At 39.4% G+C, this 54,981-nt stretch overlaps 1 protein-coding gene across 1 annotated transcript; it reads left to right on the forward strand.

Moving 5' to 3' along the window:
• The first annotated feature begins 622 nt into the window (after nucleotides 1–622).
• On the forward strand, nucleotides 623–41,857 carry mtnr1bb (melatonin receptor 1Bb). The gene is made up of 4 exons (XM_022209540.2): nucleotides 623–1,784; nucleotides 34,616–34,734; nucleotides 34,844–35,188; nucleotides 35,811–41,857. Exons 1-4 carry the CDS (start codon nucleotides 1,577–1,579, stop codon nucleotides 36,231–36,233), a joined length of 1,095 nt encoding a protein of 364 aa, XP_022065232.1. The 5' UTR covers nucleotides 623–1,576; the 3' UTR covers nucleotides 36,234–41,857.
• The last annotated feature ends 13,124 nt before the right edge of the window (nucleotides 41,858–54,981 follow it).

Genomic DNA, 54,981 nt, shown 5'->3' on the forward strand with positions numbered 1-54,981 from the left:
TCAGGCCTCTGGAGCACATCAGCCCGCTTTGAGGCTGACACTGGGCTGCTCTAATCTGTTCCCTGCCTCTGTGCTTCAGGGCATCTGCTGCAGCCACACACGCCCAGCAGTGAAGAGTTAAACATGAGGGAACGGTGCTGGCCTCAATGTGTCACCCACTGGCACTGACAGTATTGATGGTATACCAAATCCACTGGATCTGATGGAAAGTCTGACTGCACGGCTGCCACCAGTTACCCGCGTTGGGGCTGAATGGTGTTAGACTGCCACCTCCACTTGCTCTGACTGCACTGTGTGCAAAGTGAATCATAGTTCGGAGTCCAAAAATGGCACCCTGGTGGAGGCATGCACACACTGCTGAGGGATATTGGTTCGATCAGTAGAGTATTGTATTTGCAATTGAAAGCCTTCCATAACTCAAGCTGGTTTACAATTACACTCCTGTTTCCATGGAAAAAGGTGAAGTCATAAATGCTGATTTTAATACAGCAAAAGCTTCGTATTAGTGTGACAAACCCTACAAGAGAATATGTGGATTTTTTTTGGCTTCCTTTTATTTATTGCACTTGAGAAATGTGTTCAAGCTGAACTGTGACAAATGCTTCCCATAAGTCACAGTGTGCTGATTGGACTTCCCGTGCCGACCCACCGCTGTGCGCACACTTAGATCACCTCCGAGCATTGTGCAGAGATCAAAGGCAGATTCTGGGAGGTCACGCTGGGAATAGGCAGGAGAGAACACGAGGGAAATCTCGGTTTGCACGCACACCTCGGCAATAGCAGGAGGATTAGAGGGAGAAAAGTCACAGTCCGTCAGAGAAGACAGGGAAACGAGGGGAACACGTAGAGCCCCAGTCGGAAGGCGCGCAACGTTGTTTTTTGCGAAACAGCGTCTTCTCTCTCTCTCCCTCTCTCTCTCTCCACTCCGCGGATTTTCTCCACATACTGGTGATGACTGAGGTGGCTTCTCCGTGATATTTTGCCGCCGGTGCCACCTCGCCACGCACAGCGCCGGTTGCATCGCAGCTCGGAGCATGGCAAGGACACCTCACACGGTGAGAGAAGACAATTCGTTCCTCCGGTTTCCAAATTAAATCATTCCCGAGGCGCCAGGATGGTTTGACATACATTCAAAGAGAGAAATAGCCTTCAAACGTGGGCGCATGAGGACGGAGGGGAGTTATGAGATGCCAACCTGCACGTCAGGGACAATTGGAGAGGATGGAGACCTGAACGGTGCGAAGCTTCTTTTGAAGAAATAATTTACATTCCTCACCGGAGAGGAGGAGGTGTGGCTGAACGTTTTGGTGGCACATGGATGGATGACTTTTGTGCAAAGATAGGAACAGGAGAAAAGAGCCAGGAGTGCGCGTAACTTCATCTGTCCTACACGTGACCAATCACCGAATATCAAGTCATTCTTTGCGCCTTTAAGTAGCAGACTTTACGTGCGCTCTTGTGGAACTCGGGGTAGGTGCGCTCCATGTTTCATTTAGGACACACCGGTACCGACGGTACCTGCGGGACATAATAATAATAAAAAAAAACACACACACATACAGTGAAACAGTCAGTGATGCCGGACACATTGGCACTCATAAAGAACCGGACAGAGCCGCGGCTGGGGCAGCTGGAACGCACCCTGGCCGTAGAGGGGAGCGCCCGCCCCGCCTGGGTCATTGCAATCCTGGCCAGTGTTTTGATTTTCACCACGGTGGTGGATGTGCTGGGGAACCTGCTGGTGATCATCTCGGTGTTCAGGAACCGCAAGCTGAGGAACTCTGGTAAGATCTTTCCTCCCCCTGCAGTAGTTCTGCTGATGACCACTGTCACTAGGAATCATTTTGAGTCCAAATAATGCCTCTTTGAATCCCAGAACTTTTAATATTGTGGCACCATGAATTCGCATAATAATGTAGGTTATGTGTGCTTGTGTGTGAAATCTACACTGGGATGAATACTGGGTTAGTTTTTCTTTCTCTAAGCTGCTTGTGCACATTTCATGCTTTGACCCATCGACCTCGGAATGCACCGTGCTCCATAACATTCATCCAGTGACAGAAACCTGATCATTTTGTGCATTTTATGAAGCTTTAACTTACCACACACAGAACATATAGTCTGAACTAATAATGCCTACATTTGGATCTGGGTGTCTCACTACTGTATTCCTGCTTTCAAACTGAAACACGCAGGCTTTCCCTTAATTCACAACATCACCCACCACACCAACGGATTCACATTTTTCTGAATGGGATATGAACAGGACTCATGTCTGCTGATGGACGCTGAGATTTAGCCCACATTTCCAGTTTAAATAGTGTGTTAAATCCACTGCTGACCACTTCACAACTTCATATCACAAGGTAACAATCAAGCTGTCACTAGAGCCTGATTGATACAGTGCACTGTTAGAAACTGCTGTCACAGCCTGGCAGCTCCCTCTTTCCCCTCGCTCATGCACTCTAATGGTACAAAAAAAAAAGAAGTCTCGGGCTGAGCCACTTAAAATTAAAGAGCTTGTTAATGAGCACAGGTGAGTCCTTTTGATAAGCTGACTATAATGATGGTGATGAATGTACTCTGATGTGAAAGTGTAAAAATTACCAGGCAGGAGCTCTAGTAGCAGCGGTATAGTGAAGCATAATGTCAAATCGTAAAGCGTGGAAGCACTCTTTGACTGAGCCCTCGCTTCTCAGCTATAATTCATTCCTGTTCTGATGAAGATGAATGCCTTTCAGGAATTTTACTCAGTCATGCACAGGTTTTTATGACAATCTACAGATGCATTTTCTGTTTACTGTGAAACAGCGAAACAGATTATTTCTGAAGCCTGCATGTCATTTTTGTGCCAGATTTTCTTAAAAAACAAACCTGAGACTAAAAACTGGTCAAGATGGATATGTTATGCGGCTAAGTCTGCCACACTGTGCTGACTGGCTATTTTGTGCCTTATCAGGCAACAATTAGGGCAGGAAATATGCATTTATTTGCATAATCCGTAAATCAGCAACTATTTTTTCAGCCACTAGGATTCAACCAGGAATCTTTTTTTCCCTTAGTAGTCAATGGGGAAATACCCCTAGGATTCATCAAAGCAGCTTCAACCTTTCATTTAAGGACATAATGAACTTGGCCTTGCATTTATTCACAGGGGAAATCATTTTTTTATTTTTATTTAAGCATATTTTCTTTAAGTCAGACGGACATGGTGATGACTGAAGTATTTTGAATGCAGTCCTGTCGTCAGACTCCCACATTCTGCACTCTAGCACGGCTTTTTTGTATCGAAAGTTTAGGTGAGGTGCATCTTATTCGTAGGTCTGAATTGTCTTGAACCAAGCTTTTCTTATTTGTTGACGCTCTTAAGACATGGAATTCAAAAAGTTAAGATGCAAAAAGTACGTTTTGTAAAGCAGGCCAAACATGTAAAAGTGTGATTCAATTTGGGTAGCATGGCCCGCAAATAACCTTTTAATCTCTGTCTTATTAAACTTTATGACAGCCTGAAGATAGCTGCATTTATAGGATTTAAAGTAATCAAACAGAGGTCTTCCCCTTTTTTTGAGGAAATAAGATGGAGATTATTGCTCATTAGAAAGAGAGCTTGTTCAACATCCCTATCCCTGCTGTTTTTTTATTGTCACTCATGCATTTATCTGATTGAACCTTTTTAAACATAAGACATCCTTTAGTGTAGACTCGTAAGAAGTACTACAGTGAGTGCACACAGCCAAGTGGCCCAGTGAGTATAAAATATCAACACTGGTGTTATTTGTCCTGCAGAGTGTGTATGTGTGTGACTTGGATGTCAGGGGAATAGATGATTTTGTTTATTTTTTGCTGAATTCGGACCATGATGACACCCCTAAAGGGCTTAACAGTAAATTGTGCATTTGTGGACACACAGTACACTTGTCAATCTCATGCGCAATTTCAGGAAAAATTGCTGTCACAGGGACGCTAGACTTCTGTTTAATCGCCTGTTCACAATTGGCTCCATCAAAACCAACAAAAAGATGAGACTGTGTAACAAAAAACCTAATTAAAAAATGCTATTCAAGGTATTATTGGATGTTGATGGCTGGTGTTTCTTTGTCTTTTTTTGTAGGGTTTCCCAGGTTTCTAGAAAGAGTGGCATTAAAATATACATTTGTGCGTGTGTTTTTTTTTCCTGCCACTCACACGTTGCATTTCTGCCTTTAAGCTGATCTCTCTGAACTCCAACAGCCCACTCAGCAGTTCAAAAAACCACACTGAACCCACAATCGTGAACTCAAAGGGTGGCTATACTGTCGATTGAAACAACCCACTCAACAGTTTAGATGGGAAAACACCTGAGTTAACAACAGTATATTACCCGTCACAGCAGGTGCAAAGGGAAGCATATTATTACTCACTACAGTTGTCATAGCTTTGCATAAGTCCCTGCTGTGGCAGAGTGCACACAAGAAGTTGACCGCTGTGTTGAATATTTCACCAGAAGCTGCTTTGGTGAGTGACGACTAGCTCCGCTTTATTCTCACCTGCCCACACGCGTCAGTGCTTTCTTGTAGTAAAAGCAGAGACTCATCATTAATCTGACAATGAATTGGCACCAAGCTATCTGTAATTCACTCAAATCAGAACTCTGGAGCGTGTTGGTCATGTAACCAAGCTGCTTTAGGATTGCAGAGGGATTGCACATTACCCTCCTGCCACTCTTTTTTTCCTCTGTTTTGTCTTTTCAAAGACCTCAATGTTTAATTTAAATGGCTTTCTCTCTCATCATGTGCTATTGTATATCGACGAAGATAGACCACAGACGCACAATAACAAGAACGCGTCTATGAGCCATTAGAGCTATTTGTCTGCCGAAACTTGTCTTTTCAAAAGAAAAGTTTCGAGTCACGCACAATCGCGCTAACATACACGTGGGGGTGAGTGCAAACACGCAGAAATCGTCACAAAGAGGAATACGGTACAGTAAGTCTACAAATGTTATTGCGATATTGTGCTTTCTTGTATAAATGCGTGTGAGTATGTGGCTTGTACACTTGTGTAGGGCAGAGGTTTCTGTCCCCTGAGATTTGTCTTTGAAGGCGCTTAGGTGTTGCAAACCTTCAAAGAGAGTTAGACAGGATCACACATTACAGAGACTCTCTTCAAAGAGACTTTATTTACATCATATCTCTCCCCCTCCCTCTCATTCCCTCTCTCCAGCTACTTTTCTCTAAAGCTCTCTGCCTGTACAAAAATAATGCTTAAAATATTCCTTAGTTAAGACTGAGACTTGGGAAAAAAAAATCCTACTTTACCCAGTGCAGAGCTTCACATCCATTTGCTCTCAGTCTACCTCTATCCATGGTGCTGAAATCCTGAAAACCAGTCTCTTCATCTGTCTGCGTGTCTCGGTGGTGCTGAAACACTGAAACCTAAGTCTTTTTTCTTGTCTGTATATGTGTTCTTGTGAAGTTGTGTGAACGTCATGACTCACAGTACAAGTAATGTTCCATTTCAAAGTGTGCACACAGCAGGAACAATCCAAATGAACCAAAGTGTTGTAGCTGCACAAATTTTATAAGCTACTTCAAAAGTAGTGCGCAAGTATCTTGGTCACAAACATTGCACTCATGAAACATTTGTGCCAACTCAGAACACCAGAAGTAGTTATTCGACAAGTTATTGTTTTATTAAATTAAGTTTTGATATAGCTATGCCTACTTGACAACGACCTCCAGTGCTGACCTTTTAGTCATGTCAGGCAAGTCGGTCACTCCACTGATAGCTGGCCAGCTCCTGATATAACTGATTGGCTAACGTCCATGGTCATCCAAGGTGAGAACAGTCTTCTCTCGCCAAGCCATTTGGTAAAAATAAATGCATAAATAAAAAGTTGAAGGACAGATGCACCAGTGGTTCTGATGTATAGGAAGAGCTGCAACAGAAGGTGCAGAAAGAGGACGTCATGCACAATACGCTATTTAACTTTGCATTGAGAAACAGATGGGTAAGTGATTTGATCAAAAATGATTTGGCACACGGATTATCTATAAAAACTGGTGTTTCAGTCACTATTCAGACAATGTCAAGGACAATGCATGTAGGTTCACCTCTGTGGACAGTGTCTAAGAAGGAAACCATTGCTGAGAAAACAGCACAAACAGACAAAACATGAAAGGAGGCCTAATGAATATTGGCAATACATTCTTATTCAGATGAAACCAAAAATTGGATCAGAATGGGTCCAGCTTGTGTGGCATGAAGCTGGCCCAGACTACCACAGTGAGTACATAAACTTTTCATTCATTCATTCATTCATTCATTCATTCATTCATTCATTCATTCATTCATTCATATTGCCGACAGTGAAACATAGTGGTTGGAGAGTTCTGATATGAGGCTGCATGAATGCAAACGATATAAGGGAAATGACATTATACAGATGGCAGCATGATTGTGTGTTTGCATAACCAAATAATGAGTGAAAAGATGGAACTCAGTTCAAACAGCTTGGCAGGAGAGCAATTTTCCAGGATGACATTGATCTCAATCACACCGTAACAGCCAGAGGAGGATTTTTAAAGAAGGGGGAAAAAAGTGAAAATTATGACCTGGCCAAGTGTGTCCCCTGACTTGAATCTTTTAAAGGTCAAGTAATAAAACCTTTGCAACAGAGATCTGCTGAAAAGAATCCATCTGCGATGAATGGCAGAACATCCATCAGCAGATTTATGAAAGAGTGGTGCCATTTATAAAAAAAAAAAAAATCAAATCTGTCATCAAAAATAAAGCTGAGAATATGAAATATATATATATATATATATATATATATATATATATATATATATATATATATATATATTTATATATATATATTTATATATATAAAAGTAAAAAATAGTCATGAATGATGAACTCAGTTTTGGTACAGAGGCTAAACTATGGTGCCATTATTTACAATAGTCAATCTAACCAGTTTGTTTGTAATATATACATAAGAACAAATATCCCATACTTGAACTTACAATAATATTATACTAATAGACTTATTAGAAGAGGATCTCTAACATTTTACTTATATTGCATATGGAACTACATCACATGTCACTGTTATTTACTAATATTTGATCATCTAAATAAAGAAGCAGTTAACTGTTGACTTCATTTTATCGTCAATCTAGCTAAAAGTTCTAAAAAATATGTATTTTTTGTTGTATGTTTTCCCCCCAAAGCCCATTTGCGTGCTTTGACTTAAGGTATCCCAGAATAGTGGCACAGCTTGCCTGAAGTGTACTCGAATGTCAGCAACAACACAACTCCTCCACCTGCATATAGAGTGTACTCCGTCCTTCCATTCTTGGGAGTTCTCGTCTCCCAAGCTGAACTTATCAAGTTTGAAATCACAAGAACGTGAGTTGGAACTTGGCATACTCCATACTGAGAAAAACCTTCAGTCTCTCTGTTAGAGAGAGAAAGAAAACATGCTCAGGCGTATGTCAGAGCTCACAGAGTTAATGTAGAGCAACTTTTGAAAGCCAGTTCTGATGGCAGTCTGGTGTGTGAAGGCGTTTAACCTGGTCCTGACATCCGAAAGGAATTGCTTTTCTGGTTATTATGATGATGGATTTACCTCCAAATAAGGTCTGAAAATACTGTAATTATGTAGCAGGTTTTGGTTGTCCTCAGAAATGAGCTACTATGTGCAAAGGAGTGGCAGAAGAAATATGACAAAAAGTCAGACAGAGACGGGACTTGTGCTGAGTTGCTAATGGACAGCCTCAGCTTTTTAGTTTATTGGAGTTCCTAAGTCTACAATTCACATTTTTACATTTTAGGCATTCAGCTGACACCTTAATCCAGAGTGTCTCCCAATGAATAAGTATGGGGGATTTCTGTGTCTTGCTCAAAGACATTTTGACAGAACATACAGCTGTTGGCAGACTATTGCAGACAATCTCTCTGAATACTAACACCACCCTGCTGCACTGTCTGTGCTGATAATTGTTACTAGATGTACATTAACTGTCAGTCTGAGCAATGGGCTATTAACAGCTATGACATTCAGTGATTTTAGAAGAATTAGGACTGACAGCTTCTCGCTTTGTACAGAGAAAGAAGAAAAGTATTCCTGTTACACACTCACAAGTGATTTGTTTGATAAATGCCAGCTGGAATTAATCCGAGGTGAGATACAGTATAAAAATTCATTGTATCACTTTTCCAATATACCAGGAAACTCTTTCACAGAAATGATATTACCAACTGCTGAATAGCTTTTTTCCCCCCCACTCATTTTTATATACCGACACAATGCAACTTAGAGTCATAATGTATTTCAAAGTGATGGGAAGCCTCTTGTTTTGTTCTTGCTTCATTTACTGCTTACCTGCAATCATGTAGACTACAGATTTCGGAGACAAAGTTTTTAAGCAGGTAAAAATCCTCCTAACCCTGATCCACTGATTCGTCTCCATCCTTCAGCTTAGAATGGATTTTAATATTTCACTTTTAAAACATGGTTATGCACTTCATTTGCACAATGACCCAGCAGGCATCCTCAGATCACTCCGTTTTCTACTATAATTTATGCTCCCGACCAAGGTTTTTTGCCATGGGGGCACTTGGATGTTTGATTTTAATTCATTAAAATCAAAACAGGAGATAGGCAAGTTGGACAGGTTGTCAGATCAATCAGATTTTCTTTAATCCCGAGGAGCTTTCTCAGCTTTCTGGTGCACAAGTTTAAAAAAATAAAAAAAGTTCTCCAAACCAGACAGCTGAAGGCAGGCTCATACCATACACCCAACGACCCTATTGGAACCTTTTTATGTGCATAACAGAGGAGATGGAGAAAAGCAGGCAGAGAGGGAGAGTTCACAGAGCAGATGAAATGGGAATAGAGGAATGTTAAGCTGTAGCTCAAAAAGAAAAGGGGAAGAGATTAGATGCAGGGGCTCTGCAGTTTGATTTGAATTAATCCATTTACTTGATATTGAATCATTTTGAATCACGCATGAAAATTGCATTTGACATCCCATTATACATCCCATTGTGACAAATATTAGCCACTCAGTCTGGTTTCATCATGTAGTTTCATGTAGAATCCATAGGGGAGCTGAGTTACCACTGATCTATAATGCATGGGAGAAGAGTGTCTGCGGGGCTTTGGGGGATTTTCTGTATGTGTTAGGCTTTGCCATATAATTCTTTCATCATCTGGCTTTACGGTTTTGTTTTTTTGTCTTACTCAGTGAGTATTTAGGCAGAAGTGAAGGTTGGACATGACTGCTGGGGATGTTTTCAGCAGCATTAAGTGCTCTGGGAGTCTACTTCTGCCTGAGCTGTGCCCAGGCACTGTCCTGTATCTTTTGGGTGAAGCATGACTTCTGTAATTCCCTTGAACACAGACAGCTGGATAAAAGAAACAGGAGGAGCTCAGACCAGCTAGATGAAGAACAGCGAGCACAGAGAGAGAGAGCAAAAGGAAGGAATGGTTTGGGAGCAGCTCAAAATCTGAAAAATGATAAGGACAGAGGCTATAAAATACAGACAGACAGTCCAACGTTTAGATAAGAGAGGAGCAGGGCTGAAATCGCCCGCTATGAAAAGTAGGAGACTGATGCTGCGTTATAGAGGCACAGCCAAGACAATGTAAGAACCACTGTCATGTGTCATCAGAATCACCCGGTTGTTATTAGTACTTTACTGCTGAGATGGGGGATGATTCAGTAGCACAAGTTTGCGCATAACGTGCACACACACAGCAACTGACAGAACAATTTCCTTTAATCTCAATAACCATGAACATGATAGATTGACCCATTTAAGCTGCAAAGCAAGTGATTGGTAATTTCACTCCTTTATTCTTTATCATATCCCGTAATGCCGGCTGTATCTCCCCATATCCATAATACATGCATTGTGATAATTTGAAGTGCATTATGTAACAGTTTCTCAAAACCCTCAGGCAGCAGTGGGTGAAGAGGTGGAAGAAGCAAGGGATTTGCTGCAAGAGAAGGAGGAGAATGAAAGGAGGAGGGAGGTGAAACGGAGAAGACGTAAAAAATCAAGGGCAATCTAGGATGAGAAAATGAGAATAGGAGCGGGGCGGGGGATGGGGGGGGTTGTTGCTGGGACGTGCACAGTAGCATTCATGCAAACGACTCGGCGGAGAAGACAGACAGTCACAGTGTTTGTCTCAGGCAGACGCAGCGAGACACAGTGAAACAGGATGGAAGCCATTTCCTAATCCGCTCCTGGATGCGACCCCACAGAGATGTAGATGAAGATGGTCAGTGTACATAAAGGCTGAGACGCCAAATGTGAGGAGTGTGATATTGGTTTTAATGCATCTGGGAAGTTATTTTATATTTAATTAGGACTAGTATTTGTGTTCAGATTGAGGTTTGGCTGTGATGGGATTAGTCTGTTTTTCTTGGTGGAAACTACGGGGGTAGTGTTTGAACTGAAATCCCTCACAGCACAACTGATATCATAAATGCACAGCTTTATGCTTGGAAAATAAAAACTTATAACTTCCAGCCAACTATATCAGCCGAAGATTGAGAGGTACAATTTGATGCGTTACGCCCTGGCGCCCGCTAATATCATTCAAACTCTGCGCTGTGCCGTGTCTGTGTTTACTTTGCTTCAAAAGAAATTAAAAAGATGAGAAGTGTTTAGTTTTTTATTCAACTAGTTTTCTATTTGTTAAACCCTCAAGTCATGTTAAAGACAGTACAGCAGTTCAGACATCTCATTAGAGATGGGCACATAATCAGTCTCCTCTAAAAAGAAACCATGGATTAAAGAAAATGTGAGAAGGGAACTGAATCTGTTTCTGATTGATTTCAAATAACCTGAATTGAATACTTAATCAAAACGTATTGATTTCGACTCATGTGTAGTCTAGTCTTTCCAGCTCTCGTCGAAGATACTCAAGGTTCCAGAGGCAATGTCTGAATCAACTTTTTTCATACATAAATTTTCACCAATTGAAAGTTCTTACACTTTTTTCTATATAAGCCTGTGATTCTTTTGCAGCCGAACAAAAGAAGTAGTAATCTTAAAATCAATTCTAAAAACCTAAATGTAACCAGTAAAGGGTAAGGATTGGCATAATGTGGTTGCTTCTCTTGTTAAGTCTTCGAAATCTGGCAGCAGCATTTTGAACCGGCTGCAGTCTTTGTATGTTTGGCTTTCTGATGGCAGAATAAAATGCACTGCAGTAGTCCAGTCTGGAGGAGATAAAAGCATGGATAACCTTTTCTAAGTCTGCAGGGGAAAGGAGTGACTTGATCGTGGTTAGCTGTCACAGTTGTGCAAAGCATGAGTGTAACACTTTGGTTACCTGAGTGTCAAAAGACAGCTTTAGGTCAAAAACTACCCTAGATCGCAGGCCACCTTTTGTGCATCATTACATAATGCACTCAGGCTCGAGACAGAATGTTTACACTGCTAGTGCTGGATCCAGTGGAGGGTAAGAATGATGACTTCTATTTTAAGGTCATTCATTTGCTGTCATCCAGCTTTTAATTCCTGCCAGACAGGACATAATATGTGGAATGTCTGCAGCACCAGGCCTTCACAGGACATACAGTTGAGTGTCAGCTGTGTATCAATGGACATTGATACCATGGCGATGCAGGATTTACTATTTTAATTTCAACGTGAACAACAATGAAAAACTCACATGGAAATTCAATCTGCAGAGAAAATAAAAATAATGATCTTACTATGATATACATAAAAGAAAGAAAGCAAGTAATTCCCAAAGCCAAAGCACCGCACTGCAGTGACCGATCTGACTAGCTGCACAGGAACCAGTATGACCGGCGTATGACAGGGACGCCACATTGGCCTCCAAGTGTACCCTTGTCAGCATTTCAAACAAGGCACTGGGACTGCGCTGCTTAGATAGAGGTGGTGGGGGACACAAAGCCCATCTCGCAAGGGCAGTCACTGGTCCCCGTCAGCTGCAACCTTCACCAGAGGAGGTGTAATGCATCTTAGGAGAAACAAGCTGCATGAAAACCAATAGAGTAGAGTGATAGAGGGTGAAGGGGCTCCGTTATCAAGGGATATGATAGGCTATTTATGTGTTTGGGCATGCTTGTTGTTCAAGTAACTGAACTTTGAGCTTTCACTTTCATGAGCAGTTTGCATTAAATGTTAACTATAGAACATGCCACCGAACAATCTTCTGTGTCTACATATTGCTATTATTTTATAATCTTGGCCCATTTAAACCTACTAAGGAGCTGGGGGTCATTTTTTGTCAACAATGTCATCTAGTGGGATTTCACCCAAAAGAAATTCTATTCTTATGCTTTATATAATTATCCCCCACCTCCACGAAGTGGAAAAAGGGGAAATAGGTTTGGCCTTCGTCTGTCCGTGCTTCCGTGCGTCCATCCGTCCGTCGGTGCGTCCGTTCGACTGTCCGAGATGAAGGGGACAGTTTTTCTCGGAAACTTTAGTGTGTAGCTTCACACCATGGACACCTTGATCAAGTTCGAAAATGAGACCTGTGCGATAATATTTAACAGAGTTATGGCCCTTGATCACTATTTTGGATATAGACTCATAGACATCACAAGTGGCGGGGGATATTGATGACCATGTCAACTTGTTATTATTATTATTATTATTATTTATTACTCAATTTTTTGAACTTTTAGGGTTTTATGGTTTTACATATGTTAACCTTTATTTTAACTTATTTTAATATTTTTTTATTTTATTTATTTATTTCAGTTCTAGTGTTTTAATTCTCCAGTGTTTTCCCGGCGGGGTGGGCTCCCACACGGGGAGCTGTTCCTGTCCATGGGGGTGTTAACCCTTGGTCCCCATACCCCCTCCCCAATGTCCCCACCCCCCACCCCTACCTCACCCCCCTCCCCAAAACCCCCACCTTCAGCGGTCTGCGACCCTCTCAGTGTGGCTGCCCCCTCTCTTCAAGGTAGTGTCTTCCTTCCTTCTAGCCTCAGGGCCTTGCCATGCCATGATGATGTCATGTTGATACCTTTTGGGTGTGGACGTGTGTGGGTGTGTGAGTCTGTGTATGTGTGTGTGTGTGCTTGCGTGGGTGTGTGCATGTGAATGGCTGTCTATATGTAGGGAGGGTGGGAGAGTTGGGTTTTTTATTTTTATTTTTATTCCCATTTCTAATTGTATTTATTTATTGTCTTCTTTGTTTTTAATTGCTTGTGAAGCACTTTGTGTTGTTCTTACATGAAAAGTGCTATACAAATAAAAAAAAAACTTTGAGTTTGAATGAAAATGTCACACGGGTTGAAAAACACTTGAAGCTCAAGATTAACTTCCATGACGTGTATTATATTTAAAATTTTTGGCTTATTGTGGCAGCAAGGACCAAACTGGGGGGAGTTTAAGTGCTAGCAATTGATAACTGCTGGATGTCGCTACAGACCAAGGCCACCTATCAGTATCTTTAGATAAGTACTAGCACAGGGGTTAATTGAGGCTACAAAGAAATGATACATATAAAACACTTATCCACACAATCACGCAGAGTTGACCAGCAATGGAGAAATCTCGACAAGCTAGGGCTAAAAAAAACACAAAAACTATCCTTTTGATGATAACCTTAACACAAATAAAGGAGCACTTAACAACTCAAACTAAATCAACAGCAACTTGATCCAAAACAAAGAAAAATTTCAAGCAAATTGACAAATAATCAGTGTCAACAAAATGCTTACATTTTGGGGAAAAACAAGTCCCAAGTGCAACAAATGCATTTTTCTCCCAACTGAGCAAAGCACGAATGAAACTGCGAAATCAACCATGAGTTGTGCCAAATACACAAAAAAAAACCCAAAACAGAACAAACAAACAAAAAGTCAATATAAAGTAATAAACCCTCAGGTTGCAATTAAACTGTTGCCAAGAAAAAAAAACAATGCAGAGACCACCAGAGACCTCAAATGAAACCGAAGTTACATGAAGCTCAAGCAAAGCAGTCGCTTTCTGTGCAGCTAGAAACTCGAACAATCGTTTGGGGAACAGATTGCAGCCATCTCAGCTACCCACGCTAACTGCAAACCTCATAGCAACACATCAGGTTCTAGGAACAGGTAGAACAGCAGCCCAATAACTGAGGTTGATGTTGCTCCTCAAATCTATTAGTCACGTTTTTGACTGGAAATAGCAACTCCTCAAATCCATCCACGAATATTTGAAACTGAATCTGATCACGAAGAGCACAAACATCTGCAGCAACCAAAATGACAACCTGATGTATCCGTTTGGCGAATGTTACGCTTATTCCCTGCTCATTATGCGACATTACAGTGAATGTCCGATCACAAGCTGTATGAAAAACAACAAAAACAAATTGTAAATATGCCCTGGTAATAAGTACACGTACAGAAAATGTGTTAAAATGTGAACTGAAGTGGGGGAACCTCTGCTGTCAGGAAATACTTAAGATAACTGCTATCATTGCCAAATGACTATGAAATGTAAATGTAAAATGTAGGGAAAATCTTACTGCTGTCCGAAATCTGATGTCAAATTCGTTCTTTTATTCTATTTGCCAAAATGCAAAAAAAAAAAGAGTATATTTCACAGTCCTTTTTTTGCAGCTTTTATTTTTTGCAGTTGGACCACATTAGACACAGGTCCAGCGCTACAACCACTATATATAGACAGGTCTGATTTGGAGGAGATTCTTATCTGTGAAAGCTTTATTCTATTAGCGAAAATGCAAATTAATGGGGTTTCTGTTTACCTTAAATGGCTAACATGGCTTTACATCATTAAAATATGGAAAGAAAAAATGGTAATCAAAGCTGCAACTTCATTTTTTTCCCTGAACTGCCAATTAATTGTCCATTATATGGTATTTTCCTGTTCTGTATGTTAGAGTACATTACATGTTTGTAATACAATTCAAGGAGACTGTTCTGTGGGAATGTTGACATACACTAACTGAGAAGACTGTATTTTAATCTCACGGCTGGGCTGTGCTGGGAGCAGCTGACTGTATTAAGAAATTTATGATGAGTTGACTTCAGCTCGGTACGAAAGTATATATATAAAAAAAACCTGCTGGAATCCAGGTGCATTATTCAAAACTTCCGCTGTGTTTAATAAGAACATCTAACATTATAACATTATGACACAAAAGTAACAAGATGAGAATAGCTCCCCTTATTTTATTTTTTTTCATTTTTTAGGGGCTAAGGCTCATCAAATTGTTTTCAGGGCATATTAATTTCACGGAAATCACATTGTGGCTACAGTTAAATGAACAGAAGGGATATTTGTGGATAAACACAGACAAAAAACAATCAAACAAACTCACTTTTCTCCCCTGGGGGGGCTACATGTCCTTCGGTTTCTGTTCATCTGTTTCACAACTCATGATCACAGCGTGTTTGCGGCCCTGGTAGAACTTGGCAGCTGGGACAGACAGTTTGAGTACGCAAATGCTGAGCATCCAAAATGCCAAGTTTTCTGATCAAACACAGAATGCCCAGAGAAATTAAAGCCCTTCAAAGACTGCCGTCGGTCAACTGGATGTAATTCTGTAAGTAATTATGTGGAGAGACAAAGGCAATATTTTACATAATGACAGACGCTGTGCCTTAAAGACTCTCTTTGGTGGTTTCATAATCAATAATGTCAATAGGCATTTCTCCCATTGTGCAGTGCGGCTTTAATCTAGACTTTTATTTTTCTAAATGTTCGCTGTTATAATGATGAGCTAAGACAGCTTTCTGATTTAATCATCTGCTTTGCTTTACAGTTCAGTGTGCACTTCAAAGGTCAATCTCCTAGGACTAAACAGACTTAATATCTGCCTGCTGTACTCTGCAGAAAAGCCAGTACGCCACAGAATCACAACATTATGTGGGTCGAGCATTTAAACGTAGCAAATAACAGGTGTAGTTTTATAGTAAGAATCTACTATTCACAATAGTGACCTCTTTTCTCCAGTATAGGAAGGAGAATTTGTAATAGAGGGAGTACACTATATGACAATGCATCAAATCTAAGAGATTTCACACTTTGCACTGCTTCCTCTGCTGTAGATTTCCCTACTAAATGCTGAAGTACTGCAAATAGCCTTTGAGTCTAGAGACAGAGAGGTGTATCGGCTGTTAAACCTCACAACCTGGTAGGCTTGGCAGCATGTGCCGCCAGACTGAGCAGAGCGGCATTTTTAATGTGAAGGAATAGAGGGGAAAACGGACGAGGGCCGGTGTTGTGCATTCTAAATGTGGGGGGGGATATGAAGGGTTTGGCTTGCCTGAGGCAGAGTCCACAAAGTGCATTTTGAATGTGAATTGTCCTGATCTGAGTTCATCTCCACACTCAAACAAAAGCTTACCAACAGATGACAACTTCATCAGACGCACGCGTCATTCGTAGCCTCGTGTTGCGCACCAATAGTTTCTCGTATGTTATTCGCTTTTCAAGATATTCGGCAACAATCATTTAGCTTGAGAGGCAGCTTGAGCTGGATTATCAGCTTTGCAAAAGATAAACAGTTGGCGTCAATATCTCTCTTCTCCTGGCCTCTGCAAATCTGACCAATAACTTTCTTACTTGACTTTCATTTGTAGTTTGCAAATAGGCAGAAGTTTTCTACACCTACACAACTCCTCAGAGGAAATGGACAGCCGGGTAAACTCACTGAATCCTGCTGCAATTCAATGACAGCTGCCTCATAATCTTCATTAGAGTCTGGTCCTATTATAATTGACAAATGTCAGCATTATGTGTCTGTTTATTAAGTGAAAGCTCTGCATACTCTGCTTTCTCCAGGAAAAAAATCACCTTAACTCAGAAAGATCTCATTAGTCTAGTTAATGGCTATACTGATGAGGATTTTTAGTGTGAGTCAAACATTAAGCAGTCATAATTACTTTAATATACTGTTCAAGCATTATTGAAATCCATATATATTACTTTTCTAATGTTAGCACTTTATAATATGTATAAGTGCTGCCAATTTCTGCAAACTAGACCATCAAAATGGGATTATTTGCAACGTAATGCAGTTGTTGTTGAACCAGACTGAACATTTTATCTAACATTGCATATGCCACCTCGGGTGATGAAGGCCAGTGATCTTTCCAATAAACATCCAGCTCTCAGCATTGAAAGAGTTGGAGCTCAGGAGTCTGCTATGCTGTTTGAAAACACATCAATTCCAAAAACAAGAAGTCAGCTCCTACCAGACACACACATACTATATATGGCACCTCTGCATGTTGGGGAGGCAGGGAGTGTAATTACAGGTGATAGAAAAACAAGTTTTTACTCAGAATTCTGGCAGTAAAATGTATTGACATGTGATGTGTTTATTCTTGTGCACTCACACTTGAGGTCAGGCTGGAAAACCAGTGTCAGAGTAGCATTGCTAATGTGGCACGCATGGGAGACACAAATTGAAAGTCACTGACAATGAACTGGAAAAAATGACATAAACCATTCATGGTGCCTATTAAAAATTTGATGCCTGAAGAAGTTGGAGCAGCAAGGAAAAAAGAAATGTGGATATGATTAGCAGATTAATTCATTAGTGATTATACTGGCAATTACACTGAGCGGAAAGCATTACGCCTTTCAGGCCACGAGAACCAAAGATTCGTCAGAGCTGTTATGTTCTCATCGTGATTCAGTGGGATGATTTGGAGGACAACATAAACCTTTAATCTTTTCCACCTTGTTTTCGTGTATTAGTCAAACTGGTGACATGTTTGTAATGTCCACAGTCGCAGTCAGCCTGAGGCATAACTGAACTAAGCAGTTGCTTCTGTGGTGCCACAGCAAACCTGAGGCTGCACAGAGCGTGAAAAAAACAAAGGAAATTTGTGTTTTCAACTATTTCACTAGCAAATATAAATATACATATTCACTTCTAATAGTATGCTGCTTTATAATTTATGGCATACTTAGACTTTAGTGTCCTTATTTTTCTTTTGTTGCACCAGTTACAAAGATAGTCGTTGTTACATAGAGACATTTTATTGTCCCACAGTGAGACGTTTGTATTTACAATCTGCACATGCTCATGTCTCACAGGAAAAGAAGAAACATACAAGGAAAGAGTAGGAGTTAAACTGATAAAATATATGCTCACCCGTGGCTCTCCACAAGATACACACGCACACACATATTTTTACTTATCTATTCAAAGAACTCAGTGTGGTGTTTTATTCAGGGCTGCTATTACAGAGAGTCCAGAGCTCCTACCGAATACGGGTCCTCCTACATTTCCTCTGTATCTGAGTCCAGATGGAAGTAACTTGAAGTGTTAAGCATGTGATGCACTGTTGTTGAGGTCAGGGAGGTGAGGTGTCAGGTGTGAAGAGACCAGTGATGCTGGAGGCAGAGTGTCTCATACTGTTGAACTTGTTTTTGTTGGACACAGTCAGCAAGGTGTAAACGTGTAACAGGAAGGGTTGGATTATAATTCAATGCAGCAGCAGCAGAAGGTGGACCACTGCAGAGCCAGCAATTGGCAAATATAAAGTGTTGTTCAATTTATTGATTTGGTTTTCCAACAGGTACGCCCAACTCCAAACCACAGACGGACAAAAATGGCGACCAGCTGGTGAGAACTGTAAAACATTTAGTTGTTACGGAGGTGGAGGAGACCGAAACGTAGCTGAGAGGTCAAATTATTTCAAGCAAATGCTACTGAATGCTTTGTAACTGTTTTCTATCAAGTTCATCATAAAGTCCCTCTCCAGTCATTGTTTAAGCCCCTAAAAACTCATGTCTGTGTATCAAATATACACATTTAGCTTTTTGTCTCTATTTTTATTAACTAAAAGGCCTCAGATGTAACTGTGCAGATCTGTGAAATCCCTACCACCGCTTCACCGACATCTCTGACCTTCACTACAGCTCAAAAGCACACCAGCTGATCTCTGAATCTGCGCTACACAAATAGCCAAGTTGTAGTATTGCAGTGCTGTCAATTCTGAAAAAGAAGAACATTACAGAAAGTCCCAACCCGCAAGGCAACAGAATTAGGTCCTATGTTTTGCTTAGTATGAAACCATGGAAGTCGGAATTTGTGTTTTTAGATTTTAATCTGCCTCCTGCAGTTTCAAGGTGGAAATATTCAGCTATGTTGCTGACTTTTTACACATTATATATCTTCAAATCCAAAATGCTCAATATTGATGTGTTAACAAGGAAAAAAATACAAATTACAGAAAGGGTTTTTAAGTACTTAAAAGGTGGCATGACAGGTTGTGTTTACACCTCGTTTCCGCTGCACTCAAGTGGCAATAAATTAGTGAAAGCAGATTTAAAGTTCAAGGAATGGTAAATTCTTTTGGAACTGTTTTTACATTTCTTTTGCATTTACCATGAGGAGGACAATCAGCAAACAAAAAACAGAACTGGTTATTTTTCTGGCATTTTAAGTGAAGTTAATTGTTCCTTTTAGAAATATTGCTAAAAGGTTTTTGAGAGAAAGAAAAACATTAACTTTTTTGAAGGACTTTTAGGGCTTCTAAAATCTCCTATTCGCTTCTTATATAGCAGATCTTTAATGTTTTGACGACCATATAAAACCGTGACTCTGAGACACATTTCTAGGGTATATATTAAGTTGCCTGCTGGGCTCTTCAGCAGAGTTGATGAGAAGTGAACTGCTGGGAACCAACAGGCAGAGCTGACTGGCAGTATTTGCACCGTAGTTTCCCACTGCACGTTGCCAACTAAAGCTTAAGTGAAGCACTATGTTGCTGTGAATTTCACCGTGGTCTGTTGTTTTTCTTTGGCCTGTGTTGCTGACATCAGCGCAGAGAGGAAGATGCCAACATGCGAAACTGAAAGAAGATAAATTGAAAGAATAAACAAGTGGCAAGAAGAGACAAGCAGAAACGTTCAGTCGATTATTAGACACGATGAGGCGATAAAGAGCTCACACTGTGAAAACACTCAAGTCTTTATCTTCACCAGTTGTGTAGAAATGATCATGTTGGTACAGTGCCACACAATTTTATTTAAACAGACAATAGGCGCAATATAAAAGTTACTAATTTGGCGATTCCTTCAAATTCCGTCAAAATTTTCACTTGTTAATTGCTGTGATATCGCCAAAACGGACTGTCAGACACTTCCTTATTCTAAAACAGAACAAATTGCCATCAGCCTTAGGTGTATGTTAGGTTTAGTGCTTTTTAATACTGTTGCTAACATACGAAACACGAGGTTGTAAGCTCATGTTTAGTTAGGTCACTAACTATTTTGAAAGACCCTGCGAGTGTATGAGCACCTGTTAAACTGACTGTATGGATCTTTGACTGAACAGGCCTATGCAGATGGGAATACTTTTGCACTTTCCTCATTAACATTAAAAAGGATGTATCATTAAATACTCATTAATCATTAAATACATTGTATCACCAGCTGCTCATTTCACCTGCTTGGCGAGCTCCAAACACCTGCTTTAATCTCCAGCTCTTTGATATTGATATTATCTCAGTGCAGTGCTCCATCACTGAGGTAAGAGTAGTGCGGGAGTGTTGCCGGGAGCCGGAGATAACCTTAAGCTTCCATTCTGGCCTGTGAGAGTCGGTGTGCACGACGCGTATGTTGGATGAACTTGAACTTTCCGGCACCAAGTCCTTGAAACTTCTGACGCTTCTTCGTGATCGATACAACATTTTAACTTTGACCGCAGCCTCCTAACTGCTGGATTTCATCGTTGTTTTCTCCTTTTCCCGGGAGCTCTCTCGCTTACTCGCTCACTTTCTCTCTCTTTCACTTTCCGCCTCTTTAACAGTGTCCACTTTAACTTCAGGATTATGCACTTGCATTCAGATCCCACCACAAGTCAGCGGCTGCATCTGATACCAGTAGTGAATGTCAACATGTCAGTATCTTAGTCTTGGAGCAGGTCACCGAAAGTATTCAGCATTCTCAATTTTCTTTGAACCACCCAGACAGATTTGTTGTATTTGCTCAGGTTTTGAGATATCCTCTGTAATTTCTGCTATCATCCCACTGAAATGGAAGTGAAAGGATTTATTTTTTCCTTTCTTTTGTGGTACTTACACTTTTGTAAAAAGGGCAAAATGCAAGCAATATCTATTTCCCACTTGCTCTAGATGACCCTCAAAAGATGCAGCTTTCATAAGGATTTTCTCTTTAGTTAAATGGAGTTCAGGGAGAACAGCTCACAATATTATTATCATTTTATCTTTAGGAGGTGCATTCATAACTTTTTGCACAAGTGGACCAATGTGTTCAGTTATTTAACTGCATTTCCAAAGCATCACCTTAAATGTATAGCGCAATAGAAAGGCACATTATTCAGTTCATTGTTTCTGTCATTATTCACTCTGATTTCTAAAATGCTTTCACTCTACTGTAATGATTTTTTTTTTTTTTTTGGCATTTATTGTATTTAGTGGAAAGATTCTGTACTTTTAAGCCGGAGCTCTAGTATGGTGCCAATTCCTTCCAATTTGTGTTGTCTTTGACAAACCATGAGGAATCATTTGGCAGCAACGCTTTCTGGGAGATTTTCACATGAATCCCGTCACATAGTACTTTCATAATACCTGTCAAAAGATATATTTATTGTGTCGCGCACAGGAACGCTGAAGCGTTATCTTTCCGTCTGTCCTTTAGAGTTCGTTTTATGTCACACAGTGGTGCATTGCCTAATTGAAAAAAACTTTGCACAGGTTATACTTTACATATATCGAGCAGATCTGTCTGGATATCTTTCTGTTTTGAACTTTTGCAACACCTTCAAGACACTGATAACACACATTAAATGAATGATTTACCTGTAATACTGTATGCGTTGCAGCCTGTCTGTCAAACCGTTTAAAATATTTTTTGAAGCAAGTATTGTATGTTGCTTTTGTTCAGTCCTTCGAATGCTGAGTCTGTACGCCTGTTGTCTACAAATATTTCAGCAACAATGATGTAATTAGATGTACTGAGCCAAAGAAGATTTAATAAAACTAATTTGTTTGGAATTATTACTGTATGAAAACACAATTTTGCCAAAGGATTGAGTTGGCTGGATATTCATTCTCAAATATGAAGGCTGACTCTGCATATGTTTGCAAAATTCGGTCCCTCCACTTCTAATATTGAATCAAAAACCAAAAATGAAACAGAACAAAAACAACTCCCAGTTAAATGGCTCATGTGATAGAAGCGCATTCCATTCTGCATGATGGAGCGCGGCAGTGACACAGAAAAATATTTTGCATGACAGTTCCTGAGGGTTTCGGGTTTGTGTGTGCGGACTAAAACCACCAGCTGTAAATCCTTTACTCATCCCTTCACCTGACAAGCTTGTTATCACACCACAACACTGTATCGTAATTCCACCAATGTTGTCCATATGCTCACTCTCTCGTGCAGAGTGAGGCCTGTGGTGGCCAGACAGACCCAGAAGCACGTGCCTGAACACAAAACCGCCATATGCACTGGCAGCACTAATTATGCAATGGCCAAACACTGTTCAGAAGACCAACACTGTCTGTCTTGTTTGTGCCTTCAAACAGAGGAGACATTTAGCCTAACTGCAGCAACAGAAAGAGAGATTCTGATTTCATAAAAGCAAATGAAGAAGTGCAGATTTTAAATTTTCCTAACTGACTTTTTTCTCTGATGTAACTCCAACTCTACATGCCCTCACGTATTTGATAATTGAGTCACATTTTCTGGTCATCGCATTATAAAGAACCATCTGTCTGCTCGATGCTTCACCTAGAATAACGTTCACTGTATGTCCTGACCGTGTTTTTCTTTATTTACCCTCCTGATGTTGCCTGGATTGCTCTTAAGTTGTATTGAATTAGTTTGTTTCTTATTCAGTTCTACTATTTATGTAAATATAGACTGAACAAAAGTTGTTGTTTTTCCAGTTTCCCAGGGAAAGTTGCGTTTTGCATGAACATCTGTGGTGCACTGCAGCTGTTAATGCATTATTCTCTTGCAGACATCTTGTTGTGCTTTGGATGTACAACATATTATTGCATTATAACTTTAACAGCATAGCCTGCAGCTAGAAAAACAGAATAACTCTGTACAAGACATGACAAATACTTGGTTACGTATCATATGTATCAAAATATGGAAACTTTTCTCATGTGGCCTAATAATATAGCTCAAGATTGGACATTTTAAAAACAACCTCTTTGGTCATCTCCGCTCTCATTTGTCAGGGAATTGCTGCATGGTGAAAATCAATTGTGCATAGACTGTGGAGAAATATCCCAGAGGATTGTGGTCTAATGCCAAAAAAGTGTCTTTTATTTTTTTTTCTCCACAGAGCATATAACAGATAACACTTTGAATAATTTATTGTGGTGCAGCAACATTTTAGAGGCATGATTTTTGCAAGCAATTTATCCCAGATGCGCAAATGCACACCCCTGTATACACTGGCACATTGTGGAAACCGATGAATGTGTGATCAGTGAGATAACATTCTGAATAACCAAGAAGATAAACAACTTTGTTAAGTCAATGTCAATGTGGCCATTCGCTGTAAGGATGACAACACAAAGGGCAGAAAAGTGACCCCTTGTGCAATATACCTGATACAGCTATTGATTGTTGTTTAACATGTAAATTGGCACCGGGGGCCAATGCATAATTTATTTGCATAATAATAAAACTGTACACAAACATTTAACCATGTCCTAATTAAAATACACACATACGAGATTCAGTGTGTGGACTGGATTACTAATCGATCTCTTTAGTAAAGCGTTCCAAATGTAGCTATACAAGTTAACAATATTAAACTTAATGGATGAATAATGTCAATATTACCATGCTACTGTCACTCTAATAATTGTGAACAAGCGCCTGTCTAATGGGCAATAATGTCAATACAATTGGTTGCTTTCAGTGCCTCAGTTCATATTTCTCTTTGCACCTTCCTCCTGTTTTTCTGTGAGCCTGACTGAACATTATTTAAGCTGCTCCCTGTCATTGTGAAGGTGATTTACTCAGCAGTTATGGCTGGCTTGCATGTTTGCTTGAAACTCGGGTTATGCTGCATAGCACTTAATTACTTCTCAGGTAATTTGTGTAGTGCATTAGAGTTGGTTAGTGTTTTTTTTTTTTTTTTGGCCAGTGTATTCTATAGCTCTGAAACCCTTGTAAAACCAATTGTAGAGTCATATGACAGCGCGTGAAGTTGCCTTTTTTAGGAGTAAAATTCGCAATAAAAATTTGCATACTGAATATAAAGGCATTTATATAGAGATGAAAACGGCAACCTCCCAAAAGCATTCGTAGCAGTATATGCAAAATAGTTTTGGTATTCTTGTAATGTGCATTAAGATTTAGGGAGTTTCTTTATGCGTTTATATTATTCATTAAGAATGATTTATGCGCCAACTCTGGAAACTGTTTATTACTTATTTCATCATGCTGCATTAGATATCCTGCAGCTAGTTGTTTAACACTGTAACGTGACTATCATTGACCGTGGCCACTTAAACTTAATGCAATACATCAGTGAGGCTTTGTTTTGCACATTATTTACACGTTAAACAATCTGTGAGAGTGCCATATTAAGAGAAGTCACAGAGGAAAACAGAAAGCAACCTGAGGGAGGCAGCTAAAAGAAGGGGTTCTTTGCGACGCTGGGTTCAAAGCAGCAGCCGACCAACAGCTGAATCATATTCACTGAAACATTCAGCAGCCAGTTCCTACACACTTTCCCCCGTTGAGTGTTTTTGGCTTTGTAGCTCTTACAGTAACTTAACACCAGCTTAAGAATACCTGCTGACCTCCAAGTGCTGAAGTGCTGCTGTAATGTAGCAGTGATGGAGGTGAAGGAGCCCACGTACAGCTGCGAGTGATCGTAGGTGCAACTGCCTGAAATGGCTTTTGAGCTTATTCTTTTAAGTTCGAGGCAACAAGCCGTGGACCGAGACTGTCTCCAACAGAGAAATACCAGCAGCAGCCACTTCCTTGCATGCTTCACACTATCACTGTTTAAGTATTTAAATTTTGACTTCCTAACAAGCGACTTCTTCTGTGGTCATGCATACAATTTCACCTTACCACTGCAGGAAACAGGGGCAGGAAAATGAACAGAAATGGTCCCACTCTACTGCAGTGTAGGGATAATTAAAAATAATTACAGGACAAAACTCCAGTTGGAGAATCACGCAAAAAACAGAACAATGCATAGTTTATGTTAGTCTACATGGTGAATTTACAACCAAATTAGAAGAGAGAAGATCGCTACTTATCAAGACCACTGAGAGGGCACAAAAACGAGGCGCATTGTCTTCTTTAAGTTTAATCGATGCTTTGTTCTCTAACAAAAATGGCCCTGAAAAAGGTTCAATGGGGTCATTCTTGTTGTTGGAACATACACAAAGGTTTGGACCGTCTTTAAATGACCCGCAGTCACCTGCAGTGGAAAACCGCCGAATGGCGTGGCCCCACCTCAATGCACTAGCAGCGCCACTTGGAGGGGTTCATCCAGAAAACACACTCAACTGGCACAAAAACTGAACTAGGCTCAATTTTTGTTGGACCACAGAGCCACATTATGCAGCTGTGCTCTGCTGCACCAGTGCGCATTTAATACATTTCCATAGTTTATCTGGTGGCAACTGCAACAAAAACACAGTTATCACAATGCAAACTTCCCAGAGTTATAATATCCAGAGTATTATGAGCTTCTGTGCAGTCCTCTGGTGTAGACTTCAAACTCATGCATCGGTTAATTAAAATGGACTTCCTGGACCATTGTGCTACCAGTACCTGAAACAACACAGCCTGACCAAAGCTGACCCAAGCATTGGTCAGGAGGTAGAGTTCTTTATTTTTAATGTTACTGCAAAATCTATCCAGCAGGAGGTCGGGTGACTGCAGGTAGCAAATGTCTGACTTTGACACTGTTTACGACACTGCATTCTGTTCCCTACTGACTGTGTCAATTTTGTTCACTTATTCCAAGTATTTTTACCAAAACTAAAGCTATGGAAGATCAGAAAATATAGGATGACCCTGACTATGAGATAACTTTGTGAGGAAGACACCGTGGAAAGATTGTTTTGAAAGTAAAGAACAGAAAGAACAATAAGGAGAGCTTGAAATCCCTAAACATCTAATTGAAAATATTAATGTTTTTCACTATTTAAAATGCAGTACACATTTTTACACTATTGGTTTTCTGTTTTCCATCTTAAAGAGCATCTGCAGCATTAACCTTTTTTTAATTGGTCTGATGCCCATACAAATGTCCATGTCAGTGTTTGACGTTTTGAGCTGGTTAGAGTCCAGTACTAATTTCCAGGTAAATTAAGATATTCAAATCAAGAAGACTTGTCACATCTCAATGGATAAATTGCTGCACATTTCTAATTAAAATATAACCTCGGGGATGTTTGTACCAATTAACTCAACCAGGCTGACTTTAGACGGAATTTACCGTAGGGTCAAGTAAATGTGTGTGAGCCAAGCCAAATATGTTGGAACAGAAAACTTAGTGAGCTATGGATAAAGTACACACTGAGATGAACTGTAGGCTGTATTTGTCCTTACTGCTGCATAAACTGTAGCTTATGAGACTGTATAGTTTAACTAACTGTACAACTTTTGCCTGAGGTGATAACTGCCACGGCATACATATTCTAAACTCTCCGGACAGACTCGAACTTTGCTGGTGTTTCTTCTCTTCTGTGAACTCCGTTTGATATGTGAAGAGAGCGATAAAGTGCATTTTCTGAACATAGTGGTTGCCAGATACTCCATTCAACTTCTAAACATGTGGCAGAATTATTGCGGAGTAAGGAAAGATGATCAATGGTTCGTAGCGTTCAGAACTCATTTGTTGAGTAATTCGAAGAGCAGCTAAGTGAATTGACGAAATAAAGAAACAAACAGTGGTGGAAGTGGTAGACAGTGGTCACACTGAGACTGGTATGTATGACCAGGCAGTAGAAAAGAGCAATGAAGTGAGGAAGCTGCTGGCACAGAGAACTGCCAGCCTGGATAGACATGCACTGTAGAAGGGATGATGTATAGCGTTGATGACGACTTTTTATTGCCTTGCTTACAACACTAAGAGAAAAGAATAATTCTCCTTTATCTTGTGTTCTGCCTCATCATCCTTTTCTGCCTTATTCTCCTCTTCCACTGCTAACAATATGAATCTCCGGTGACCTTTAATCTGCTTTTATGTTCCACCACCTCTCTAATTTTACTTTCCTGTTGACAGCTTTGTTCATTCATCTCTGCAGATTGAGTGAGACATTGCCTTTTTTCTCTCTTTGTGTCATGTTCTTCCCTTTAACAGATTGAAGAAATGACCAGAGGTGACAGCTTCATTATAAAATAACAGGGCCATTAACGGTCCAGATCATGTCTTGTGGGAATTGCATTATTTACCCGCATTAAATGAGACTTGCTTTCCTCTTTTGACTTTTCCACATGAAAATGCTGCTTTTATCATGCCTGACCCCTTTCCCTTCCACATCACTCACTTCTGGACTCAGTCCCCATTCCTGTCATCTTTTCCTTACCATCTATTTTATTTTATTTTAGCCCCTGCTCCTTCACTAAAAACAAATTTAAATGCAAACAAGGCAAATCTGCCTAGCATGTCCTCCCACAGGGAAGATACAGGAAAAAAAAAAACAGCAAATGAGAAGAAAATCATTGCAATCTCTTCCCCTCGGGCATTGCTTACAGACATGTCGGGAAAATCATTTTTGGTTCTAATATTATTTAATACAGTAATCATTCACGCATTCCTTTTGTCAGAGGAAGATTACGTTTCAGTCAACAATTCCATACGCAATTATGTACATGTGAATAACCTTGTGAAGAGCTGTCCAAATGTCAGTTTTAGGAACATCCAATCCATCCATTTGGTATAAAAAAAGGAGGGCAAACATGTAGCAGTGCAAAAAAAAATACTGCAGCACTATGCATGTTTGCTAATTTCCTCTTCGACTGGTGCAGACCAAATATGTTACTACTGCAAATTAAACTCCACACTTCAGACTGTGTATGTGCTTTCATCTAGAAATTCCCCCCAAAATTCAAGGTCTCTGGATAGTTAGTTGTCCAAATTGCACCTCATCCCCTGGAGGTTTCTGGGTAAATTAAGTTATAGTGTAATCTAACTGTAGTTTACATTGCTCTAAACCCTGAAACAAGATTACCACGTTTAAGCTTACACTCTCATCTATGAATAATTATGAAATGTGATCATCATCATAATCCATGGCTTAGCAAACAGATGGTTCAGAATTTTTCACAGGTGTGTCAGCATGGATCTCTGTGTGCTCCCACATGTGGCACAGTTGTTTGCTGCACAGCTTCATATCAGGCTGATGAAAATGAAGTGACCGGCTACTGTTCTTTCTCACACACACACACCCACATTTCTATGTCCGTGCCAAAGCAGTGCACATGTGGTAATGACTGCTTATCCAGTCCCGGGCGGCATTACGTGGTCAGAAAAACCATAAACAGCCACAGTATCTCTCACAGGAATTATCTCTCTATTCATTTTTTGTTGATACAGTACCGCAGTATGCTTAGTTTTCAAGCATTACAGCTATCCTATGCCCAAATACTAGTTTATGGGAGTTAAAAAAACAAAAAACAGACTATGACATACTAGATGATATGAGGTCATTATAGTGTTTTTACTTGTGTTTATATTTTTCAGACATAATTTTCTACTTATGTTTCTATTTTTAGGTTGTATTTTTCTACCTATGTTTCTATATATTTTGCACTGTTTATATCTGACTTTGAATAGGAGTAACTGTAACATAGGCAATTTCCCCTCTGAGATCAATAAAGTACTTCTGTTCTGACTTAATTTTTCATCAGTATATTTCACAAGCTAGATATCAACTCAGGCTACGTTTATACGAGGACCATCTTAACAGAAAACGCAAAAGTGGCGTCTTGTCTTCACTTTTTATTTCACGTTTAGACGAGCGGTTTTGAAGGAAATCTGAGTATATACGGTGACTCTATAGTGTGTGGAATTCGATTGGATATGCATGCCAGGCAGCTTGGTGGCGCTGTGATAAAACTCCGCCATGTCTACGCGCATGTGACGTGGGCAGATCTTGGCAAAGTTTTTTTTTTTCCGGCACAGTTTTGCGTTTTGCTGTTTAGACGGAAACGTAACGGCGGAGAGTTTTCAACTTTTCCACTCTGGAGGCCGGTTTCAAATTTTTGCGTTTTTAAGCCCCCAAAACGCCGTCCTCGTATAAAGGATAGGGTGTTTTGTTGAAATATTTTGACGTTTTACCTGCAAGCGTCCTCGTGTAAACAGGGCCTCAGCATGAGGACACTGCTTGACTCCGCACCACCATCGGCTTAGCTTTCACACCTACTCTGCTACATGTGCTGCCAACAGTACTGAGAGTATTATAAACAATTGGTGGGAGATGTTCTGTCTGACAAGCTATGAATGACACCAGTTCCAAGTTATTTTTGTTTCCTTTTCGACATTATGTTCTGCCAAAAAAAGCTACGAATATAATTGTGACAGGCCAATATCAGCTGATAGCATCAGCTAACCAATATATCTCTAACTTCATCTCTATCTTTAGTTTAACCCTTTGATGCACAAAATGAGTCAAAAATGACCCAAATCCAATGGATGACAGGTATCTCCTGACCCATGCTGCACATCAAAGGGTTAAAGAGACAACTTCTTAGCTCTTTGTTGCCTGTTTAGCAGTTACACCATCACATCTCAAAATATTCACTCAACAAATTTGATGGCATTTTTCTAAACCTATTTTCATGTTCATTGCCTCTCAAACTAGATAAACTAATCTAACATCCATGAATAAGCATAAATGCACATCCATGTTAAACAATGTTTCAACAGTGACATAAACAAAAAACAAATTCAACTTAGTCCAAAAGTACGCTTGAGCAAAAGCTCCACATACAGCTGCACAGCCAAGCAGGAGTTTATATAATGCGTGTTATTTCCCACGTAATGTAATGGTAGTGCAGTGAAACGATGGGTCACTTTAGGGGTAAGACATTTCCCAGTTTGGGCACCTTTTTAGAAGCAAACATGGCTTTGACAGCTGTGTGATAATTGTCGGAATACTTTAAAACCTGAGTACATGCAGCCGAACTGCCACTGTTCAAACTGTGCACTCTGCTGTGTTGTGACTTAGTTCAACATTTAAATTGAAAATGAAATTCCCGTAATTATCAGAAAGCCTTTATTCAAAGTCATGTCTGACTGCACGGAGAAGCTTTTTATGTGAAAATGTGTTTAAGTTTTGAAACTAGGTGAATAACTCCTGCATGAATTAGAGGGCAATTTGAAAGAAACTGTCTCCAACATTTCCCCCAAAAAATAAATAAATAAATAAAAAATTCAACAAAAAGTGGGCTGTTATTTTCTGTGCCTGCCTTTGCACTTTGATTTTGATTGCATGATGACTGATTCCTATTTTTGTCATGCACTTAGACACCACTTAATGTTTTACAGTCTAATTTCAGCTTAATGCCATAACGACCCTGATTGAAAAGATCTCAATTTCATATTCTTGTTACTGCAATTACACAAAATTGGCTTTGATTGCCAAGTACAGTTTTTGTAAGATAAATTTTACAATTAACCAACAATGTCTACAGTATTATCCTTGTATTTTTTCATATTAACTTGTTCCAACAGCAAATGAAGGAACATTTGCATAACAGGTTGATTGTTTAAAATGATTGCCAACATCTAAAGAAAATAAAGAGCTGTATGTTTCAACTCTTCTGCATAGAAGAACTAGAAAGAATGTGCTGTTTCTATGGAAGGTACATTTTGCACTTAGTCTCCAAACTCATAAATACTTTTAGAGCTTCAAGATGAGATAATAGCACAAGCAGTCTTTCAGTTTGCTCTGTGCCTGTTTAGTATACCTCTGTGTACACATGTATAACTGTAATTGCATGCTTTATATGTGTCTTCATTCACTGTCTAATTTAATTGTTTATGTGGGACATGCATGCCCACAGACACAAAGCTGTTAGTAATAAACATTAATCCATCCAGCCCAAAGAGATCATTTTTGCTTTATCACATTTGGGGAGGCCATATTAGGGTTTCAAACAGATACATATCATCATCTCCCTTTTCTCACACACAGTCAATTTATATTCAGATATGCTAGAAAGAATGAGCAGTGTTGGATTATGAAGTCTTATCGGGCCATAATTGAAGATGGCATGGCACATTTGCCATCAACCCACACCTTTGCTAGTGTCAACACACACACACACGCACAAACACACACATAATATACACGCACCCACACACACACTAGAGTTACAACTGTAATTGCATTGAATAATAACCACTGATAATGCAATTCCCTGCTGAATGTCAATCTGTGTTTGTGTTACGTATTATATATTCTTGTTAATCTTACACGCGTGCTAAGAGGGAATATAAAAGTAATAAAAATCTAAACTAGAACAGTAACTTGTGATAATGTGTCTAAGAAGGTATCCTGTGCATGTCGACATTGTGCATCAAAGGGCATAAACCTTTTCTCCGAGTTGTTTACAATAGCATCCATCATTGACATTCACACTGAATTGACTATGAGTCATCTGTGGAAATTTGGTGACGCAAGGCTTGTTAGGATAATCATTCCTTCGACTGCTATTTCAAAATAATAAGGACATTCTCACATTTTCAGTGAGAGTACAATTAAAATAGACATCAACAGGACACAGTTAAGGTATAGATCTTAAATTCTACCAAGAGGAATTAATCTCAACTATGCAAGGCACATCTCTATTTTCCTAATGTCATTGTACAGGAGGTGCTGAAGTGCTGTCTCCTCTTTGTGAATCATGGTGCGTTGTGACAGTTCTTGGTTGACAGCAACACGCCAAAGCCACATGTGCATACACCATAGTCGCAAGAAGAAATGTGTAAAACCTCGTCATGCATGGCGTAACTAAATAAATCACCGGTGCGCTCTGCATCGTGCACTTTCGACACGGTTTTTGATCATACAAGACATAGCAAGCTTCCCCAATCCCTTTGAGAGATGTCTGACGATGTGACACATGAAAGGCCTCTGTTCTCTACCCTCACCGAAGAAGGTCTTCGGAAGGATCAGTACAGTAGTTGTTGTACACAAGCATAAATGCACATGCTGAGCATAAATGCTGCCCTGCAAATGACCTCTGTAGGTGCCTGCAGGTGAAATACAAGGGAACCAAAAGTATGAGACCTTGGAGATGGAAGATAGTAAGCCTTATCAATGCTTTGCCCTGCTGTATCTTGAACCATTGTTACAATAGTCACAGGTGCTGTTTTTGACAGTCCTCAAATCTGGCAGAATCCTACATATTCAAGTACAGCATTTGCTGGTATAGTTGGGCAATGTTTCTTTAGCACCTGAAGATAAACCCGAGATTAATTCAGTCAGGGACATGTGCGTCAAATAATTATTTATCTCAAATTATTATACAGTTACATTTGGCAAAAGTGGCTCTTCTGTTTAAGGGAGCTCTCAAAGAATTAAGCAACAAGATTCTGGTGGGAGAACTAATCCCGAATTAACAGCCATACATGAACTTTAGATCTTAGTGTGGTCAACAACAACAAAAGCGTAGCATAAGGAGGAGTTTAAGATGGTGAAATGAGCTGCAATGTATAAGAAGAAGAGATATAAAAATTAAAAAAAGAAAGAAAAAGCGCAACAATAAAAGATAGTCAAAACTGTATAAAAAATTAAACAGTGTCAAAAACACAAGGCAAGCACCTTAAAGTGCTAATATAGAGCAATAAAGTAGATGTAGCAGCCAATAATAAAAAAAATAATCATAGGGGTTTCTTAATACCACAGCATGTCATTAAAAAGCTTAACTACAGCAGGCACAAAAGACCTTTCTCAATCTGTCTACTGAGTATTGAAGCATAAGCAGCTGCACACTAAAAGACCTGTTCAATCCATTAAAGAAACTGGAGGGGGTGTTCTTCATATTGTAGAATGGTTCTCAGTTGTATTCTTGTTCTTTTCTCTAACATAACCTCCAAGGAATCTGGAGGAGAGCCAGTAACAGAACCTGCTGTTTTTGATCGGGTTATTTGTCTTCTCCCTGGTCTTTTACAGTAATATTCTCCCACACCCCCGACAAACAACAGCAAGAACAAGAAGTGACTCACTAAAAGGGGTGCAGTGAGTGGATCAGCAGAGTGAGAAGTGTCAGGTGGTACCTGGTATTGTGTACACCTGTATGAGGATGACTTAATGTTCCCAGTCGGTTGGCAAAGCTGATAAATAAGCAACTTGGGGTGATGAAAAAGCAGATTCAAAACAGTAATATCAAAAAGGGAAAATGACTGGGTCGTTTTTCCTGAACTTCAGGTGCTGTATTTCAAAAACTAGTTAACAAATTGTTGTAAAGGCGCTGCTTGACTCCATCCTATTTTCTACTGTTACAAGTGCTGCAGACAGGGCTGAGAGGATTGTAAGAGTGAGAGCTGGACAGACTATATGATGACACTATTTAGAAATGATCCCGAGCATTTTTTTTTATTAATTGTGTAAAGGAAAGTTTTATTATTAGTGTGTTGGACAACATTAATTATATCAAAAAATGTGAGCAAAACTTAGTTTAATTATAAAGTATAAATGCACTTAGTGAGATCAAACCAATACCATATTAGAGGAAGAAAACCTCCAATTCCTCTTTAAGAAAGCCAGCAATCTATTTCACAAACTATTTAGCAAATTATCATGAAGATACTGTTTGACTCCGCATCATTATATACTCTGCTACATGCAGCGCTTGGCAACAGTGGAGAGAAAAAAATCCCTTTTCACATAAAAAAAAACATTAAACCAGATTCAGAGTGGACGGTCATCTGCTTCAACCAGTTGGGGTGAGAGGAGAGCACTTCAGACTGAACAAAACAATGTGTCATTTTTGTGATGCGCTAACTGGATATTGTGAACAGACCATTCTTAGCAAAAATAAAAATTAAAAAAAGACCTGCATGCCCCAAGTGCTGTGTCCACATGCTTGTCCTTCTTCTCTGTCAAAACAGTGACTCTGCCGTTCCTGATAAAACTTTGTCTGGGCCGAGGCAATCGGCTGCGGGGCAGAGGCTAGAAACCTTTTGTAATCTGGACCCTTTCAGCCAACAATCGCGCCAAGCTGGACGTGCTGAGATAGGCTCATAGCACGCTTGAAATCGCACCCCATGCAATAGTCTGGTATTTTCTCTACTGGCACAAAGCTCAGGATAAGACAAAGCAATGAGAAATGGTTTCAGCCAGGGTTGAATGTTCTTATCCTTACTGACCAGTGGCAACAATGGAAATAAGTCCGACTTCTATCATTCCCACCCTGACAGAGTCTGATATGTCTCACCATTTTCTATGTATTGAGTGCTGTCAATTAAACTAAAGACTGAGTGCACCCAGAAAAAAAAAAGACTGTGCTGAGATGAGAAGATAAGGGGTGAAATCATCACAGTCGCACTAGAGGGTAAATCCTGTGTTAATAGAACTGTATAATTATGGTGTGTTTGGCATAATAAAACATGACTCATCCCACAATCAGAAACAAGTTTCTGTAGATATATTTAAGAGAACTGACACTGTTTCTGTGCCTTTCTCTTTAGGCAATGTGTTTGTGGTGAGTCTGGCATTTGCTGACCTTGTGGTAGCCTTCTACCCCTACCCCCTGGTTCTCTACGCTCTCTTCCATGATGGATGGGCGCTGGGAAACACACAATGCATGGTAAGACCACACCACTTACAGCTTGTTTCAGTTTACTGCCACTGCGGCACTAATATCCACACTCCCAACACAGCCTGACACAAACCCTCCACTCTCTTTCTCTGTTCAGGTCAGTGGTTTCCTTATGGGGCTGAGTGTCATTGGTTCCATTTTCAACATCACTGGGATTGCAGTGAACAGATACTGCTACATCTGTCACTCATTCTCTTACAGTCGGCTGTACAGCTACCGCAACACTTTACTCTTTGTTGCCTTAATTTGGCTGCTCACAGTAGTGGCCATTGTCCCGAATTTCTTTGTTGGCTCCCTACGATATGACCCAAGGGTCTACTCCTGCACTTTTGCTCAGAATGTCAGCAGTTCCTACACGGTGGCAGTTGTGGTGGTTCACTTCCTGGTTCCCATTGCAGTGGTCACCTTTTGTTATCTCCGCATTTGGGTCCTTGTGATTCAGGTAGGTCTCATTCTCTACATGGTCGCTTCTATCATTACAGGCTCGAAGAAAGTAGTAATAGGAGAGCTTTTGGAACAGCATCTCAACACCAACCAAAAAAAACTGTGAAAATACTATCAACTTTAAATAATACAGAGACCTTCTGGGGTTGTAGTAATAGAATCCATCACCCTCCAGGGTTCACCCAAATTGGGTTTGTGAAGTAAGAAATATGGTCATTTCATGTTTTGAAATTTTGACCTTTAATAATGGACCTGTTACTGGAAAAGGGTAGTTTTTAAAAGTCAGAACACACTAGTAAAAATACATCATCCTGTCAGTGAAATCCTTTTCAACATATAACTTAAAACTACCAGACACAGGTTTAAAACAAGCTTTGAAAACTGCAAACATTTGGCAAAGTTGGTGCCTGTGATTTCAGCTGAGATATTGTGTTTGACAGGCAGATAGATGGACCAGATCCCTGGAATGGTTGTATGTGTGGATGTCTGTGTGGGTTTCTTCTTGTTGTTGTTGTTGTGTGTCTAAATGAGTGTGAAACAGTGAGGGAGACAGCGAACGAAGCCTTCCGACATTATTTACAGTCTAATTCCTGACTTGTATATGTGTTCATCATGTCCAGGTGCGGCGTAAAGTGAAGACTGAGGAGAGCCCTCGCCTCAGACCAAGTGACTTGCGAAACTTCATCACCATGTTTGTGGTATTTGTGCTGTTTGCCATCTGCTGGGCCCCACTTAACCTGATCGGCTTGGCGGTGGCAATAGATCCGTCTCGTGTGGCTCCCCGCATCCCAGAGTGGCTTTTTGTGGTCAGCTACTTCATGGCCTACTTCAATAGTTGTCTGAACGCCATCATCTATGGTTTACTCAACAGGAATTTCAGGAATGAGTACAAACGCATTGTCACCTCTGTCTGGGTGACTCGGCTTTTCGTCACAGAGACTTCGCGAGCCGCCACAGATGGCAGGAGCTTGAGGAGCAAGCAGTCGCCACCTCCGCCGCTCAACAACAACGAGTCAGTCAGAGATCGCGCCAACAAAGAATGAAATTGGACCCCTGAGCCTATTACATGGTAATTCCTGTTTTGATATGTGATATCCAGGCAGATGTGCAGCTAAAGAGTAACAAGAAACACAGGAAACTGAAAGACATGGCTTCGTTTTCCAGTACTTTGCAGTAGAGATGTGAAGCATTCTAATTAGCATGCTGACTTTTTGAAAGTTTGGTGTTTTGAAGATTATTTCAGAAACTTTTGAAGTGCTAGATGAGGATGGTTTTTCAAACTGTGATTTGCATTAACAGAGCAAACCCTTTAGAGAAGATACTATTATATGTCTGGAGGGGAGAACTGAGCCATGCATTGAAGTTTCATGTTGTTATTACTCTAACAATCTGAATGGTACATAAATATTACATTAAAAAATGTGATATCCTTTAATGTCTGCTGCTGCAGACTCTTACAAATATTTCAGAAAACCGAGTAACCACTGGTAAACGTACACCTCTCTTTAGTAACTTCAAAAGCCTCAAATAGTACAAATCGCCTCAGATGAATGCTACATTAGTAGAAGAGAAGATAATGTCTGTATGTCGACAGTATTATATCAGTTTGAAGGAATTTTACATGGTCAAAGTGGTCAGACTTACACACTAAGCCTAAATGCTGCAGTAGCATCTCCTTAATACTGCCTGGTCTGACCCTCTTGCACTGTAAAGAACGAAACACAAAAACTTAGTAATAAACATCATAAATTCAGGATGTTAATTCACTGACGGATGGCACAAACCGAGTCATGAGCAAAACTAGCACCAAAACCATGTGATGTGTGCTAATGAACATGTCTGTTTTTGTTTTTGAAAGTCCCAGAACAAACATGCATGTGTTGTAGCAGGCGGAGGATGCCTACATGTCTACTATTGCTGCTGCAACCATCAGTTGACATATCACCTGTACTTCAAAAGCAACTGAAACTTTCTTGCAATACCAGCACATAGAATAAAGCGCCACTTTCCGAGCCAAGACTTTGATTTTGAGAACATCAGAAGAGCATTTACTCACAATATTTAGGTAAAATTTTGCACTTAAATATTTCAATATTATGCAACTGATTCACAAGCAGTCAAGGTAAATTACAGTACCTCTAGCTACCAGATGCAATATTCAAGCAACAGATTTTCATACATCAAAAGTTAGAATCCAATAATAATGATGCTGGTCCTTCTGTACTTTTGCTTTGACAGAAGATCTTAGTAGTTTTCCCACCACAGCAGAGCAGGACAGTTTGACAAAAAGACTTCACAGAGGGACACCACAAGTCAATACACTAATATCAGCATATTAGCAGAGCAATAAACCGTTCAGTCCCAGCGAAATAACCAAATGCAGCAGCAAGGATGATTCTTCATGCACTCTAATGCTTTGCTTTGCAATTCAAAACACAGTAGGTGTCAAAATCCACAATACCCAACATCAGTTGCATCTGAAAATGATAGAGTCGAGTGAGCAAGTTCCTCACCTTGGCACATCCATATTTAAAGAAGATGTCACACTATATTACCGATTTACTGTAAACGATGCTGCTCTACAGTACACATGATAAAAGACCTAAGCTACACAACAAGTTCAAAATGTTCTCCTGCCTTTTACATTAGAAAACCTCCAGCCCCTAGAAAAAGAGAAGTGGATGAACACATTTACTGAACAAGCAGCAAGCAATACAGACTGTGCACAGGTTCCTCCGCCTCCTATACAATATGCTGTATAGTATGTGGTAGTCTTATGCAGTGGTGATTCTTACTCTTCATTCTGAAATACTTATGCAAAACTTTTGCTTTTCATTTCATGTGTACTTTATCCTTGTCAATCAATATAGTTCATTTGTTTTCTAATTAGAAAAGAAAAACCTAATCACCAGGGACATATTTTGATGCTTTCACTGTGGAAATATAACAAAGAGTACATTATAGGAAGTGTCAGGAATTTGACAGAAGAGTGTCATTTATTGCCTCTTAACTGAAGAGCATTTGAAACAATGTCAGTTGTTGAGAAGGTAAAGCTCATATCTGTATTCCCATCTCAGGGTGCCTACCGAACATTTTGTTGTGATATACAGTTGTCTGAAACATTTGCAGTTTATCAGCTGCCATATGAGGAAGGCTGAAGACATTTCAGTGGGATATTTTGTAAATTAGTGTCAGTGTGGTTTTTAACTGTGATATATTGTTATTGGAGATGTACTCAAAATGTGTTTTTTATATATATTTGAAGCTCGATAACACCACGCAATTAACAGTTTATCACCAGATAATATGTAACCTCTCTTCCCATTAACTCTACTACAGTTGCAAAGTGCATCTAAAACAACCTCTTGCTTAATTGGCACATATATTGCATCACTACAAATGCATTTGGTTGCCAGTGTATAGTGATGGACGCAACTTTAAATTGCACAAATCAAATATCCAGGAAGGCAAAATAAGCTGCGCATTAAAAATGTAATGGTTTTCTTTTTTCTTTTTGTCTTTAAAATTTCTATTTTATTTTGCACTACATTTGTGTGTTCCTATACAGGGTATAATGTGCAAAGCCATAGATCAGGAATGGTTCCGTAAGAGACGCAAAGCTCAAAGTCAGATTATAAATATTCATGGAATAGGACAGATGTGAGAGCATTGCAAACAGAGAAGGAATGTTTGGAAGCAAACAATGACATTTGTGGTGCAGAGAAAACAGGGGTATAATAAGTTTTTGTTGAATTTAAATAAACATCGGGAGTGACTATGCTCTCCTGACAGCAGAGGTTTCAGGAAGGTCATTTTACCATTAGGGAGGCAGAAGTGGTGTCCGGGTCGCTCGAGGGAAGAGAGAGCTGCACAACAACAAAACCTAAAAAATAAAATAAAAAAGTGCAGAGAAAACTAACGTTGAAGCATCTGGAGAGTGTTTTAGATGCACTTGGAGAGGAGCTAAGACTTCAATTTAAACCAAAGACAGGGGTATAGGGGGGTGAGGTGTAAATACACTTTGTCATGATGTTCCTGGGGGGAAATCTTTAAAACACCTTGGGTCCCTTAAAGTGTTTTTTTCCCCATTCAAACTACTGCCTTACAGTTATTACAACAGTGTCAAATTTTAAAATATTACGGCAAGTGCCATACTTTCTATTAATAATGAACCCATTCAGCAAACCTGGTTTGCCTCCATACTGCTTCTTTTATGTATTCAGGACAGTTGTCTATAGAAGGTTTTCTCTACAGCGTTACGCTTAAGTTCAAATGCAGACCTCAGGCAGGAAACTCAACTGCTGAAACAGAAGAACAAATATTATCTTTTTCTCCTTTGTGTTTTCTTTCTATATACCCTATGGCAAAATTACGTAACTGTGTAATTAAAATGCTGTTTCCCATCACATAAGGCACAACCTCACAGCTTTAGTTTTAGAACCAACCACTCGGCTGCAGTTTCTTATTGGGCTTCACTGCATTCCAATAAGGTAACTGTTCCGTTCTCGACATCATAAAACAAATCATGTTTTAGTTGTTAAATTGGAAAGCTGTCAGTATTAAAACGGTCACAAACCATGATCTTTAGTGCCTGGCTATTCTGTGAGCTCCCTGTTTAAATAAAGAAAATGTATGCTGATGTTTGATTGCCATGCTGGACTATGTTCAGAGTTGCTGCAGCAAAGTGTTGTTAGTGTGTCACAACTGAAGCTAATGCTGTGCTCGTGCTATGTAGGACTGTAAATGAATCAAAACATCATTTTATTTCTGAATCCAGATAAAAAAAACAATGTGTACCTATGTTTATTTTATCATTAAGAGTAAATTTTAAAAGGAACTTTGAATTTACTTATTAATGATGTAAATACAATTCTGCCTCAAAAAAAAATAAACAAACACAAGGAAGTAAGCAGTGAAGGTTGTCACTCTGTTTTTCCATTGGAAGATGAAAGCTGAGGTTTCTGTGTGTTACTAATCCTTTCCGGTGCTGCATTCACTGAGGTGACACACGCTCTGTCTGCCTATCAAATTTCTGCATTATGTTGTTGACGTCCCTCTCACACCCTCCCCAAACGCCACAAGCAATATTCATGCATGGCTGACATCCTGCTAAAGGAAGAATTCCCTGATAATTTTGACTTTTTATTTCCGCCATGTGGTCGGTGGAGAAAAAAGTAGCTTAAGAGCAGCTTTGCATTTCAAAAGGCGTATACTCGATCGCTACTTTAAACATGGTTGCTTCACACGCCAGAGATGACAAGATATCCTGAAATTACAGAACCTGATGAAGTTCGAATTTAAGAAAATTTGGTAAATTAACACACAAGGATGAGGCATGTTTATATACAGTTGCTCATCATAGTGTGGAATACTCCATAGCTTTTATATCAGTGTTACTGTGCGCTTTACAAAAACTTATAGGCAGGAATAAGAGAATAATAATTTAGACACTGATTCTGAGCTACATGGCTTGACACAGACGAGTGAAACATATACTAAGTTTTAATAGGCTGAAGGATGCAGGACTAACCTTTAATTTGATCTGGAAAACCTCTCTACAGTATGCATTTGTGTGTGTGTGTGTGTGTGTGTGTGTGTGTGTGTGTGTGTGTGTGTGTGTGTGTGTGTGTGTGTGTGTGTGTGTGTGTGTTTAATGGATTATGCCATAGCATGGCAACAACAGCTGACAGCTAAAGACAGAAAAGGATGCAACACTGATCAAATTATGCACAAGGTACCTTCACAAAGATGAAAATAAAATGATAAGCCTTGAGAACATAATTGAATGCACTCACGGCTTACTGTCGGAAAATCCAACTACAGAAAAGCGGGGAGACGTAGTTGCGTATGCACCTCCTGTCGAGTTTGCAAACAAGAAATAAATCTAGCCTGTTTGAAACAGTGACTGTGAAAACATTAATTAGAAAAAAAAGGCCATTAGACATTTGCTAAGCACAAGTGCTTTTTCACCTGATTAATATTTACACTCAACGGCCACTTAATTGTCTGCAGCTCATTAGCCACAGGTAGCCTTTCTGTTTGCCTGCTGCCTGTAACCTTTGAGGCATGAATTAAAGCATATCTTTGTAATGTTACACACGTCCTGTTCATGATGACCTGATGCTGTTACAGAACGTCCATTTGAAAGATCTGGGATTCATAACAGAAATTGAGTGTGTATCTTTATGTCATAAACGGCTCTTGTGAAAAAGAAAAAAAAAATATTTGTAATGCTTTACTACTTTCTGGCGTAAAGAGGCACCAGATTAAACAAGACAATTAAAATGTTGAAAACTGTTGACTGAACTTGCATTTCAGGCGTTTAGCCACTTGACTACTTGTGTCATGATAAATGTCTTCTGTTCCAGAGGCCGTGTGAATGTGCATGCTTGTCTGATCCTATTTATGAGTGATGCTCATTGACAAGATTTCAGTAACAGGGACAGGCTGGGACACCAAGAGGATCCCACCAAAGGGAAATCTGTGGAATGTAATGGAATTTAAAATTTCAAAACTCAAAAGACTTGGTTGGTGACAAGGAGTCTCATCAAAATGAACTGTGTAAAAAAAAAAAAAAAGGGAAAAAAAAGAAAAGAAAAACATGCATTATGTGTACAGTTCTCCTGAAACGCAATGTTATGGAAAATAAAATGGACATGTCATACTTTGTCGGATTTGATCATTTATGCGTTTTGTGAAATCAGCACACTGAGAAAAGCTCACCGTGTCCAACATTGTGTTCCATATTTCATACCTTAGAGTGGAGTTAAAAGATCTCTTAAAAGCCTGAACTCACTAAAACCAACATATCTTTCTGTGCCGACCAGAATGCCAGACTTTTTAAGTGTAATTTCCTTTTGATGAGGGACCCTCTTAAGGCTTAGAATTGAGCTGAATTTGAGTTAGAGAGCTTTTGCCAGCAAGTGGTGCATACTTTGAACTCCCTGATGGCACCAGGCTCTGCTGCTTTGCCCTTGCGGTGTATTTGACTCCTTCTCTTCTTCTTTTTTTTTTTTTTTGAATATGGGTAGGAGAGGCAGATAGATAGTTTGATCACAGAAGCACATTGCTGCCCTTAGTTATGGAAAAGGTGAGGATTTAAACTGGGGTAAGCAGCTTGTGGAATTAAAGAGCATGTCAAGTTGGGTCACATTAGGCATGCTTGGTGAACTTGCGGAGAGACAAATCTTAACTTTTGGATTTTCTACTCTTGTTTATTTGTGAACTTTCAGATTGAAACTTCCTTTCTGAGAAAAAAAAAATTTCATTCATTTTATGGTCTTATTTGACAGTGACAGTGGAGAGAAGCAGGAAATATGGGAAAAAAAGAGTAGCAGGTGATATGCAGCAGTGGTCCAATTAGGTGGGAATCGAACCAGCGACTCTGCTCAGGGCATTTACACCCATGTGCACTTTCACCAGTCTGCTATCAGGTTGCCTCGAATTTAAATTCTTGTTCAAATTCAAAATGCTTTCAATTAATTTACAGTCATCCAATGAGTGTGTCTGTGTGAGAGGAAAGAACTGCCAGGCAGAATAACTTGGAAAATAAATGCAGATTAGATTTTAGCAGACGGCGGGACACAGACTAGTGGCTGGAGGTGATCCAGCACCGGAGGCAAAGACTATGATTAAGAAAAGAGGGTGTGGTTAAGAGAAACTGCGGCTTACTCATGGTGAATAATTGCAGGGGATGATATCCAGATGGTGGTCTTGACTCATCCTCATTATCAGACTCAATGGACACATCACCACTATAATGGGATATTACAGGGAAAAGAGAATAAATTCAACAAGCCACACAGCACATAATATTTTCTCAGATAGAGAGTTAAACATTTTTATAAGCATAATGAGATACTATTTGGGAATACTGAGTCATGATAAATTAAAAACTTTAAGAAAGGGTTTCCCATTCTAACCCTCATGGCTCCATACATCAAAGTGTGTCCTTTTCATTAGAAGACAGCCTTTCGAATCGCAGCACAATATGTTATCACAGATTAGGAGGTCAGCTGACATCAAAGTGATTAACAGGGCAAGTACAATAATTTTGCTCCACCATTCATCATTGCCATAGTCTACAATCTCCACCTATAAAAAGATATCCTCTCCACCTGCGGTATCTGTTGGCAAGTGGCCACACTGAATATCACAAGTTCAATAGATCAGCAAAGAGTTTATACACCCAGATGTCTCTGCCTCCCAGTAGCCGGGCAATTTTCCTACCAGGGCTTAGCGGACTGGTTGTTTTTGCATTTAATAATTCTGATTAACATTTAACGTGCAAAGGGAGACTCTAATTGCACCTAATGCATGGATTAACAAAGATAATCCATGCATTAGATTAACTTTGGTAATCCACGTATTAATTTCAACCAGAAACAACATTATGCAATTTCATTCAATTTAAAGCAGATTAGAGGACACTATTTTAGGAAATTACAACTATTTTTCTAAAATTTATCATCATCATGAGACACTATGGAGTAAATATTGTACAGTTGGATCTTTATGTTTAAACTTTCATTTACTCTCACTTGAAGAAGCTTTCTTAGCACATTTGTGCCAGGGACACTGGTTGTACGGACAGTAAGATGGGACAAAATGCCCCAATTCTTTGATTTAGAAAACATGTGCTCTAAAGCCATGTGCCCTTTTGACACATGGACCCCTTCACATTTAAGACAGAAATAGCATGCCAAGTACTTCCCTGTTGAGCAGGACTCAGCAGGCTTTTAGAACAGAAAGAGATTAAAAGACTCCTGGTTTTTATGTCCTGCTATAATACATTTATGTGTAAACTGTTACTATATGTCCTTAATACAGTATTCTGCCACGATTTTGTATTCTGGATGGGATAATTCCTATTACTTTTATGGCACTTAATGTCCTGCAGCTCAATAGAAAATGCACAACTGTGACTAGAAAGAAAGAAAGAAAGAACCAAAAAATGCTTTCTGTGTAGCATGACACAGCTGTATTGTCATAAATCATCAAGAAATCATTTACAATATTTTTTAAGTGCTTACAAATGTTACCAGAACTGGTTAAAAACCCTCCGTGCTGTAGACATTTACATTTTTACAACCTCTACAAACTAGGCATTTTTCACACTGTTCTGCACATCAAGTCTACAAAGATATTTCATCACATCGAATGTGTCTTCTGACAACTTGCTCTTCTTCACACCATTTTTGAGCCATGTGGCATTTATTTTATTGATCTAGTAGGTTTTATTTTCCTCTCAGTCTCTTTTGTCATCTCCTTTCTGCTTTGTGTAAACACAGCCTGCCGTTCACCTCAAAAGTCTCAGGTTTTTTTGGTCACGTGGCTGCTGGTCACAGCTGAGACATCCGTGGCCTTTCAGTGCAGCTGAGGAGTGTGAAGGTTTCTTGTTTTTGTTTTTCTTATCCAGGATCTAGCACAAAGACTATTTTTTAATGAACAACATCACAATTTTTAACTTGAGGTTGCTTAAATTTTCCCACCATAACTGCACATCACACATGGTAGTTTCACGGAAAATCTAAAAGTTGGAAATCTGACGATTCTTTCTGTTTTTTCAGTTTCTGGATCTGATTAATTGTTGCATTTTGGAGAATTTTAGAAAAAGACGACATGTCCTTCAAACCTAACAGCAGATTTTGGGGTTCAGAGGGTTAATTGACCAGCAATATCCCATTTTGCCCCTTAATTTCTTTGAGGTATCTCACAGTGTCAGATGTATATGCTCTATGAGATGTTCTTCAGCTCTTCATTAAAAATAAATGACATCTTCACTGTCTGAATGAAATATTTAAAACCAAGATCTCAAGTCTCATACGGCGCCACATTACAATGAACGGAAAGGCAAATGCATTAACACAAATTTCCACCTGGCATAACTGATATCTTTTCAAACTTTGGGACCTTTACTGGACATTTTGCCAGTTGAAACAATGTTTACCTGAGTTTGGAGAGACTGACCCACCAATGAGCCACAGTTCGTTAAGAGTTAAATAAGTCTGACCAGTGGAAAGACATATGATTGTTTATTTACAACAGAAATATTGAGTCTAATTCTAACGGCAGAAATGTCTTTTTTACTCTTTCCAATTATCCTTGCCTGTTGACTTTATAAGTCCTAACTGCCACAGTGAAATACTCTCTTACAGCCCGACTTGGCTCATGCGCATGGCCAACAGAAAACCACATCCAAAACTATTGACTCTGAACTGCTTTATCCAGATTATAGCTTGGGTCCCGCTGCCAACAAGCTCCTCTTCAGCCGCTGAAGAACAACAATCATGATCGCATCATCGCTCCACTTCAAACACTTTCAATTACTGTACTTTGCATCTGCCAGAACTACACTGACTAGCTGCAGCAGGAGTCTGCTGTCTGCTCTTTCGCTGAAGACCACGGGAGCCTGAAGACAGTTGATAGCTGCTGAGACCTCCAGTATTGCCCTATGGTTGTCATGACAACAGACACTGCAGACACCAGCCCTACTCTGTTGCAAAATCAACAGTCCTTAACAAACCGAAACCGTAACGCAGCCAACCTCGCATGCTCCTTTGAGCGAGTGTTCAGCAGTGGCGATTAGCTACTCCATTTTTTTAAATTATTTTCAGTCTTGTTTTTTTTAATCAAAGAATAAAGTCAGTGGTCTCAGCTGCCATCCAGGACCCTCAGTGCTATTCCTGAACATACTCAAGGTTTTTGTCACCGTCTCTCTGAGCTGAGCTGAAATCTGGGTTGGATTTTCTGCTCCTTGCCTTGTGAGCCCCTGTAATAGTATTTTCCATTACATGCGCTTTCACATTCTCAGTCACACATTCAGTAGTTTCAGATTTAACTGGTTTTTACTAGTACTAGCTTGTTTGTGTGCACCTCATTCATAAAGCGCTCAAGCCTATATCAGGCTAAAAATACAAGGATCCATTCACAGAGAAGGCAGCACATCTCTCAGCTGTTGAGACTACTCTTTTTATTACTGCTCTCTTATTAATGCCCCCTTTCAAAGGCAAACAAACATTATCAAATGCTCTCGCTCCTCTCTCGTCCTTATGTTAAAGTATGTATGGTGGCATAGCGGTTTGTGCTGTTGCTGTTTGTATGTTTCTACTGTGTGTGGGTTGCCTGTGTGGGTTTCCAGCAGGTGCACCATTTCAATCCCACAGTCCAGTGACATGCAGGTCAGGTGAAACGAGAGCTCTAAATTGTAGATGTAATTCTGAACGTTAATACGTTTGTTTGTGATCGAGTGAAAGCCATAACGGTTGAGAGATGGCGTACACTCCTACCCAATCGAAATGGGACAGGAAAAGGTCAAGTTGTTTAGACAATGGATGAATTGATGTTCATCCTTTTTTTTTTATTTTATTTTGGGCCAAATCACAGCTGTAAATGTGTTGTTGTGCCTCTCACACACTACAAACAGTTTAAACGTTCACAACAATTGCAATCAGCATCGAGTCAAAAGAAATATAAATTCAACCAAGTGACTCACTCCACCCAATTTTGTTCTCAAAAATTCATTTCTTCTCTGCCCACATGGAGCTTTGCCTCTTCAAGAATCACTTCACACCCTCTCTCCCCTTGAATCACCTCTTCCACACCTCTCTACCCCTACATTCTCCTCTCCCACTTCCAACACGCATTCTTCCTAAAGAAAGTGTCTTTAATTTCCATATTTTACCATTTTTTGGACTGCACATAATTCTTCTAAGGTCACAGGAATGTTTTACTACACTGAGTGTCATCTGTGGCTGTGATGTGAGCGCATTTTATTGTTGTTTTTGAGTGTGATTTATTTTAATAGATAAAAAGCCAAGACTGACTTGTTGTCTGGCTGAAAACAGCGACTGTGAAGCTGTAAATGCAGATTTGAGGGCTGCTGGAATAAAATGTGCATGCACACACACAAACGATGTTTTGACATTTGGACTGAAGACTCTTACTCAATTATTCATTCTTGCTTAGATTTTAGACTCCTACTTGCGCTGACTACAGTATGTCATATGAGTTATTATGCATTTGCCAATATGTGAAATGCATGCTAATGCATCTTTCCAAAAAGTCATTAGAATAAAGCACGGATAAGTGTTTTTCTTTATCAGGAACCTTAATAAGAAGAGTCTCTGTATTTTTAGCCCAGATGATCAACTTTATCTCAAATAGAACTAGACAGCGAGCACATAATTGGTTGAGCTGGCTTTAATTTAGACCCTGCCCTTTTGCCCTCTGTACCCTTTTCACACTGAACACTAAGATAAAGTTTTATAAAGCAGCATGTGTGAAGGGCATTCAGTACTTTCACGTGGCTCTTTAGACCTGACGCACATGACTTAGCTCTTCTGGTCAGAGTGAAGCACATATGTTTAATGAGGACTTTTAAAATTCGTCATTAGTTGAAAATTTCAATCATATGCGTACTTCCTTTTAAAGTATTTTGTTCGTGGGATGACTCTGAAAGTGCTTTTACCCAGGATGAAAAAGTGGTTCTGATTTATTTTTCTATTATTTTTGTTCTCATCCTTTTTTCCCCTTTTCTCTCTTTTACTTCTGTAACAGCATATTCCTAAAACGAGGGAACTTAAGAGGAATTTATGCGTGTGTTTCGCACCAGAAGCCTGTTGTAATTCATCTGGAAAGGGATAACATTACTGATGCAGCAGTGGCCAGTTTAATGATCAATAAATTAACATACTGCACAGTACCCACTGTGTCCTACACAGAGGATGTTAAAGCTACTGGATTTAAAGAGTATTGTAAATGTAAAGAACAAGAGATGACTATTAAATTAAAAGTATAACATTAATAATATGAAAATACACAGTGTTTTCTTTAAACTTCCCAAATTATGTTGCATGGTGTCTCTAAATGATCTACTTGATGCATGACTGCATTAAACACATGCATGTATTATCATATTTGATTATCAGGAGTTGGAGGACCGGTGTGCAGGATTTAGTGGCATCTAATGGAGACCAGCTCCCTCAAACCTCCATTTCCAAGTGTGTGGGAGAAGCTTCAGTGGCTGGACATCAGTACAACAACGTCAAATGCTCTCTCTGTGGCCAGTGTTTGGTTTGTCTATTGTGAGCTCCTGCTGAAACACTGGAGGCTCTGTAAAAGAGAACTCACTCCCCATGTAGATATGAAGGGCTCATTCACTTGTGGAGGTTCCGTATCACAATATTTGTTTTACTTTAGCAATGAGAAAGCGATGTCTACTTTCATATATCACTGATCCCATCTTTGAATTAAAATTCCTTATATTTTTCTGTTTTTTTTCCCATTCAGTCTCCTATGTAACATCAATTATTAATGTATACTGATTAGCACATACCATAAAATGAATACAATTAACATTATGCTTTGTATATTCTGTTTAACCTTTTTATTAATTCATGCAGATTCATATAGTGGGTAACATATTTCATTAAGCAACGTAACTGCTTTTGTCTAATGTTGCTTATGTGACACGTATTTTGAAATAACCAGTCATTTAACAAAACCTTTCTAGTTGTGTGTTTACCTTTTTGTAGGGATGTTTCCACAGTAAACGATTACATTCACTGAAGGACTGCAGATGTTTCCGCTTTCCATTTATTTATGCCAATTATTCAGCAAGCATGAAGAAAATCGATAGCAATTACGCCGTCGTCATTTTGTCATTTGCTTGCATGCTAAGTATCTAAGTGCCATTGCTAATGCAACGTATGTAGATCTATGGGACACGCCTGACATCTGCAAAAACAGCGATGAAAACGCCTGCGAAATGAATAATGGATTAGCCTCGCTTCCGTTCGTATCACAGATAAATTGTGAGAATCTTTCACACGTTTTAATTTTCAATCATGACTAAAGTTCTCACAGTGCTCACATTTTATAAAACTGCTTCCCAATAGCATGCAGTGTCAAGAGTGAGAAACCTGCATTTCATGGTTAACTTTACGGATAAATGCAGTTTGGCTAATGGGCCATTTCCTGAATACATTTGAGTCAGTGTTCACATGCTGAACACTCACTGTGCTGATTGGCAGGCAGTCCCAGCTCTCCTGATCCAAATCTGCTCAGCAGAGGCAGTCCAGAAGGTGTCTCAGTTGCCTGACTGGAAGGATTAAAGACGACATCAAACAGTAATCTGAGATCTGTTCATTACAGCTCCTCTGATAAAATGGAAATATGGATGTGAGTTATGAAAGTTGAGCAGAGGGAGAGAGTCTGTGAAAACTGTAGAGGTAGTTAAATGGTTCAGGGACAATGAGAATCATAGAGTTGTCTTAAATCACCCGAATCATAACCTGTCCATACCATCACGTCAATACACAACATTTGTAAACAATCATATTTCTTCACACGATGTAATTAAATTCGGATTACATGACAGCCTGGCCAGTTTATCACAGTAAGAAAACAATCTAATTCTAGGTTTTATAGTCAGCTCAGTGTAATGAAATCCACTCTGGCAATGATAGAGGCTATGAACTGCTCATTGCTCAGTACACTCTTTTCCACAAAATGTAAACTTAATAACCTATATACGAAATATAATTCAGGTTGCATTACTTCACCTCCACTAGTGCACCACATCATAAATGCTTAAGAGCTAATCAAACGGTTAGGCCTCGTGCTTTTTTAACAACACCTGTCTAACCTCATATAACATATTGCCTGGTTTTGAATTAAAATTTCACTCATCCAAATAATTTGGTCGGTCTAGCACTTGTGATAGTAAAATTATTTTATGCTACATTAGTCATCTACTTTTTATTGTAAACACATGTCTATTTAACTTTGCTATTGTACACTAGAGGCAAAAACGGTTTAGTTCAAACACTATTAGTGATATGAGCTGCATTTATCAGCGGTGACAGGAATAGAAAACATCTTTACTTGGTCTTTTTGTTGTTGCTGTAGCCGACTCTTCCACCTCCCTTCCTCTCTTGTCTTTGATTAAAGTTTTCCTTGGTTGCATGGCTTCATGACACACACATCATTCACAGACTAATGCAAATTACACGCACAAACGAACAATGTTTGACATTTGTCGTCTTGAATAGAATCACAGATGAATAACTGAATAGGACTGGTTTACTGTCTTGGCTTGTAAGCTTTGCATTGCAGCTGTTAGCATTAAATGCTGACTACATTATGGTGTATAATTGGCACCACTACAGATATAACGTCATTGTGTTTATGAGAATATTCTGAAAAGGTGTCAGAAAAATTAGCATGGTCAAACCTAGTTGCCTGTTGATGATGTGGAAAATTTCATTCCACTGACTCTGGACTGATTGCAAAGTGTTCATCTGTAATATTTCTTGGCATGTATCAATACCATATGTTGATTGGTTCCTGAAAAAAATCTGTGCCCTGCTCTCTGCTTGCCATATGTGGAAAATGTGTAATTTTGCTAAATAGCTGGTAGCCATGTGATGGGGTTCCAGCTCAGAAATCACATTGACTCAGTTCTCTCACTGGTTGTCGCCTGCAGAAGAGGTGGGTCCAGCTATGAGCAGTTGGCAAGTTTGATAATGAGGTGTGCCCCATCATATAATTGGCTTTCCTATCAGAAAAGACTTGGGGCTTCAAGTTTGGTTGACTGGCTCAAAGAGGAGGAGGGTCAAGCTGCTTAGCTGGTCGCCTGCAGAAGAAAGTCGTCTGACTGGTTAACTGATTCAGAAAGGAGGTCAGGGCAAGCTGTCTGATTAGACGCTAATGTAAAGCCTTCCACCAACAGTAATGCACTGCCTGGGCAGAGTCTAGACCTGGCTGCACTAAATCACAAGCGAATACCATCCAACAGCTAAAATAGATAGCCACATCAATCTAATGAGAACACACTCTGCAGTCCAATGACGAAATGGATCAAAAAAAAAAAACTACAAAAAAAAATCAGGACGATTCCTCTCAGTTGTTTTCTCTCCTCAAGGTCTTTACAAAGCTGTGCACATTTAGCTACTCTTACAAAGTATGTGTTCGTAAGTGTCCTCATATAACGTCCACATGTCTTCAAGGACCCTTAGCTGTGTGTAATCAGTTGGCTTTTCTTTGTATGGCCATGTTTACCACACAAACAATCTGCGCTTTATTGTCTGGGGTTCTCCTGAGTAGACGCATCCCTCAACACCTAATGGTTCACTTCACTTTACTCAGATTAACACTTTTTGTGTCTTCTTACACTCTGGAGACAGGTCATATGCTGTGCTTTGTACTCTTGCCATGATAAGGCACTAAAGAACCTTCTGCTACACTTCAGAAGATTTTACACTTTATTTTATCAAACATTTGGGGAATACAGAATTCATTACAATAGGGTTTTCCATCTGTTTACTCAGGTTGCTACAACACATGAGCATTAATTAAATTATTGTTTGGCTGAGTCTGGCCGTAGGCCACATTTGGTTGTTAAGCATAATTTTGTCCCGGATGACTAAAAAGAGGTCCATTTAGCCCACAGGAACAAGAGCTCGATGTCTTTAAAGACTAAGTGCAATACTTTCAGAAAAACAAGTGAGTAGAGTGCAAAGATGTCTTGTTGTTTTCAAATGGCATAAAAGTTCCCTTCCCATACACCCATTCCTAACCAAATGCACTTTGATGCGAAAAAATAAATACATGCCATGGAGACTTTTTCCACATATTTAACAAGCAAATATCAGCTGACTGATAAAAGTGATACTCAAACAAATGACACATAAAACAGACATTTTGTTGTAATTTGATAATTTGACTAAATAATTATAATCAAAACATTAGCTCACATGGGAAAAGTGCAGAATACAGAATTTAGGAGTATGAGTCAAAACTTTGAAAGCTGCTAGCCAACTAAAAAGTGCTGATAAAATTTTGATTTGCCCCAATATCGGAAGTACTGAAGCTCTTGAAGCACTACGTGTTGAGCAATTAGCAAAGATGCAGGAGAGTTGAAATAGTTAGCAAAAACATTAACATAAATAGCTGAAATATTGGAAAAGGCATTTACTTTTTAGCTAAAATATAAACCCTTAAAATTAGGCGAATGAATGAATGCTGAATTAACTGCAGAAATAGTTTGCTAAAATTATGAGGTAACAGCAGAAATAGCTGTAGAATATGGATTAACAGTCAAAATTAGGTGATCTGAAATTAATAGTAAACGGTTGAAATTGATAAATAAAACTAATGAACAGAGTAATCTATGCTTTGTTGTTCTTTTAGCCTTTTGAGAGAACAGAGTGAATGGAAACAAATACTGACAATTTAGTTGTATTACACATATTGTAACAAGATGTACTTATACAATATAAACGATGGAGTTAATAAAACCTCAGGTTTGTAATCCATTCAGAGGAGAAGATTTTGAACATGACAGGAGAACCAGATGAGTTGAAACTCATCTGGTGGGAGTTGAGGCACCTTTAACAAAAGCAGGAACTGTCAGGGAAGAGCTTTTAAATATGTAATAGCTGAAATATGTGGTAGTTTAAGTACTGATTTCCAAATATGTAAAATCCTACTGAAAATTTCCTCTCAGTTTCACTGTCATGTCTTTGTCTATGGCAAAAAATGTTTTGTGCTCCAGGACCACGTCTGACCTGCAGCTCCGAGAACACAGAGCTGGTCTCTAACAACAAGTCATTTCAGGAGGCTTGGTTGACGGAAAAGCATTGTTAGTTGAAGATTACCTTACCATTCGTTAAGTACTACATCTCCCTACCCCGCTGAGCACTGAATTTGTAAAAGAAAGGCACAAAAAAGAAATAATCTTTTCAAAATTATGATAATAGCAACACATTTCAGCAAGGGTCTCCAACCTTCAACAATATGTAACAGAACACAACACAGACTCATCTCCCATGTCATCTAGGACAGATGGAGCCTTTTCCATGTGTTTTAACAACTGCAAGTTGTTAGATATGGAGTCTCAAATGTGAAATGTGGTATCCAGTTCATCCATCTATTCATTTGCTTTGAATAGATTTGTTACAGCAAGAAAAAAAACAAGTAATAACCTGTGAAAAATTAAATAAAAGGGAAGGATAATTCGAGCCGCACGAACCCTTTCAGCAGGTCTGCTTCTTCTGTAAGGTTAGCAAAGAAACTCCCCCCCCACACACACACACTGTGTTTGTGTGTATGTGTGTGTGTGCTCAAAATGAATACTCTCCATGGATTCTACTCCCTTAGTGCAATTACACAGCTCGTCAGACATTAAACACACGTCAAGACTTGCCATAAGCATGCTATTGGCTACGCAGTTAAAGGCATTTGATCCATTATTTAGGTTTTTTTTTTTTACGTCAACGGTTCTGTATTTTATTCATGTAGTTCTTAGGTAGAAATATAGTTCAGCTACTTTCAGCTTGTGCTCATGTTCATGTGTATATTATATGATCATCTTTTAAATTTAAAAGAATACTTTCATTCCAGCAGATGTGCATACAGTATACAGCACTGCGACACGTACGTACCCAAAAATTAAAAAAATAATAAAAAAACACTAAGTCAGACTCGTGTTTGGTGTGAAACTACACCAGTAGTCCATCTTCCAAAGTTCTGGCAGGGTTATTCCAGGCATCTAAGAGAACTTGCCACAGTTCTTCTGTGGTTTCAGGCTCGTCTTTGCAATGCAATTCCGTATTGACTTGAGGATGTTGAGATCCAGGCTCTGAGGGTGCCATGCCATCTGTTGCAAGAGTCTTTGTTCTTTTCGCAGCACAGGATGGTTCTGTATGACTCTGGCTGTATGTTTAGGGTCATTGTCATGCTGCAGAATGAATTTGGGAGCAACCCCTGCAATGTCTCCATGATGATACAGTGTGATGGATAACATTTCAAGCATCAAAAGTGTCTCAAACTTTTGCACAGTACTCTATTTAAATGATGAATTTTCCCTCATTCTAATCAGTGGAATATCTAGCTACCTCAAGAATGGAATTTACATCAGTTGTTTCAGATAGTGAAGACCATGTTTATCAAGGCAGAGGAACCAAGTTGACATTAACCCTGACACCACACTTCTGTTCATTACAGCAGACAAAAACCACATCATTCCCAGCAGACATTCAAAAGTGCTGAGGCAATATCTAAAGCAAGTATAAAAATGGTGATACTTTAATTTCTGTCTTAGGAGGATGTGATCGTAAAGGAAAGAAAAATGCCTGCAGCCAGTGGGGAGGGGTCCATAAGGAATGGAATCATTGTGGAGTTGGCGGAGAGCATGTCAAATAGACATTAAAAACTTCAAGACCGCTACTTGCACCAGAGGGCACAGAGAAGCTGTACAGAGAAAGAAAAAAAAAACTTTATAATTGATGCCAGTGCCCTCCTGTTCAAACAAACAGATGTTTCATTTCAGACCACTCTTCATCAGAAAAATGAAAGAAAAAGTGAGCAGTTTGATCTTTCTTCAGTAGCAGAATAGACAGAAAAATGAAAAATATTCACAGCATTGATTGCTTCTTTGCTTCTACGCTTTCAACACATTGCAGGAAATGTGCAAGTTGTCCCCTTTTCTGCCAGAGCAGTTTTTATTGTTGTTTGGATAATATATTGTACTGTATGTACTTAAGACAGAAGACAGACTTATGGGGGTCTTGATATAATGCTAATGGACATTATAAATGATGGTGCTTATTGTACAGTCAGCTTGAAAAACAACTATCCCAGGGTTCTTTACAAATCTCTCAATTTATTTAGCTTATCAACCAACAATAGCTTGCTTACCCAGTCCAACTTAGGACAAGATTGATGCCTTAGTTTATTTATTTGAATAGTTATTCAGAGGCACTTCAAGGCAAACGAAAAGTTTTCACA

Source organism: Acanthochromis polyacanthus, chromosome 17 (assembly GCF_021347895.1).
Source record: "Acanthochromis polyacanthus isolate Apoly-LR-REF ecotype Palm Island chromosome 17, KAUST_Apoly_ChrSc, whole genome shotgun sequence".
Classification (NCBI taxonomy): domain Eukaryota; kingdom Metazoa; phylum Chordata; class Actinopteri; family Pomacentridae; genus Acanthochromis; species Acanthochromis polyacanthus.

Coding starts and splice junctions, on each gene's coding strand:
- mtnr1bb (XM_022209540.2), top strand. CDS start 1,577: ATGCCGGACACATTGGCACTCATAAAGAACCGGACAGAGCCGCGGCTG. Junction 1,785..34,615: donor CCGCAAGCTGAGGAACTCTG/GTAAGATCTTTC, acceptor CTTTCTCTTTAG/GCAATGTGTTTGTGGTGAGT. Junction 34,735..34,843: donor TGGGAAACACACAATGCATG/GTAAGACCACAC, acceptor TTCTCTGTTCAG/GTCAGTGGTTTCCTTATGGG.